General features: G+C 41.3%; 2 protein-coding genes across 2 annotated transcripts; one reads left to right on the forward strand and one right to left on the reverse strand.

Annotated features, from left to right (window-relative positions):
* Positions 1-12,396: 12,396 nt before the first annotated feature.
* On the reverse strand, positions 12,397-50,835 carry LOC143283965 (periodic tryptophan protein 2 homolog). The gene is made up of 19 exons (XM_076590445.1): positions 50,713-50,835; positions 49,035-49,147; positions 47,254-47,348; positions 45,548-45,647; positions 44,147-44,290; positions 42,959-43,094; positions 42,261-42,414; positions 39,168-39,219; positions 37,331-37,486; positions 35,321-35,543; positions 32,314-32,462; positions 30,877-31,024; positions 29,531-29,687; positions 27,955-28,135; positions 22,942-23,089; positions 20,183-20,324; positions 16,018-16,236; positions 14,109-14,334; positions 12,397-12,887 (listed from the first exon to the last, which is right to left on the reverse strand). Exons 1-19 carry the CDS (start codon positions 50,728-50,730, stop codon positions 12,506-12,508), a joined length of 2,943 nt encoding a protein of 980 aa, XP_076446560.1. The 5' UTR covers positions 50,731-50,835; the 3' UTR covers positions 12,397-12,505.
* Positions 50,836-50,909: 74 nt separating this feature from the next.
* LOC143283966 (V-type proton ATPase 16 kDa proteolipid subunit c-like) lies at positions 50,910-57,998 on the forward strand. Its single transcript, XM_076590446.1, has 3 exons — positions 50,910-51,127; positions 53,747-53,936; positions 54,951-57,998. The coding sequence occupies exons 1-3, from the start codon at positions 51,031-51,033 to the stop codon at positions 55,153-55,155; spliced, it is 492 nt and encodes a 163-aa protein (XP_076446561.1). The 5' UTR covers positions 50,910-51,030; the 3' UTR covers positions 55,156-57,998.
* The last annotated feature ends 14,091 nt before the right edge of the window (positions 57,999-72,089 follow it).

A 72,089-nucleotide genomic window follows, 5' to 3' on the forward strand; every position in this document is an offset into this window, starting at 1 on the left:
CTTCCTGTGCCATCATTATACGGAAGTCACCCTTCATAGACGACTTTTGGAAAGTCACTGGATCGCGATTATCTACCGCTGGGATTGAAAACACCACCAACTTGGAGCTGAACTGCTGTCTGTGGATCACTTACCCATGAGGAATAGTTTACTGTCATTGCCTATAATATACCTTACGAGTTCACAGGGGGCCAATGAATCTGTAGTCATATCACATGATCAGTGATACTGCCTCTTCTTCTTCTTCTGCGTTCGTGGGCTGCAACTCCCACGTTCACTCGTATGTACACGAGTGGGCTTTTACGTGAATGACCGTTTTTACCCAGCCATGCGCCCATGTAGGCAGCCATACTCCGCTTTAGGGCGCGCGCACGCTGGGTTTCCATAACCCACCGAACGCTGACATGGAATACAGGATCTTTAACGTGCGTATTTGATCTTCTGTTTGCGTGTACTACACGAAGAGGGTTCAGGCACAAGCAGGTCTGCACATATGTTGACCTGGGAGATCGGAAAAATCTCCACCTTTTACACACCAGACGCCGCTACCGAGATTCGAACCCGGGACCCTCAGATTGAAAGTCCAACGCTTTAACCACTCGGCTACTGCGCCCGTCATCAGTGATACGATTGGCTCTACCCCCTTTTCAATGCCCTCTCCCCCTCCTCCCCCACCCCCTACCAAGTTGCGGTCTTTGAAGGGTTCAAATCCTCTTACCTCCCTCCCTCCCCCTCTAACCCCCCACCCCCCACCCCCCGATCCTCTTCTCTCTCTCCTCTCACCTCCGATCCACTCCTTTTTGTGCGTCTCTGTAAAATGTGTGTGTGTGTGTGTGTGTGTGTGTGTGTGTGTGTGTGTGTGTGTGTTGATGATGGAATAGTTGCGTGCCTAAGTTTGTTTTCCAACAATGTACATAACAATGATAATGCTATCTTATCATGCAAGGATAAAAAAAAAGGCTATAGGGCATTTTAAACATTGCAGTTATATTGTATTGTACTGTATTTTTCTTTTTTGTCACAACAGATTTCTCCGTGTGAAATTCGGGATGCTCTCCCCACGGAGAGCACGTCGCTACACTGAGAGCGCCACCATTTTTTTGTGTAATTTTTTTCCTGCGTGCAGTTAAAAAAAAGAAAAAAGGTTTTTCCTATGGAAGAGGATTTTTACTACAGAATTATTCCAGGGACAACCCTTTTGTTGCCGTGGGTTCTTTTACGTGAGCTAAGTGCATGCTGCACACGGGACCTCGGTTTATCGTCTCATCCGAATTGGTATGCAGTTGGTAGTTAGCAGACAACAGACAGACAGACAGACAGACTGACAGACAGACAAGACAGACAAGACAGACGAATCTTCACTGACCGTCACCAAAGGAAGCCGCTCTGGGCTTTCTGATCGACACTGACGGTCGCCTGTCAATGCTGGGCAACCGTCCAGCCGCGTGGTTGATGTTGGTGGTGATGTTTTTGTTGTTGCCGCTGTTGCTGTTGTTGTTGTTGTTGGTGGTGGTGGTGGTGGTGTGTTTGCTGCTGTAGGTCTTGGCGGGGTTGTTGTTGTTGTTGTTGTTGCTATTGCTGTTGCTGTTGTTGCTGTTGTTGTTGTTGTTGTCGGAACCCCCCATCTCCGGCACCCCACGCAAGCGCTGGTTCTTAGCCGCGTTGGCAGGGGTATGGCGAGGTGGGATTTCAGTCTTCATGGTGTTTTGGGGTTTTTTCTTTCTTTCTTTTTTTTTTTTCTTCTTTCTTGACAGTTATATTGTTGGTCCTTTTGCTGGGCGCCACACAGTCTTGGGTTTTTCTCTTCTTTTCACGGCCTGCGACAAAGACCAAAAAAGGGGTGTTGATGACGATGATGATGATGACGATGATGACGATGATGATGATGATGACGATGATAATGATGAGTGATGATGATGACGACGACGACGACGACGATGATGATGACGATGACGATGATGATGATCAGTTATGATGATGATGATGACGATGATGACGATGACGATGATGATTACAATGATGATGACGGTGATGATGATCAGTGATGATGATGATGATGATGATGGCGAAGAAGGGGAAAGCACGAAAGATGGGGCGAAAATAGAAAGGAAGGGAAAGTAAAAGGAAGTTAAAAAAAAAAAAGAAAGAAAAAAAAGATGAGACGAAAGAAAAGAAGGGTATAAAGAAAGAATACGGGGAAAGACAGGATGCAAAGAAAAAAGAAAGAGAGAAAGAAATGAAGGAAGGAAGAAATAATGAGAATTAAGAAATGGGGGAGAAAGAGAGAAAGAAAGGAAGGAAGGAAGAAATAATGAGAATTAAGAAATGGGGGAGAAAGAGAGAAAGAAAGGAAGGAAGGAAGAAATAATGAGAATTAAGAAATGGGGGAGAAAGAAAGGAAGGAAGGAAGGAAGGAGAAATAATGAGAATTAAGAAATGGGGGAGAAAGAAAGGAAGGAAGGAAGAAGGAAGGAAGAAATAATGAGAATAAAGAATGGGGGAGAAAGAGAGAAAGAAATGAAGGAAGGAAGAAATAATGAGAATTAAGAAATGGGGAGAAGAGAAAGAAAGGAAGGAGGAAGAAGAAGAAAAATGGAATTAAGAATGGGGGAAAGAAAGGAAAGAAGGAAGGAAAGGAAGAGGAGAAAAAAAGGAAAGAAAAAGGTAGAAAGGGGGAAAGATGAGAAAAGAAAGGAAAAGAGAAGAAGAAGGAAGGAAGAATAATGAGAATTAAGAAATGGGGAGAAGAAAGAAGAAGGAAGGAAGGAAGAAATAATGAGAATTAAGAAATGGGGGAGAAAGGAAGAAGAAGAAAGGAAGAAATAATGAGAATTAAGAAATGGGGGAGAAAGAAAAGGAAGGAAGGAAGGAAGAAATAATGAGAATAAGAAATGGGGGAGAAAGAAAGGAAGGAAGGAAGGAAGGAAGAAATAATGAGAATGAAGAAATGGGGCAGAAAAAGGAAGGAAGGAAGGAAGAAATAAGAAGAAAGGGGGCAGTAAAAAGAGGAAGCAAGAAAGGAAGGAAGAAAGGAAGAAGAAGGAAGAAAGAAAGAGTGGAAGGAAGACAAAAAGAAAGAGTGGGAAGGGGGGAAAGAAAGGAGGAAAGAAAGGAAAGAACAAAGGGATGAAGGAAGGAAGGAAGGAAGGAAGAAGGGGAAGGAATAAAGGGTGAAGAGAGTAATGAATAAGAAGGAGAAAAAGTTTCAGTTTCAGTTTCTCTAGAAGGCGCCACTGCGCTCGGACAAATCCATATACGCTACACCACATCAGCTAGGCAGATGCCTGACAGCAGCATAACCCAACGCCCTTAGTCAGGCCTTGAGTGCATGCTTATATATTTGTGTACCTATCAGGGTGAATTTCTTTCTACATAATTTTGCCAGAGGACAACACTCTCGTTGCCATGGGTTCTTTTTCCAGCGCGCCAAGTGTGTGCTGCACACGGGACCTCGAAAGACTAGACGCTTAGTTTGATTTTCCAGTCAAACGTGGAAGAAAGGGCGGGACCGGGATTCGAACCCACACCCTCACGGACTCTCTGTATTGGCAGCTGAGCGTCTTAACCATTCTGCCACCTTCCTCCGTGAAGGGAAAGGGGAGGGGGTGGGGGGGGGGGAGGAGAAGAAAGAAAGAAGGGAAGGGAAAATATATGAGGAGAAAAGACAAGTCAAGACAATATTAGATCTGGATCTGGATCTGTACGTTGCAGGAGCCAATATTGGTTATCGTCGCAACGGAAAACTGGCGGCGCGCTTGAGAGTCACACAAAATTAAGATAATTTTGTACAAGGACTATCCCTTGATGGTGAAGAAGGGGTAGTCCCGCCAGCCTTTGCTAACAATCCAGGAAAGGGCTGGCTAAAAACATATATATATATATATATAGATTGAATGAGTGGTTGGGGAAGGCCTTGGTGATCCACCGTGCGCTGATGGTGCTGCGCTGGCGGGGCCTGCTATGATGGCTTCATCAGATAGCTGATTCCACTCTGCTACTTTTCTAACAAAATAGGAGTTCCTGTGCTGTTCTGTGTTGCTGTCTGGAATGCTGAAGCCTCTGGTGTTGTTCACAACTTGTCGCTCGATGATGTTGCTACTGCTGAAGCCTGTGTACCTCGTTGTGCGGATCCTCCGGAGGCCTGCGTTGGCTGGTTCATCTTCATGAACGAGGATTTAACTCTCTCCATACGAACGGCGAAAGAGACGACGTTAACAGCGTTTCACCCCAGTTACCATCATCAAAATATTGCAAGCGGAAGGCTCTTATACTGAAGAGGTGAATGTTGACAAAGAATACCACAATTCTGACGACGGAAGCTAAAGGTTGGGTCATTCAGACACCCACTGGACATCCGAGGGGTCTGTGTAGAGGAGAAGAGAGGACTGGCCGTGCTGAGTGAGTTAAACACAAGCCCACAAAGGAGCAATGAAAAAAGGGTCAGAGACTGGAGGGTAACAGTTAAAAAAAAAAAAAAAAGCAGAAAACGGAGAAAAAGAAAGAAATGAAGAAAAAAGAAAAAAAAAGAAGAAGAAGGAAGAAAGAGGGAAAGAAAGAACTGAGGGAGAAAGAAAAGAAGGAAGGAAGGGAAGGAAGGAAGGAAAGGAAGAAAATTGGAAAAAGAGAGGGCTGGACTAATGAAAGATCTCAGAGAACTTAACATTGGTCACCTAACTCACGAGTTTAAAAAAAAAAAAAAAAAAAAAAAAAAAAAAAGGCCTTTCATTATCCGTCTGTTCGCTCCAAGACAAGACCTGTTCACGCTGAGAACAGTCACCCACAGAACTGAAAAGACATTTGTATAGCAATGGAAATGAAAAAGGAAGCAAACAAAATAAAACGGAAAAAAGGCAAAACAATACATAAAATAACATGAATAAAATGAAATATATAAGACAAAATAAAATGAAATCAAAATTTCATTTTTGTAAGGTTGAAAGGCATACTATACGTACATGCTGTTTTACCTAGTATTCACATTGATACATTCATACATTTCGTGTATTCCTTCCAGTTTGTTTCGCTATTGATTAACCATGGTATAGTGTTATATATATTTTGACACTGCACTTTCAATTAAAACTCCGTGTTCTCCTATTATTGAACCGACAAAGGGAAAGAAAAAGAATCCAGGGTGCAGAAAAACAACAACAACAAAAACCAATGATACTGAGAGAACTTACCAAGCCGTGAAGGATTTCCGTGGTGCACAGACCTTGTTCCAGTTCCTCACTTGTGTCTTCTGTAGTTCATCTCTCTGAGCCAGACCAATAAAAATAATCATTTATATATAAAAATTAAATTATATATATCTATCTGGTCTATGTCTGCTACATCAAAGACAAAGAAACAGAAATAGACAATCCGTCACTCACTTTAATTCAAAATAATTTACGGTCAAAATCAGTTTTTAAAAAATGATGCTGTTATTGCTTCTTTTTTTTCTTCTTTAAAAAAAAAAAAAAAAAAAAAAATTTGTGTGTGACTTTTCCCCACCCCTGTGATCGTGAAAAACAACAACAACAAAACAGAGTTTGGTCTAAACACAACCTTGCTGTTGTTGTTGTTGTTAGTATTATCATTGACTCTTCCAAGACACTCAGCCCACCCACCTCCTGGACAGACACACCCTCTCCTTCTGCCTCCACACGATCAGCGAAGACGACTGAGAAGAAAAGGCAACCGATCACTTCTATATAGTGACGAAGGGTGTGCTGACTCAGCCCACTGCCTTTTTTTTTTTTTATAACGTGAGCTGCCTACCACTGCCCCCCGGTGGTAACTACTGCTGCTACTTTGCTGTCCACTGTGAGAGATTGGCAGGTCAACTGGCAGGTCTGGTCTGTTGACGGTTATGTCACACGTCCCGGCAGGGCCCGCGAGGTACTATGAAGCGTGATGGGGCATGTCGTGCTTTCTGGGGCCCCGGGGGTTGGTGGGTCGAATCCATTCTTTCACTGATGAAGTCTACGCCCAGGTGTTTTTTGTTGTTGTTTTTTGTTTTTTTCCAGTTCGCCGCACACACAGTAACGTTTGCTGGCCTACAGGTGGATAAACAAGCGCGACGGAGTCCGCCGGCGCGCGCTCGCACACACAACACGCGCGCGCGCGCGCACACACACACACACACAATCGCGCGCGCGCGCGCACACATAACGTTCGCGCGTTTCATTTAGGCTTTAGACACGACAGTGGTCAGTTGTCTGTAGTTCAGTGGAGAATAGTTCTTTAATTCATCGGTTGGTTGGTTGGTTGGTTGATTTCGTTCGCTCGTTCATCAGTTAAGCATAAGTTAATCGATAATCGGTTTGGATGGTTAACTGACCGATATGGCAGCAGGGGCGGATGGGTAGGAGAGTGAGGGGAGTGGGGGGGGGGGGGTGAGTCCAGGATTCTGAACACGCCATTTCCCTCCCCACCCCCCACCCTCATCACCCCTCTCTCCTCCCCCACCCCGAAAAAAAGAGAGACACATCTGCCCCTCTGTATCGTTTTCCTCATGTTGCTCGTCACTCATGGAGATACTTTGCAAAATGGCATTGGTTAGGTGGCGTCATCCCAGTTTGTCTAGTCCCGATTCGTGTATTTCGGAGGGAGAGAGAGCGGGGGGTGGGTTGGGGGAAGGGGGGGGGGAGGTGGGGTGATGTGGCTAAGTAGGGGAAGTGAGAATTTCGGCCAGTCGAAACAGCACAAAGAATCAAACTCTCAATAGAACATGGCCGAACCTGCATCGGCTCTATATTGGTGACAGCTGTAGCCCAGCTCACGTCTTTTGTCAAGAATTTCACTCCCCCCTTGCTTACAAATTTCGATTGATGTATTTTCACCTTGACTTGAAATAAAAGATCTATTGAAAAAAAAGATTCGAGGAATACTGTCACTATCCTTCCATAATATCGCAGGACAGAGAAATTAAGGGACAGCCAGGGAGGATGATAAACGAAGGTGTGGTTAGCGACGAAAGATGTGTTGTTTGTTTGTGTGTATGTGCTACCTGTTTAATACATCGTTTGTTCACATTCGATGATGTGCACATTGTTTGTCCACTGAGAAACCTGAACTCACTCAGTACGGCCAGTCCTCTCTTCTCCTCTACACAGACCCCTCGGATGTCCAGTGGGTGTCTGAATGACCCAACCTTTAGCTTCCGTCGTCAGAATTGTGGTATTCTTTGTCAACATTCACCTCTTCAGTATAAAGCCTCCCGCTTGCAATATTTTGATGGTGGTTATTGGGGTGAAACACTATTAACGTCGTCTCTTTCGCCGTTCGTATGGAGAGAGTTAACGTCGTCTCTTTCGCCGTTCGTATAGAGAGAGTTAACGTCGTCTCTTTCGCCGTTCGTATGGAGAGAGTTAACGTCGTCTCTTTCGCCGTTCGTATGGAGAGAGTTAAAAGTAGAACTGCTGATGTGACTCCTTACTGCTGCTGATACGGGAACGACATTGAATCACTTTACACCAACATGTATGAAATTCTCAGGCTATGATTTTAAGTAATCATAGAAAGCCCTTGTTGAATTTATGTACCACCTGTGACCTATTTATTTTACACATCATGACGTTCTTCAAGCTTGCTGCACGCATTCATCTCCGGTTCTGGCTTTAGTGTTACTGATTGTTTTATAACGTCAAGTGACATGTTTGATATTTCTTCGTCCAGTCTGTGAAATCCAAGGCGATAGAAAGGTATCAGTCTGATCTTATTATGTGCCACTTGAAATTAAGTGTGATTTTCCAAACAAGCAATGAAATGGGTTGTGTAACATGTGTTCAGGTGCTGACGGCGAGACACAGGAGGAAACAAGAAGGAAGAAAACTTGATGCCCCCCACCCCCCATCCCCCAACCCCACCCCCCATCCTCCAACCCCCCATCCCCCAACCCCTCCCTCCCTCCTCCAACCCCCCCCCCATCCTCCAACCCGTCTCTCCCTCCTCCAACCCCCACCCCCCATCCTCCAAGCCCTTCCTCCCTCCTCCAACTCCCCCCACCCCTCTCACTCAACCAGCCCAACCCCTCCACCTGCCTACCCACTCCTACCTGTCATGTGTGCAGCGAACACCTGCTCGTGATCTCTCCGTTGTGTCCACGTGTTTTACATTCTCTCTTCTGTGTTAATATTGTCTTCTACTGCGTTAATCAGGTCAGGTCAGGGGCATAGCCCTTGCTACTGGTACCATGTAACCCAGTACTACCTGCCGCATGTGAAGTCTCCCAACGACGGACCAGGCGGAGGAGGAAACCTTTCCCAACGGCTGTGAAGGCGGAAAAGGATGACCAAAGGGCAGGGGGAGCTCTTATCCTTGGCTGGAAGTTCTCCTAGGAGACGGAGCTCCGAAGAAAAAACCTGCACCTGCCGAGGCCGTTCTACACGTGGCAGTATCTGCACCTGTGGGACTGTGAGCATCGGTAGGCGAGAGGGTAGGGAAGGGATGCACAACTCCTTCTCACTAAAAAGAAAAGTCACCTGTGCTGGTCAGGCAACAAAGCCTGTGACATAGACATCCTGGGAAACTGATGCCCTTGACCGCTCTCGCTGGAGGATGGTGTGTTCTAGTGGCATAAAGACGTTTGAAAACAAGAGAACGCTGGCCATTAAGGAGAAGCGTGAGCGAAGGAAGCAGGGATCAACTTTTGGAGACGTTTTCCCTTGCAACACCTGTGGGAAGTGCTGTGCATCCAGAATCGGCCTCTTCTCCCATATGAGGACACACACCGACAGATAAGCCTGCCTGCATGCTCATCCGTCGGACCGACGGGAGACTCCATTGTATTAAAAAATATACTGACCGACTGTAGTTCCACGTGACTGTCTACAACGGGAATAGTATGCAATACACACACACACCCACTGCAGTCTGTATGTGACTGTCAACAAAGCAAATGATAGTGTCCTCACTCACTGAAGTTTTAATGTCACCAATGGGAACAGTAACTACTTTAATGACTCACTAGTGTTATTTGACTGTCAGTATCAGTATCAGTATCAGTAGCTCAAGGAGGCGTCACTGCGTTCGGTCAAATCCATACATGCTACACCACATCTGCCAAGCAGATGCCTGACCAGCAGCGTAACCCAACGCGCTTAGTCAGGCCTTGAGGAAAAAAATAAAATAAATGGATAAATAAATAAATAAATAATAATGATAAAAAATAATTTAAAAATAATTATATATAATAATATATTAAAAATTAAAAAATATATACATCTGTATATATTTGACTGTCAATAATGGGAATATAAGTATTTACTGACCCACTGAACCTTTCCGTGAATGTCAACACCGGGATTGATAAGACTTTACTGACCCACTGCAGTTTTACGTCACTGTCAACAGTGTTATTTCACTGATCCATTGCAGTTGTGACTGTCAACAATGGGAATACTAATTCCTTTACTGACTCACTTTAGTGCTATGTGTCTGTCAATGGGAATATTAAATACTTTACTGACCCACTGGTCATATGTGACTGTCAACAATGGAAATACTCAGTACTTACTGACCATCTGCGGATTTATGTGAATTTTGTGTGTGTGTGTGTGTGTGCACGCGCGCGCACGCCTAGAGTTGACTTAATCAAGATTTTGCGCCTTTTAAAATATTATTATTATTATTATTATTATTATTAGGTAGTAGTATTTTTTATGTATTTATCTATTATTATTTTTTTTATTTTCAATTTGATTTAATTTATTTATAATTTTATTATTCTATTTCATTATTTTTTCAAAAAAGATATTTTATTTTATTCTTTTTTTTTAAAATTGTTATTTCTTATTTCATTTCATTTTTTTTTTCTCAAGGCCTGACTAAGCGCGTTGGGATACGCTGCTGGTCAGGCATGTGCTTGGCAGATGTGGTGTAGCGTATATGGATTTGTCCGAACGCAGTGACGCCTCCTTGAGTTACGGATACAGATACTGATACTGATACTATGAATGTCAACAATAGTAGTGACTGACTCACTTCAGTTTTATATGAATGTCCACAAAAGGGATTTGTGAATAATGCATTGACCTACTTTGTTTCAAGTGAACGCCAACAATGAATAGGAGTCTGACACAACCCTCCCAAGAGAAGTAGAACCGAATGTGCACAAAGAGCTGTGGATCTCAACTGACTTCTTCCCTTTTCAAAACCAGTTTTGTGTTTCTTGGCTGGCTGAATGCCGTTTCTTTTCAGGTCTCAGCCTTTCTTCCCAGCCTTTTCATGGGCAAGGCTGTAAATGTGGACGACAGTCACAGTCTCTGCATTGTCATCAGTCCTGTGTTCCTTGGCTCCGTTCCCACCACCCTTTCAGCTGTCTGCTTTCTCTTCTCGGCAAGAACTTCTCATTTCCCTCCATTGGCTCCACCGGTCATTTAGCCAAATTTTTGTTCTCTGCTTTGAGCCATAGGTTGTTTCACCTTCTGTCTGCTGATAACAGATTTCAGTCTGCTTCTTAACCCCTTGCTTGCTGAACGTAGGTGAAGTGAGATCAGTTTAGAGGCGCTGTTACTCCTTTTTGTGAAGCGCAGTTTCTACTCTTTTTTTGCGTATTTATCACTGGTGTGATTGATTTTGCTCGACAGAAAGTAATGCATTCCCTTGAGGAACAAGTCCAAGTAAACAATGACTGACATCCTGATCTGTTACTGTGTTAGGTTTGTCTTATCAAAGATCATACGTTTGGTTTACAGTTTTATTTCACATGACATCCTCATCTGTTAGCTCTGTCTTATCAAAGATCATACGTTTCGTTTAGTTTTATTTCACATGACATCCTCATCTGTTAGCTCTGTCTTATCAAAGATCATACGTTTCGTTTAGTTTTATTTCACATGACATCTCATCTGTTAGCTCTCTTATCAAAGATCATAAATTTGGTTTATAGTTTTATTTCACATGACATCCTGAACTATTAGCTCTGTCTTATCAAAGATCATACATTTGGTTTAGTTTTATTTCACATGACTTCCTGAACTGTTAGCTCTGTCTTATCAAAGATCATACATTTGATTTACAGTTTTATTTCACATGACATCTAGAACTGTTAGCACTGTCTTATCAAAGATCACGCGTTTGGTTTACAGTTTTATTTCACATGACATCCTGAACTGTTAGCTCTGTCTTATCAAAGATCATACGTTTGGTTTACAGTTTTATTTCACATGACATCCTCATCTGTTAGCTCTGTCTTATCAAAGATCATACGTTTCGTTTAGTTTTATTTCACATGACATCTCATCTGTTAGCTCTCTTATCAAAGATCATAAATTTGGTTTATAGTTTTATTTCACATGACATCCTGAACTATTAGCTCGGTCTTATCAAAGATCATACGTTTGGTTTACAGTTTTATTTCACATGACATCCTGAACTGTTAGCTCTGTCTTATCAAAGATCATACGTTTGGTTTACAGTTTTATTTCACACGACATCCTGAACTGTTAGCACTGTCTTATCTTCTTTTCCCTCATCACTAAAAACTCATATTTTTAAAACCAATCTAAGCACTCTCATCTTCTTTGTTCTCCAACACCACCCATGTCAGCTCACTTTGGATGTATGAAGAGTGGGAAAAGGAGAGAGAGAGAGAGTGTGTGTGTGTGGGGGGGGGGGGGGGGTGGGGAGGGGGGGGGAGAAAGAGTGGTCATGAATTATTTATGTAACTTGTAAAATTTTTCTTTCATGTAAAGTGCCCTCAGCTCTTAGAGAGAAAGGGCGCTATATAAATGTACATTATTATTATTATTATTATTGTTATCATACATTTGGTTTACAGTTCTGTCTCATGTGACATCCTGATCTGTTAGCTCTGTCTTATCAAAGATCATACTTAGGGTTTACAGTTCTATCTAGCACTGCTTTAGATACAAGTGCCTTCACAACCAAATACTGATTGTGGTACATGCTGCAACTGCTTGTCAATTTCTGGCAACTTTCTGAGAAGCCGGAGTTGACAGGAATGCTGAACAAAAGTAAGAGGTTTTCCACAACTATATGGACTAACCCGGGTGTTATCATGAATTTGTGGGTGATTCCACTGTTACAGAAAATGTGTACCAAAGGGCAAAAACATCTCTCCTGCCTGACACATAAAGCTTGGTTCACTGCATGAAATTCAACCATACAGTAAAGAACAACATCTTGCCAGCCATGCTGAATGTTATGCCATGAAAATCTTCAGAACAGCCTACACACACACACACACACACATTTATGGCCAAATCAGAACACATACACATGTTTAATACTTTGCTGCTCGTACTTTTATTCAAGTAACAAATGCACCAATCATACACAAAACATTATCACAATTTTAATGTTTCTCTTGCAGTCATAGTCACGCATGCATGAATCATCTGAATATTCCCTGGCTCTAGCAGAACGGTTCAAACGCACCAAATCCATATTCCAGAACACACACGCACACTCATTCTTCTGATGCATGCACCGTCGCTGAAGCACTTATTTTTTTTATGAATGAACACACATTTGCGCTCTCATCATCATGCCAGTCTCAGTACAGTTTTGTGATCTCCTCATCACTACTGTCCTCTCCAAGAGCCAAAGCGTTGTTGATGTCATCACCTTCACTGTCGTCGTCATCATCATCATCATCATCATCATTGTCTGCACTCTCACTTCCGCTTCCCTTCTCTTCATCGTCGTCATCTTCCTCTCCCATCACCACCACCTTCTTGCTCCTCCTCTTTCCTCCCTCCCCCTCCTCTTCCTCTTCCTCCCCCTCGCTGCTCTCCTCCCCAAGGGCCATCACTTTGTCCAGGTGACCGTCCTCACTGTCGCTGTCGTCCACTGCCTCTCGTTTCCTTTTGCGATCCTTGACCTTCAGACTGGCCTGGCTGCACAGGTACTGCAGTGTGTAGATGTTGTGGTCCACCCTGCGACACACCAACACACACAGTTATTTATCTGTTCTTCTATCAAAGACATGGCAGTACAATATCAAATACACCAAAGCAATCTTCTGTTAAGGACATGACAGCATAATATGAAACACACCAAAGCAATCTTCTGTCAAGGACATGACAGCATAATATGAAACACACCAAAGCAATCTTCTGTCAAGGACATGACAGCATAATATCAAACACACCAAAGCATAACCATCACCATTATATATTAGTTATTCATTTACATGAATACCGTCAAGCAGTGCTGTTTCTGTTTTGGGAAACAGTAGCACCCCACACTTCATGTTGGTGTAATCTACTGATCACACGTGACTGGATGTATGTAATATTGGCAATAACGCCTCTTCCATCTTCTTTTCTTCTCCTGACTGGTTGAGTAGACAATGTGTACCAGTAACAACAACAGTAATGATAATAATGATGATGATAATAACAGAAGTAGTAATTGCAGTAATAATGATATAAAAAATACTATCCACTCACAACTGAAGCCAGCTCCATGCACCTGTGCGAATGACTCTTGGGTTTGTAAAGTGCTAAGAGCTTTGGACTCTGACTGACGATAGGCGCTATGTAAGTATCAGTAATGATAATAATAATGAAAAAAAAAAAGAAAAGAAAATGTTTGTAAAGCATTTACAGCTTGAGGCGCTACATAAGTATCAATAATAATAATAATAATGATGATGACAGTAAAAAAAAAAAAAAAAAATGTAAAGCATTTTTAGCTTTATCTCTCTGACCGAAGGTAGGCATTTTATAAGTATCAACAACAACGACGATAACAACAACAACAACGACGATAACAACAACAACAAAAAAATCCACTCTGAGGGGACTTGGTAGGTGGTGTCCTAAGTACGTTAAATCAAAACAGGAACTACTACCAAACACCACTGAAGCGACTCAGCAGCAGTGCAGGGTCTCCTCTGGTGTGTGGCCCTCTGATGACCTAACATAAGATCGATGGTTCCCTTTGGGCTGGGACTAGCGACAGACTGGACCCCCCCGGGTGTGGGGGGGCGGGGGGAGTCATTGATGGTTCCCTGTGGACTGCAAGCACTGGGACTAGCGACAGACTAGCACCCGGATGTGGTGGCTGTGTATGGGGGTGTGGGACTCAGACTGAGCGGCAGATGATGGGGCAACAAAAAGAAAAATACAAACAACAAAACACCATCCACTCACACTTGGGCCAGCTCCTTGCGTCGACGCGCCAGGCTCTTCTCCAGGCCGGCCCAGGTGGGGAGGAGGGAGGGGGCGCGGGCCTTGAGGGCAGGGCCGTGGCTGACCAGCAGCCGGCTGACCCAGTGCACGTAGAAGTGCAGGTGGGCCGTCTCCCCGACCACCTGGGACAGGTGGGACAGCAGGCGGTCCACGTAGCGCTCAGCCATGTCCTGGCAGATGGACTCCACTGGAAAGAGGGGGGAAGACACAGGTGAAAGAGGGATCAGTGACAGTGACACAGGGAGAAGACACAGGTGAAAGAGGGATCAGTGACAGTGACACAGGGAGAAGACACAGGTGAAAGAGGGATCAGTGACAGTGACACAGGGGGAAGACACAGGTGAAAGAGGGATCAGTGACAGTGACACAGGGAGAAGACACAGGTGAAAGAGGGATCAGTGACAGTGACACAGGGGAAGACACAGGTGAAAGAGGGATCAGTGACAGTGACACAGGGGGAAGACACAGGTGAAAGAGGGATCAGTGACAGTGACACAGGGAGAAGACACAGGTGAAAGAGGGATCAGTGACAGTGACACAGGAAAAAGACACAGGTGAGAGAGGCGTTATTACTGACAGTGACACAGTGTATAGCTGTTGTGCATAAGCTCTGCTATGCCTGGCGGAAGGACTCCACTGGAAATGGAGGAGACACAGGTGAGAGAGGGCTTAATCACTGACAGTGACATAGAGACACAGAAGGAAGACACAGGTGAAAGAGGGTTAATTACTGACAGTAACACAGTGTATGACTGTTGTGTATCATCAATCAATTATCACATGTATGAACGCGGTTTATGGACTTGTGCTCTTGCACACACGGAGAAAATCCTTGGGGATTAGTAGAGATATTTTCCTGTTAGTGTTAACATTCAAATAAATATATCTGATATATATATATATACTACCACATACAAAGAAATACAGTCCCCACCCCCTATCCACATTCCCCCTCCCCCCAAACAAACAAACAAACAAAAACTGCAACATACTCTGGACAGTTAACATCCAGACATGCAAAAAATAAAAAGCAACAAGAAAAGCAACACACGTGCACACAGTCACACACAAAAAGGTGTAACTCCATGGATACAACAGAAGCACTTTAGTGTTACAACAGAAAAGTATACTATGAAGTGAAGAAAAGAAAAATGGTATGAGCCTAAAACACACACACACACACACACACACACACACAGTATGAAACCAGCTCACCAAAACACACACACACACACACACAGAGTATGAAACCAGCTCACCAAACCACACACACACATGCACACACACACACACACAGTATGAAGCCAGCTCACCAACACACACACACACACATACACACGCACACAAATACACACACACACACACACATTGTATGAAGCCAGCTCACCAACACACACACACACACACAAACACACTATGAAGCCAGCTCACCAAAACACACACACACACACACATGCACACACACACACACACTGTATGAAGCCAGCTCACCAAAACACACACACACCACACACACACACACACACTGATTGTATGAAGCCAGCTCACCAAAACACACACACACACATGCACACACACTGTATGAAGCCAGCTCACCAAAACACACACACATGCACACACACACACACACACAGAGTATGAAGCCAGCTCACCAAAACACACACACACACACGCACAGAGTATGAGGCCAGCTCACCAAAACACACACACACACACACAGAGTATGAAGCCAGCTCACCAAAACACACACACACACACACACTAACACACACACACACAGAGTATGAAGCCAGCTCACCAAAACACACACACACACACACACTAACACACACAAACACACACACACACACAGAGTATGAAGCCAGCTCACCAAACTCGAAGGGCGTGGACTCCACCACCTCCTGGATGACCTTCTCCTCGTTCAGCCTCAGAGCCAAGATGAGGGAGCCAGCGTAGTCCCCAGACTGCAGCTCCGAGCGCACGCGGCTGGGCGTGATGTCTATCTCCAGGTCGTAGGGGTCGAAGATCACTCGCTGGTCCAGGGAATAGATGAGCAGGCCTTCCGTGGTGGCTGCTGCCCACTCTCGGCCTGATCAGGCGTCAGAGTGATGTCGGGGTTAGTGATGGGAGAAGAGAGTGAGTGAGTGAATGTGTGTGTGTGTGTGTGTGTGTGTGTGTGTGTGTGTAGCATCTTTTCACTGTCAGTGATATTAGACGATTTAAAAAAAAAAAAAAAAAAGGATGTGGGGTGTTAGGGGAGGGGAGGGGAGGGGCTCTGGAGGGGTGGGGGTGGGAGGGGGGTGGTGGTGAGGGGAGAGGGAAGAGGAAAACAGAAAATGTAGAAAACTATAAAAAAACCAAAAAAACCAACAACCCCCCCCCCCAAAAAAAAACATAACTAACATGCAATTACATTAACAGTAACACTTCAATAATAATAATAATAATCATAAACCATTAACACATTCTGAAGTCCATTAACCCCTAGGCTGCCTGCATGACGAGATAACTCGTCATGGCAAGCATGTATGCTTCGCTGCCTGCATGACGAGATAACTCGTCATCGAAATATTCTGACTTTTCCCTGGTTTGCATTCACTTCCTTGGCAAAAATAGTGGTAGCTTTAGCCTGGGGAATCTCTCTAGATTCTATTCATAGCTAGAAACCCCATCTACGTCATGAAGCAGTCCTTTATTTGAACGTTTTGGTTGGGTCACTGTCCAAGTGTTTGCCTGACTTCTCTCCTCGCTCGCTCAACAAAATGTCGGACTGACGCCGTGCTCAAGACATGCGATCGTGACGAACTAAATCAAAAATTATTTCTTTCTTTAGCTGATGCTCAGAAAGAACTGAAGCGTAAATTCGAAGGAGAAGATAGAGATGAACATTTATAGGACGATCTGATAGAAAATAAAGGGAGCAATCAAGAGAGTGGCCAAGATGCAACTGTCAGTGAGTGATGTCAGCTGTACAGCTGTTAGCAGACGACAGATGACCGAATTAGCAGCAGAGCGATATTCTTGGCAAGCAGCCAACGCGGTCTGATGAGAACTGAATCAAGTGACCGTGTGAGAGGGGTGAGGAGGAGTGGGGGGGTGGAGACTGAGGGGGCGTGGCCTCACATCCATCTTATCACTTGGAGAAGTCACAATGTACTGTGTATCTATCTCTTAAAAAAAAAAATATATATATATATATATATATTGTGGTTGTTCTAGTATGATTTTGTGTTTGCAGATATCCATTTGTCCAGAAAATATGATGTTTTTGTGCAAATTACCTGACTAATGTTTGTAATGAACAAGTTGAAAATGTGACAAAAAACAAAACACTGATTTCAAAACAACAACATGTCACTAAAAATATATAAAATGGGAAAATAGCATGTGTTTTGTATTCTTTATTCATTTACCTTTCAGAAAATATATACTTTTATGGGTCTTTCTCCAATAACAAAGAGCACAGAATTTTTGGAAAATTTATACCCGTTTTTTGTGAAAAAAACCCTGGCAAATAGATTTCACTTAAATCTTATTCTCCTGGCAGCGAAAGGGTTAAAGGAATGCAGAAATAGGGCTATGAACTAATGCCTGTGAAAGTTCGACCATAAGAACCTCGTCAGAAATAACTTTCGAAAAATCATCTGCAGAGTAGTTATTCTCTTTGAAATACTTGGGCAAGAAGGTACGTAACTGCTGACAGTGAAACAAACAATGATGCAAGCTGAACTGCTTACCACAGATGCATGTAACATTTTTCCTATACTTTGTCTTCAGCGCATCAAGTTTTATACGGAAGAAAGCGGAGGTTATCAATCTTGTACAGCAAGTTGATGGATTTGGTATCTTTTCTTCAATAATATTCTCGGGGAATAATGTCGCTTTATGTTTCAAAAACTTTTCCTTCCATCGGTTATGAAATCGACTCCATGCTGATTTTTCTAACAAAGTGTATGCCTCTTTTATGGAAAGACGGACGTGTATTTTTGTCGATTTTTCTGAATCCTGTGCTCCTCTTTTAGCTGCTTTATCAGCAGTTTCAGTGCCAAGAATGCCCACATGAGAAGGCACCCAACAAAAACTGACCTCAGTCCCTTTAATCCTCAAACAATGTACCAAACGATTTGCCTCATTAACTAATTCAGGTCTTGTATCTGGGCTAAATAATTCTAGAACATAAAGTACTGATTTGGAATCAACAAAGAAATGCTATTTTTGAGAAAGCTTTGTGTGTGTGTGTGTGTGTGTGTCTGCACGTGCGTGTATGTGTATGTGGTGAGAGAGAGAGAGAGAGAGAGAGAGAGAAAGAGAAAGAGTGTGTGTGTGTGTGTGTGTGTGTGTGTGTGTGTGTGTGTTTGTGTGTGCGCATGTGTGGTGTGAGAGAGTGTGACTGTGTGACTATGTGTGTGTGTGTGTGTGTGTGTGTGTGTGTGTGTGTAAAGCATATGAGCAAATGACTGAACCAGTGCCTGAGCAGGCGTGTATCCACAATACAGATGGTCACAAAAAAATGCTAGTTTATGTCAAATCTTTACCATCCTGTTATCTCATTGTTATCAATTCTAGCATTCATGTCACACTGTCACTGTCATCACAATGGAATACTATGACCACATATATTTTATCAGACAGCTACTGTTGTCACAGTATCTAACCCTTTCACTGAATACTATGACCACATATATTTTATCAAAGAGTTACTGTTGTCACAGTATCTAACCCTTTCACTGAATACGATGACCACATATATTTTATCAAAGAGTTACTGTTGTCACAGTATCTAACCCTTTCATTGATGAACCTTGATGACATGAAATCAGTGTGATCTGAGTCTGAAATAGGAGAGTTGCTACTTTTTTGTATACTTTTCAGTAGTGTCATTGACTTTATTCAGTATATTAGCAAGATATCTTCATAAAGAAATAAATGTTGAACAAACATAATGACGGGCGCAATAGCAGAAATGATTAAAGCATTGGACTTTCAATCTAAGGGTCCCGCGTTCGAACCTCGGTGATGGCGCCTGGTGGGTAAAGGGTGGAGATTTTTCCGATCTCCCAGGTCAACATGTGTGCAGACCTGCTAGTGCCTGAACCCCCTTCGTGTGTATACGCACGCAGAAGATCAATACACACGTTAAAGATCCTGTAATCCATGTCAGTGTTCAGTGGGTTATGGAAACAAGAACATACCCAGCATGCACACCTGTGAAAACGGAGTATGGCTGCCTACATGGCGGGGTAAATAAACAAAACGGTCATACATGTAAAATGTTACATGTCTGTCTGAGTGTGTATATGTGTTTGCCTGAAATCTGATTGAATGACACAGGAAACCCATTATGACTGCCCAGTGGCAGCCGTCAGTCATCTCTACCCAGGTAAGCAGCCTGTGGTGCAAATGACCCCGTGTTTGTAAAGCGCTTAGAGCTTGGTCTTCGACCGAGGATAGGTGCTATGTAAGTATCCATACCAATCAAATCAATCAATCAATAATGGGACCCCAAGATAAAAGTGTCTGGATTGAGAATGGTGACCGACATCCTGACCTGTGCGCTCAGTCTCAGTCAGGTGACAGCCCTTCACTGACAAGCATACACATCAACAACAGTAAAAGGGTTAACTAAGCTTGCCTTACTTACCATACTTGCTATGTTACTTATCCTCTTTTCTGTTTATTTGCTCCTCTATTCTGCTCACAGCTGTTGCTTGCCTAACTTACAACACTGGCTATGTTATTTTTCTTCTTTTCTGTTTATTCACTTACCTTATCTGCTCACAGCCGCTTACCTGTGGGAGAAAAATGCGCACTCAGCACCACGTTAACAATGCTTGCCTAACTTGCCATGCTTGCCATGTTATCTATCCCCTTTTCTGTTTATTCGCTTATCTATTCTGGTCAAAGCTGCTCAACTGTGGGAGAAAACTGCACACTCAGCACCTCGTTAACAATGCTTGCCTAACTTGCCATGTTTGCTCTGTTAACTATCCTCTTTCCTGTTCATTCGCTTATTTATTCTGGTCAAAGCTGCTCACCTGTGGGAGAAAACTTTACACTCAGCACCTTGATTTCAGGTTTGAACCTGCGAGCGGAGAAGTTTCCATCTCTCACACCAGGTAGTGACAGCTTTGTGCCCTGACTGTCCGTGGCAGCGTTCTGTCGTTTCTGCAGGTACTCCTGAAACATGAGTCATAGAAAAAACACTGTCATGAAAATGATGTAAAACAGTGAGAATGACAATACACAACAAATAGTCAATTACTACAAGCACAACTACTGTGACAGCTAATGTCTGACTGGGGAAATGAGTATTCTTCTTTCTTTTGTTCTTTTTCTTTCTTTTTTTTTTTTTTTTTGCATTCGTGGGCTGCAACTCCCACGTTCACTCGTATATATACATGAGTGGGCTTACGTATATGACCATTTTTAACCCGCCATGTAGGCAGCCATACACCGATTTTGGGGGTGTGCATGCTGGGTATGTTCTTGTTTCCATAACCCATTGAACGCTGACATGGATTACAGGAACTTTAACGTGCGTATTTGAACTTTTGCTTGCGTATACACATGAAGGGGGTTCAGGCACTGGCAGGTCTGCACATATGTTGACCTGGGAGATCGGAAAAATCTCCACCCTTTACCCACCAGGCGCCGTTACCGTGATTCGAACCCGGGACCCTCAGACTGAAAGTCCATCACTTTAACCATTCGGCTATTGCGCCTGTCGAAATGTGTTTATTGAACTCCTTCTGTCGTTCCTGCAAGAACTGCAACATGAGTCGTGGAAAAATCACCGTCATGAAAACGACTTAAAACATGAACAGCAGTGAGAATGACAAAAACAACAAATGGTGAATTACTACAAGCACAACTACTGTGACAGTTTATGTCTGACAGGAGAGTGGAGTATTTAAGAACCATTAAAAGATCAAACTAAATTGCAGATGTGGGTTTTTTGGGTTTTTTTTTTTTTGGGGGGGGGGAGGTCCTAACCACATCCTAGCCACAGCTGAACATGTTATGGACTCAAACAACAAGACTATGAGTATGACTACCTTTTTTTATTTTTTCAAAACAGTAATTGTTAAATTAGTGTGTTGGTGACAACAAACTAAGGCAATCATCATTATATAATTTGAATCATTATCATTTTTGAATTATTGTTGTCTTTTTTCTGCCTGTTGTATTGTTCTGTATTGTGTTACTTTTTGGCACGATAGACTTCTTTGTGTGAAATTTGGGCTGCTCACCCCAGGGAAAACATGTCACTATAGTGAAAAGCATTTCTTTTCCTTTCAAAGTGGATTTTTCTACAGAATTTTGCCAAGGACAACCCTTTTGTTGCCATGGTTTCTTTCACAAGTGCTGTGTGCACGCTAAACACGGGACCTCGGTTTATTGTCTCATCTAAATGACAAGTTATATAACATACTACGCTGAACTCACACAACAAAAGTCATCATGTGGAGTGATGGTCTTGAGGTAACGCGTCCGCCTAGGAAGCAAGAGAATCTGAGCGCACTGGTTCGAATCCTGGCAGAGTCGCAAGCATTTTCTCCCCCTCCACTAGACCTTGAGTAGTTATCTGGACGCTAGTCATTCCGATGAGACGATAAACTTAAGTCCCGTGTGCAGCATGCACTTAGCATGCGTAAAAGAACCCACGGCAACAAAATGGTTGTCCCTGGCAAAATTCTGTAGAAAAATCCACTTCCATAGTAAAACGGAAAAAATACAAAAAAAATGGGTGGTGCTTTCAGTGTAGTGATGCACCCTCCCTGGGGAGAGCAGCCTGAATTTCACACAGAGACATCTGTTGTGACAAAAAAGAGCAATACAATACAGTCACTGCCCAGTTCTCTGTGGCCTGTCAGCAGCTTTCCTCCAAACCCAACTCATCTCAGTGTCTCACCCAGGCTTGTTCTGTCTGGACCCTAGCATTCAGCTACAGTGACAGGGAGCTGTAAGGCCACCCACTTCAGGAGATCCTGCTGCACTGCTGAGTCACTCTGGACATCTAGCGGTGTTCAGTATTGCCTGAATGACTTGGTAGATTAGCAAAGATGAAGTGGAAGTTAAGTCTGAGTACACAGCAGTGCTCTGCTCTGTCCTCCTGTTATTTATATGTACGGTAATAAACGGTAATAATCCCAAGTAAGAAGCTTTCCACTTCGTGCGAAATTGGATTGATTGATAGATGTGTTCTGACCCCTTGAAATGAACATTTTGTTTATTCAATAAAAATGTCATGTCATGTCATCTCTACTCTGTCCTCTCTGTCGTAATGTCCTCTCATCAACCATGCTCAAGACGTAAAGATGCCTGCTAGTCTTAGTGTGCTGGTCAGGAAATCTGAATGTCATTCTCAAAGATGCATTAGTGTAGTGGATGGCACACACCTGAGGACAAGCTATTTAAAATAACAAATCAATGAATAAAAAATTAGCAAACAAACAGTGGAATTCCAGACACCCTCTGCCCTCAAAAATATCTCTCTCTCTCTCTCACACACAGACACACACATCAGACATCTAAAATCACTGATAGTGAATAGACGCTTAGCTAAAGAACGAACTAACACATTACACAAGACACACACATGTAAACACAGACTAACACATTACACAGACACACACATGTGAGCACACATACACACCCCATTCTCACATGTACAGACCCCATTCTAGTCTAAAATCAACACCAGTGGACAGGCATTAAACAGAAGAAAAAAACAAAAAAAAACAACAACACACACACACACACCCTGTACACAATCCCTCAGTGCCACACCCACCTCAACGCCATCGAAGGAGTGGTTGACAGTGATGGGGAACTTCTTCATCAGCAGCTGATGCTTGATGGAGTACACCACAACATTGGGGGAGTTGCCCCCAGCCAGGATGACCTTGCCGTCTCCACTGTACGTCAGGGTGGTGAATGCCCTGCACACAACAACAATCAACACAACCTGTTCACAGACCTGCTGACGGGCACAACAGCTGAGTGGTTAAAGCGCTGGACTTTCAATCTGAGGGTCCCAGGTTCGAATCTTGGTAACTGCACCTGGTGGGTAAAGGGTGGAGATTTTTCCGATCTCCAGGGTCAACATACGTGCAGACCTGCCAGTGCCCGAACCCCCTTTGTGTGTATATGCTAGCAGAAGATCAAATACGCATGTTAAAGATCCTGTAATCCATGTCAGCATTCAGAGGGTAATGGGAACACGAACATACCCAGCATGCATGCCGTTGCCCCCGAAAACGAAGTATGGCTGCCTACATGGTGGGGTAAAATGGTCATACACGTAAAAGCCCACTCGTGCACATATGAGTGAACGGGGGAGTTACAGCCCATGGACAAAGAAGAAGAAGAAGACATACCTGCCTAGGCCCCCAAACACCTCTCAGTTGTAGAACACCAGTTTTCAGCAGCTTTATGGTGGTTTTCAGTAGTATGAATGTTCCAGCATTTCTGCAAATATGCTCTTCAGGGCATCTTCTCCCTTGTACTAACCAAGACATGATTTAGGGCTGATTGTCATACACTGATGAAGCTTTCAGTAATCACATGCAGAGAGGTCAATCTCCAAAGACAGCAAGAGGGGCACCTACACATGACAAACTCACCAACACAAAATGGCTGACATTTACAGTAACCATCGTTTATTTCAATTTTTATTCACGACATAGCTTTCACTTTCTTTCTCTCTTAGTCTCTATCTGTATGCAGAGATAGAATTCTAAAATTGTGAAATTTACTGAAATGGGCGTTAGGATCACCAACAAAGCAGTGAATGGCTGCCTACATGGCAGGTAAAAAAACCTGCCTACATGGCAGGTGAAAAAACAGTCATACATGTAAAAGCCCACTCGTACCAGTGAACATGGGAGATGCAGCTGCAGCCCACCAGCACCAAAGAACATAACCCACCTCCACTGACATTATACAGGTCACTCATGCCTGCATGGAAACCAGACATTTTATAAATGAATTTCTATCCAAATTACTATTTCCTATAGGCTTTGAATATAAATGCTGATCAAACTCGTAACGAGTCACAGGTGTACATGTCAAGAGAGAGGCAGAAAGACAGATATAGTAGAGGAAGAGAGACAGAGAGAGACAGAAAGACTGATGCTGTGAGGAGAGAAACTGAGAGGAAGAGACAGAGACAGAAAGATGCACATGGTAGAGAGACAGACAGACACAGACAAAAACACTGAGGCAGTTGGAAGAGAGACGCAGAGAGAGGGACAGATACACAGACAGTTCTGTTTTCACTTTTATTTCACTTAGTTTCCATGAACTGGCGCAAAGGTGCCACACTCACAACGCCAACAGGTAAAACAGAGAAGTGAAGAAGACAGAGACCAACAGTATCAGCAACCAACACAAAACACCAACAGGTAAAACAGAGAAGTGAAGACACACACACAGACCAACAGTATCAGCAACCAACACAAAACACCAACAGGTAAAACAGAGAAGAAGACAAACACACAGACCAACAGTATCAGCAACCAACACAAAACACCAACAGGTAAAACAGAAAAGTGAAGACAAACACACAGACCAACAGTATCAGCAACCAACACAAAACACCAACAGGTAAAGCACAGAGCAAGAAGACAAACACACAGACCAACAGTATCAGCAACCAACACAAAACACCAACAGGTAAAACAGAAAAGTGAAGACAAACACACAAACAGTATCAGCAACCAACACAAAACACCAACAGGTAAAGCGCCTATTACACGTACAGGCCGACAGGTTTCTGGGCCGTAGGCAAACCTAAGGCCGATCGTAACGTGTAATTAAGAAAACCGTAGGAAAACGTCCGGCGAACATCCGATCCGCCTCTCGTCCAAACTCACAGGCGCTGCCTGTAAATTGGACATCCGGCCATCCGGTTTCTTTTGTTGTGTGCCGAGGCAGGACAACAGAACTAATTTCAAAATTATAGAAAATCACATCGTAGGTAAAAAAAATAATGCCAGATTTGGAATCAGCGCGTCAAAATTAGGCAAATGACTCGCGCGGGACTCGTTTTGTTTTGTATTTTAAAAGTTACCCTTTTTTCTTTTCTTTTCATTTCCTGTCTCTTTTTTGACATGCATTTCATCATTGACGATTCTGTCTGTACCCTACTGTCGTTGACCCACACACACTGTGTAGTTCATGAATGCAAGCAGTGCATTTTTCTTGTGTGATTGAGTCTATCGAAAATTATGGCGTCGTGGACCAAGGACTGCATTCTGCGTTTCATCGGCATGTATCGTTCTTTGGAGTGTCTGTGGAAAATTAAGTCCAAAGAATACAGCAACAAACAATTAAAGGAAAAGGCTTACGAAAAACTTGTGCAATTTTGTCACGAATTTGATCCAAATGCAAACAAGGACACTGTGACAAAAAAAATAAACAATCTCAGGAGTTCGTTCAGGAAGGAATTGAAAAAGGAAGAGCAGTCATATTTGTCTGGAGCAGGAACAGATGATGCACACACATGTACTGTGAGGTTTCACCCAGAGTGTGTTGATTGAGAGGTACAGCCGCCTTCAGGCCGATCGTTGCGTGTAATAATACATCCGGTTTCCTCGGCCTTGGGTTTGCGCCTACGGCCCAGAAACCTGTCCGGTCGCCCTGTACGTGTAATAGGCGCTTAAAACAGAAAAGTGAACACAAACACACAGACCAACAGTATCAGCAACCAACACAAAACACCAACAGGTAAAACAGAAAAGTGAACACAAACACACAGACCAACAGTATCAGCAACCAACACAAAACACCAACAGGTAAAACAGAAAAGTGAACACAAACACACAGACCAACAGTATCAGCAACCAACACAAAACACCAACAGGTAAAACAGAAAAGTAAAGACACACACACAGACAAACAGTATCAGCAACCAACACAAAACACCAACAGGTAAAACAGAGAAGTGAAGACAAACACACAGACCAACAGTATTAGCAACCAACACAAAACACCAACAGGTAAAACAGAGAAGTGAACACAAACACACAGACCAACAGTATCAGCAACCAACACAAAATACCAACAGGTAAAACAGAAAAATGAAGACAAACACACAGACCAACAGTATCAGCAACCAACACAAAACACCAACAGGTAAAACAGAAAAGTGAAGACAAACACACAGACCAACAGTATCAGCAACCAACACAAAACACCAACAGGTAAAACAGAAAAGTGAAGACAAACACACAGACCAACAGTATCAGCAACCAACACAAAACACCAATAGGTAAAACAGAAAAGTGAACACAAACAAACAGACCAACAGTATCAGCAACCAACACAAAACACCAACAGGTAAAACAGAAAAGTGAAGACAAACACACAGACCAACAGTATCAGCAACCAACACAAAACACCAACAGGTAAAACAGAGAAGTGAACACAAACACACAAACAGTATCAGCAACCAACACAAAATACCAACAGGTAAAACAGAAAAATGAAGACAAACACACAGACCAACAGTATCAGCAACCAACACAAAACACCAACAGGTAAAACAGAGAAGTGAAGACAAACACACAGACCAACAGTATCAGCAACCAACACAAAACACCAACAGGTAAAACAGAGAAGTGAAGACAAACACACAGACCAACAGTATTAGCAACCAACACAAAACACCAACAGGTAAAACAGAGAAGTGAAGACAAACACACAGACCAACAGTATCAGCAACCAACACAAAACACCAACAGGTAAAGCACAGAGCAAGAAGACAAACACACAGACCAACAGTATCAGCAACCAACACAAAACACCAACAGGTAAAGCACAGAGCAAGAAGACAAACACACAGACCAACAGTATCAGCAACCAACACAAAACACCAACAGGTAAAACAGAGAAGTGAACACAAACAAACAGACCAACAGTATCAGCAACCAACACAAAACACCAACAGGTAAAACAGAGAAGTGAACACAAACACACAGACCAACAGTATCAGCAACCAACACAAAACACCAACAGGTAAAACAGAAAAGTGAAGACAAACACACAGACCAACAGTATCAGCAGCCAACACAAAACACCAACAGGTAAAACAGAAAAGTGAAGACAAACACACAGACCAACAGTATCAGCAGCCAACACAAAACACCAACAGGTAAAACAGAGAAGTGAAGACAAACACACAGACCAACAGTATTAGCAACCAACACAAAACACCAACAGGTAAAACAGAGAAGTGAACACAAACACACAGACCAACAGTATCAGCAACCAGCACAAAACACCAACAGGTAAAACAGAGAAGTGAAGAGACACACACACACAGACCAACAGTATCAGCAACCAACACAAAACACCAACAGGTAAAACAGAGAAGAAGCAGACAAACACACAAACAGTATCAGCAACCAACACAAAACACCAACAGGTAAAACAGAAAAGTGAAGACAAACACACAAACAGTATCAGCAACCAACACAAAACACCAACAGGTAAAACAGAGAAGTGAACACAAACACACAGACCAACAGTATCAGCAACCAACACAAAACACCAACAGGTAAAACAGAGCAAGAAGACAAACACACAGACCAACAGTATCAGCAACCAACACAAAACACCAACAGGTAAAACAGAAAAATGAAGACAAACACACAGACCAACAGTATCAGCAACCAACACAAAACACCAACAGGTAAAACAGAGAAGTGAAGACACACACACAAACAGTATCAGCAACCAACACAAAACACCAACAGGTAGAACATAGAAGAAGCAGACAAACAGACACCAACAACCAGCCCACCTTCCAGCAGACAGCGTCTTGCCAGTCACTTTGGAGTCTTCGGTGCGGCCATAGCCCAGGTCATGGCGACCCTCAATGGTGCCCGTCTGCCTGGCACCAATGGCGTCCCAGACGTGGATCTGAGCGCTGAGGGTGGACACCGCCAGCTCCTTGCCGTTCGGGTGGAAGTCTAGCGCCAACACTGAGAACACACACAGTGGCACGTTTCAATAAGGTGCAATGCTAGGTACTATAACTGAGAAGCCAATATGATGAAAGTCTAGCGCCAACACTGAGAACACACACAGTGGCACGTTTCAGCAAGACACAATCCAAGGTATAACTGAGAAGCCAATATGATGAAAGTCCAACACCAGCACTGAAAACACACATAGCAGCACGTTTCAGCAAGACGCAATGCTAGATATTATAACCAAGAAGCCATTATGACGACCAGAACAGTGGACAGATTGGTTTCCAGATGATAAATATCTATAATAAAAAAAAAAACACACACATAAAAAACCCAGCAATGTTGTGATGTTATGAAGCGAAAGAGCTGGGCATCATAATTTTTAGTGAGTTTTATATATTAACATTGTATTACAGGAGTGAGCTGAGAGAGGTGTGTGAGTTGTGAGTGATGTTACAATGTTCTGAAATGGTTAGCAAGTTTGATTCTAGTCATCTTTATATCATATTCCTGTTTCTTATCTACAACAGGTGTACTGTTGAAGGCACTTACAGCTGCAGGGTAAGCACAATACAAATGTTCATTATCATCATCATTAAAATGACAACTCACTGCAACTGTCAATTATCTATCGTGTGTATCTAAAAAAAACCAGATTTCAATCTAACAGGAAACTTTGTGCAGTAGAATTTGAATGGGAAAAAGAAGAAAGAAAAAAAAGCAAACTGAAACAAAACAAAACCCACACACACTTAAATGCTGACAATTATTTTCATTCACATCACTTTCAACAATACCAAGGCAGGGTTACATGAATGACCTTCACAGTGCTATGTTTGCTTCGCATTAGAAATGCACTTAAATCTATGATTACAGAAGACTTAGGAAAACTCTTTTAACACCAATAAAACTTACTAGTGCTGCAAAGATGGCTTTTTTCCTTTTTCTTTTGTATTTTGTATTTCTTTTTATCACAACAGATTTCTCTGTATGAAATTCGGGCTGCTCTCCCCAGGGAGAGCACGTCACTACACTACAGCACCACCCATTTTTTTGTATTTTTTCCTGCGTGCAGTTTTATTTGTTTTTCCTATCGAAGTGGATTTCTCTGCAGAATTTTGCCAGGAACAACCCTTTTGTTGTTGTGGGTTCTTTTACGTGCGCTAAGTGCATGCTGCACATGGGACCTCAGTTTATCGTCTCATCCGAATGACTAGCGTCCAGACCACCACTCAAGGTCTAGTGGAGGGGGAGAAAATATCGGTGGCTGAGCCGTGATTCGAACCAGCGCGCTGAGATTCTCTTGCTTCCTAGGCGGACGCATTACCCCCTAGGCCTCTAAGCTTGCCTGCAACCCCGGCCCTGGGGAAAACCCTTTCTGCATGTTTCACTCATTACCCTCACCTTCTGATTTCTGCAGCAGTGTCTCCTTCGCCCCTCGGCTCTCAAACACCTCCCACAGTTTGACGGAGCAATCCCATGAGCCACTGGCCAAGATGGTTTTCTCCGTGCCTTTGCTGAAGGCAAGGCAGCTGACAGGGCCTGTGTGGTCTGCAAGCACCTGCATGAAGGAAATGCGGTCATGAATAATAATAAAAACATATTGTACTTATATGGTGCAACTCCCTGTAGATGGGCTCTAAGCGCCTCACATGAAACAGTATGTATACAACAGTGCATAACACCACATAAGAGCACATGAAGACACAGAAGTGGATAACAAAATCTGTATCCACCAATACAATACTACTACATGACTGGGGCTTAGGAGAATATATTACTATCAAAAATGAGCAAAATTAATTCTTTTAGATGAGCACACGTACACACACACTATATATACCCAAACACATGCATGCTTATGCATGTATATATGTGCATAGATCACACATGCACACACATACGCACACACTCACTCTATCTCTTACTTACACGCACACACACACTCCCAAGCAAAGATAAATATATACAAATACGCAATCATGCACACCTGACTTATACACAGTCTATAAAAATCAAGAACATTTAAACTTATAGACAAAAGACAAAAAGATCTGCAGACAATTTTAAACTACAGTGCACTGCACAGATGCACAGACATGTACAGAACACACACACACACACACACACACACACACAAGACAACAAACACGTACAAGATGTACTCTGTAAAACACAAAGAAAGAGAAGAGAAGAGAAAGAAAATGATGAGTAATGAAGAAGACAGCACCAACCGCAGAAAAGAAAATGACGACGACAACCATAAAGATGAGGAAGACAGTTTTCAGTTTCAGTTTCACTTTCTCAAGGAGGCGTCACTGCGTTCGGACAAATCCATACACGCTACACCACATCTGTTGAGCAGATGCCTGACCAGCAGCATAACCCAACGCGCTTAGTCAGGCCTTGAGTGCATGCTTACATATTTGTGTACCTATGAAGGTGGATTTCATTTTACGTAATTTCGCCAGAGGACAACACTCTCGTTGCCATGGGTTCTTTTTCAGTGCGCGAAGTGCGTGCTGCACACGGGACCTCGGTTTATCGTCTCATCCGAAAGACTAGACGCTCAGTTTGATTTTCCAGTCAAACTTAGGAGAAAGGGCGAGAGCGGGATTCGAACCCACACCCTCACGGACTCTCTGTATTGGCAGCTGAGCGTCTTAACCATTCTGCCACCTTCCTCCTAAAATGAGGAAGACAAAGATGACTGACACTACAAAGCAGCCCTCCTCCCCCTCCCCCCTCACCTCCAGGAGGCGGTTGGTTTTCATGGACCAGACGAAGATCTCAAACACGTCCTGACAGCCGGCACACACCACCTCCCCCGTGGGGTCCACAGCCACACAGCTGAACTGGACATGCTGTGGCGCCACAAACGTCCTGAAGTTACGATACCTGCACACAGTTGGGTCAGGGTGTATGTGTGGGAAATGTACCTGCCAGTGTTGTTTTACTTGCTTGTGTGTATTTAGCTTTGCATGTTGCTTTTTCTTAAAAAAAAACAACCTTTCGTCCAACCTTTGACATGTTGTGAGTGCGTCAGACTTGGCTGTCGGCCGAGATATTGTGTAGGGTGAGTGACAAACCTGGGCATACACACTTTAATTTTCGAATGGATGAATAAAGATGTATTGTATTGCATTGTATTGTATTGTACTGTACTGTACTGTACTGTATTGTATAGTTCAGGAGATTGTTACCACCAAAAATGCACACGTCACGACTGACACTGTTGTACAGCAATGTATGTGTGCTTGTTATTCTTTTATTTTATTTTTTTTTAATTGCAGCAGTCATGCAAAACAGCTGACATGGTGTTGGCGTTGGTTTCCTCTTCATTCACCTTTTGAATTTCATCAAATCAGTAAAAGTAGTCATTTTCTTCCATCTTGTATATTCTATATACACTAATAAACTTAGCTCAACATCAGACAATGAATGACAGTGAAAATATCAATGTGAAGGAAACTGAAATAGGCCACTATTTGAAACTTCTGTTTAAAATACAACACACAACAACAAACATCTGAAATCTTGTATTGCAAAGTATTAATCTATCGAAGTAAATATGGAAAACTGTAACAATATGGATCACATCTGACAAGATAAAAAGTCACGTAAACGCCAAACTCATGCACACAGAGTACACTGTTAACATGTGAATGTCTGTTCATTTTCTCATTTCATGTTTCTGTTGGGTTTTTTTTCCAGTATGTATGAGTTGATATCACTGACTGACATGGGTTTACAGTTGGGCCAATAGAGAGCTGTATGATCAATGGTTTCTCCGATGCAATGGGAAATCACTTACAGCTTAGTCTTTTGTGAAGGACTATGACTCTCAAACTAGGAGGCAAAATTGCACTGGTTGTTAGTGCTGCAGCCTTGGAGGCTAGTTGCCCTTAGGGAACCATCCCAAAGCCGACTGTCCTAAAGCCCTCTTGGCTGAGACATGGCGAGAGAGTGGGGATGTACCTTGGGCAAGACACTCTTCTCTTTAATCGAATTCTAGCCCAAATAGTCCGGACAGCAGTTACCTCCTCTGCTGTTCATGTTCATAGACTATAATAAATTTTTTTTTTTTCCAGTTCAACACATTAACCTCCCATTAGATTCAAATGAAATTAAGACAGACCTCAGACACAACACCAACAACCATTCTCCAGCACACCTCAAAGCCTTACCTGGTGAGATCAAAGGCACGGACCGTCCCGTCCAGGGAAGACGACACAATGGCCTTGCCGTTCTGTATGAAGGTGACATCAGTGACTTTACCTGTGTGCTGGTCGAAGGTGACATAGCTGAACCCACTGGCCGTGTCCCACACTTTCACCTGCAGCAACACCACACACCACATCAAATTATGGTGCTCAAAGCAACAACAAAGAGGCCAAGCATAATCTCTGTGTTCAACTGAACACTCTCCAACTGACATTCAAAAGCCAAACCACCAAAACAAAAAACAGACCCACACCCACTTCTGCATTCATGCGTTGCAACTCCCACATTCACTTGTATACATGTTTGCTTGGATTATAACCATCTGATTTTAGCTCTCAGACTATTATTAAATTCATTACGGACCAAGTATTCTTCTAATGTCAAGTGCATATGCTTTAGTAACCTGACAATTAAACATATAATTTTTGACTGTGGCTTGATGAAGCCTTATGTACACGAAAGTGTGTCTTCACAAGTGACTGAGAACGTTGATGTTTTTGACTTTTTGCATTCATTATCAGTTGTTTTGCTTGTCAGTTTAACGACTTCTCTTTTACGAAGTCCTTTAAGTAATTTCCTGTATTTGTATTTAGAAATTTTTTTTCAAACATCACCCTCATTTCACCCTCATTTGCCCAGTTTCCCCAACCCTCCATTCATTCACATCTCCCACCCCTTCTAACCGATAATACTCAAATGTATTCATAAATACTTTAACAAAATGTCTTCAATCACCAATATGTGTGATGGGACATTAAACAAAATTCCTCCTCGTATACATGTATGAGTGGGCTCTTAAGTGCATAATTCTTTTGACCCCAGTATGTAGGCAGCCACAATCCATTTTCGGAGGTGTGCATGCTGGCTATGTTCCTGTTTGTTGCTCACCAAATGCTGATATTAATTACAAGATCTTTAACAAATGTATATATAGTGAAGATGGTTCAATGATCTGCACTGTCAATATATATATATATATATCTGAATGCAAAGATAGTTCAAGCACAACCAAGTATTCACATAAGCTGGCCTGGGAGATTGGAAAAATATCCACGTCTAACTCACCAGGTGTGCTGCTAAGACCCAGGGTCAAACTAAGGAAACTTGAGCAAGAATCCTGGATCTAACAGTTAGGCCACTGCACCCATCACACACACACCACCCACCTTGCCATCATCTCCCCCATCACACACACACCACCCACCTTGCCATCATCTCCCCCATCACACACACACCACCCACCTTGCCGTCATCTCTCCCATCACACACACACACCACCCACCTTGCTGTCATCTCCCCCATCACACACACACCACACACCTTGCCGTCATCTCCCCCATCACACACACACACCACCCACCTTGCTGTCATCTCCCCCATCACACACACACACCACCCACCTTGCCATCATCTCCCCCATCACACACACACACCACCCACCTTACTGTCATCTCCCCCATCACACACACACACCACCCACCTTGCTGTCATCTCCCCCATCACACACACACACACCACCCACCTTGCCATCATCTCCCCCATCACACACACACACCACCCACCTTACTGTCATCTCCCCCATCACACACACACACCACCCACCTTGCTGTCATCACCTCCATCACACACACACACCACCCACCTTGCCATCATCTCCCCCATCACACACACACACCACACACCTTACCATCATCTCCCCCATCACACACACACACCACCCACCTTGCCATCATCTCCCCCATCACACACACACACCACACACCTTGCCGTCATCTCTCCCATCACACACACACACCACCCACCTTGCCATCATCTCCCCCATCACACACACACACCACCCACCTTGCTGTCATCTCCCCCATCACACACACACACCACCCACCTTGCCATCATCTCCCCCATCACACACACACCACCCACCTTGCCATTATCTCCCCCATCACACACACACAATACCCACCTTGCCATCATCTCTCCCTTTCACACACACACACCACCCACCTTGCCATCATCTCCCCCATCACACACACACACCACCCTCCTTGCCATCATCTCCCCCATCACACACACACCACCCACCTTGCCATCATCTCTCCCTTTCACACACACACCACCCACCTTGCCATCATCTCTCCCTTTCACACACACACACACTACCCACCTTGCCATCATCTCCCCCATCACACACACACACACCACCCACCTTGCCATCATCTCCCCCATCACACACACACACACCACCCACCTTGCCATCATCTCCCCCATCACACACACACCACCCACCTTGCTGTCATCACCTCCATCACACACACACCACCCACCTTGCTGTCATCACCTCCATCACACACACACCACACACCTTGCCATCATCTCCCCCATCACACACACACACCACACACCTTGCCATCATCTCCCCCATCACACACACACCACCCACCTTGCCGTCATCTCCCCCATCACACACACACACCACCCACCTTGCCGTCATCTCCCCCATCACACACACACACCACACACCTTGCCGTCATCTCCCCCATCACACACACACACACATACTACCCACCTTGCTGTCATCTCCCCCATCACACACACACCACACACCTTGCCATCATCTCTCTCTCTCTCTCACACACACACACACTACACACTCCACACACCCACCTTGCCGTCATCTCACACACACACACAGTACACACTCCACACACCCACCTTGCCATCATCTCCATCCATTTTACACACACACAACACACACACACTCACACTGCACACACACACACACACTCCACACACATTACACTCACACACGACACACACACTCCACACACATCACACTCCACTCACACACTAAACACACACACACTCCATACACACACCACACTACACTCACACACTCCACACACACACCACAGTACACTCACACACTACACACACATACCACACTACACTCACACTCCACACACACACACACACCTTGCCGTCATCTCCACCAGAGGCCAGGTTCTGTCCGTTGGGAGAGTAGGCGAGGCAGGCGGTCTGGTTGAAGTGTGCCTGCTGTTTGAGCACCTGCTGCTGACTCTGCCACTCCCACACCAACAGCTGACCCAGCTCCGCACAGCCCAGCGCGATCAGGTCGCCCACACTGTTGACGGCCACCGAAGTGATGGACCGCTGTGGGCCTCCCTCCTCTGCGATGCTGTGATGCAACATGTATGTAAAGCTTGTTGAAGACATCATCTGCATTGTATTATAATGTATTGTATCATGTGATAGACTGCTGTGGGCCTCCCTCCTCTGTGATGCTGCGATGCAACATGTATGTAAAGCTTGCTGACGATATCATTTGTTTCCTGAACATGGTCATGTTTGCTTCACACGTTTCCGTGAAGCCACATGTAAAGCTTGGTGAAGACATCATTCGTTTACACAAGTTTATCAGAAGCCACAAAGAAAGCATGGTGAAGACATCAGTTTTCTGAACATGTTGATACTTGCTTCACCATTTCTATAAAACCATGCATAAAGCTTGATGAAGACATTTTCCCCATATATATGTTAATGTTTGCTTCACAACTTTCTGTGAAGCCACATTTAAAGCTTGTAAAGGAAATTTTCTATCTAAAATTACGTTTAAATAACATACTTACCGTGACCCAACTAGTGCAGACTCCAGCAGGGGTCTGACATTCCTGTCCTGTGCAAACTACTATCCGCCTATGCGGAGAAAACAAAAACAACTACGGCCGATAACCTCCCAGAAGTAGGTAACCTTCCCTTTGTCCCGCTGGCTAGCGCCCTCTTTTGACCATCTTGTTCAACACATCATTTTGTTTTCCAAACATGTTGATGTTTACTTTACAAGTTTCTGTGAAGCCATATATTTTATTTATTTATTGAGACATCTTGCTATAGTGCATAATCTTGAAGCTCTATAAAACTTGTTGAAGACATCATTTTGTTTTCTAAATATGTTGATGTTTGTTTTTCAAACAATGTATTTGGCTACTGTCACATGGTTAATGTGTGTGTCCAAATAAAGATATAACAGGACGTTATCACGCTGTACTCAAGCACCAAACAAGGACAATATACACACAATTATCAGTCAATGTACAAGTACACAAACATTTTGAAACAAGGTCAAAAGCACAAAGGTGGTAGGGCAAGTACCCTTCCCTCTTATTTCAGGCCATGGGGGTTCCATGGGTATCCTACTATAGTTGTTAGTATAATACATCTTATAACGTGAGGCATACAATACACATGAACAATAAGTAACATACTAAAACCAGAAAACAAAATAACTAAATGCTGGAGAGTGCTTACATGAGTGTAACTGCATGTGTATGTGTGATGATATGTGTGTGTGTGTGTGTGTGTGTGTGTGTGTGTGTGTGAGCATAATCATCAACGATGAATTCCATGTTTATATGCTCAATAAAAACCAGGAGAACTCAAATCTTGTGGAATTGGCCTCCAATGTGTTGCTGATAAAAGATATGTTTATATGCATAAAGAAAAAAAGACTAAAACTCGAAGATGAACAAAGATCAATAACAAGGGGTCCAAAAATAAATACTGATTATTACTATCATTATGATTATTGATACTTGTATAGTTCCTATCTTCAGTCAGAGACCAAACTCTTAGAGCTTTACAGTCATCTGAACAGCAGGCTGCCTACATGGGTAGAGCCAAATGACAGCTGCCTCCGGGCACTCATCATGTGCTCCCTGTATCATTCCGTCAGGCTTCAATCATGCACACACACACACACAGTGACACACACACAGTGACACACACACAGTGACACACACACAGTGACACACACACACATGCACACACACAGTGACACACACACACACACAAACACACACACACACCACACACACACATGCACACACACAGTGACACACACACACACCACACAAACACACACCACACACACACTCATCAGCCACCAGGGGCAGGCCAAAGACTCACGTAAGGGAATGGATGAGGTTGAAGTCTGGCATCTCGTGGATCATGAAGGTTCCGTTTGCGAATCCAGAGACCAGGATGTGGGAGGGTTTGTGGAAGGCGCAGGACTTCAGCTCTGGGGCCACGCTGTCTGTGCCCTTGGCCCCCTTGAAGACGTGCCTGTCAGGAATCACCGGTTCCCATCACTTATCATCAATCCCCTGGGCAACGCTCTGGTATGGGTACTTGTATTGCATTGTACTGTATTACCCTTTTTGTCACAACAGATTTCTCAATGTGAAATACGGGCTGCTCTCTCCCCAGGGAGAGTGCGTCGCTACACTCGAGAGCGACACCCATTTTTTGTTATTTTTTTCTGCCTGCTATTTTGTTTTCCTATCCAAGTGGATTTTTCAACAGAATTTTGCCAGGCACAGCCCTTTTGTTGCCATGGGTTCTTTAAAATACGCTAGATACATGCTGCACACAGGACCTCTGTTTATCGTCTCATCAAAATGACTAACGGCCAGACCACCACTCAAGGTCTAGTGGAGGGGGAGAAAATACTATGCCATTCACAATATGGGTACTCTGCAATTAACAATTTGTATATATGTCATTTGATGGTAAGTATGATGACAATCACTGAGCGGAGCGGAAGGAGCTGTGCTCAAACCCAGGCACCAGCACACAAGACAGAGATGGAGGTTTAGGGTATGATGTTCCATTATGTAGTGCCCCTTTGAATCTAATAATAATATTAATGGTATTTATATAGCGCTGAATCTTGTGCAGAGACAAATCAAAGCGCTTTCGCACCAGTCATTCACACGCATGCATAACTCTAATACTGTAGAAACTAAAGACAAGGAAGGGCAGGCAAGGGAGGCTATTTTGGGAAGAGGTGGATTTTAAGGCCAGACTTGAAAGAGCTGAATGTGGAGACTTGACGAAGCGAAAAAGGAAGTTCATTCCAATCGCAAGGTCCAGAAACAGAGAAAGAACGGCGGCCAACAGTCGGGTGTTTGAATCTGGGTATGCGTAAACAGAGTGGATCCGAGGCCGATCGTAGTGAGCAAGATGGAGTGTAGAGGTGAAGGCAGCCGCAGAGATAGGAAGGGGCAGTTTTGTGAATGCATCTATAACATAGAGTGCTGATCTTGTACTTTATTCGGTGTGAGACAGGGAGCCAGTGGAGATGTTGCAAAAGAGGAGTGATGTGCTCAGATCTTTTCTTTTCTGGGGGATTATGGAAGCATTATGATGACAATAATGAAAATACCCCCCAAAACATAAGAATACATGAACATTACAACCAGCTGTCAACAAGACAATAAAAATTCTGAAACTACAAACACATTTACCTTGTATATTGTGTGCACTTTTGAAAACAAACATACACAAACACAATATGTTGTTCAGCATATACATGCATAAAAGTACACAATTTTCCAGAAAGAAGTATAAGCAATTCTAAGAACCTGCATAAGATGAAGAAAAAACTAACTGTCAGTACTACTAAAATAGGTGGTTTTGTTTTTGTTTTTAAATAAACAGGTCCTCAAGCTGATTATCAAAGAGAAGATTCTTCAACTAATCATACTTGAAAGGCTTGTCCTATAACTATTTTCTCATTTTTGACTGCATGCTTAAAATATTGGCACTTGTTAAAAAACAACAACTGAAATCAGGGCCAAAATAAAAATAAAGAAAAACAACCCCATCTCAATAAAAAAGAAAAACAAAATGTGTGCTGAAATCAGAAATGAAAGACTTCTGTTTCACAGACTAAAAACTATGGCATCCCTAAATGTGTGAATACAGCCAATACCCATGAAAACCTTGGATAACGATGACTCACCTCTTCAACTTCTTGTAGCGCACCCTCACCACACCACTTTCCTCGTCAGGCTCTGAAATCAATACACCACCCCTTTAAAACAGATCTGAAACACCACCATACCCAAAATTTATCTTAATTACAACCCATTTAATCACTTGGCTGAAAGCTTGTTAAAATCAAAACATCATAAACGAGCAGTGAAGGTTACAATAAGCAAACCAAGACAAACTGCACTTAAAGTAGAACACAAAACTTAAATCATAATCACTGTTATCAGTGATACTGGCGACAGGGGCAATGGCAAAATGGTTCAACCCAGGTTTGGTGCATGGTGGACTAAGGGTGGAGATCTTTGTGATCTCCTCCGTCAACATAACATCAGGTGCAGACCTGTTACTACCTTAATACCCTTCAAGTGTATAAAAGATGTAAAACTTTAAAAGACACACATAAAAAATACTGTAATGCATACCAGTGTTTGTTGGGATATGGTAACAAACATACCCAGCACGCACATACTTGAAGACGGAGAAAGACTAATTATATGACTAGGTAAAGACGGTCATACATGTAACTAAAAGCCCTCTGGTAGATCTCTGTGAATGAACAAAGGAGTAGCAGCCTATGAATGCAGAGAAAGAGAAAGAAAAGAAGGATATACTAATTTACGACGCTGAAATTCGACTGCACCATGCTGAAAGCACCAGCCAGTCCACTCTGTTTATCACCTAACCCCCCCCCCCCCCCCCTCCGTAAAAAAAAACAAACGCAACAAAACAAACAAAAAAACCCCACTGATTAGTAATAACATCCGTAAAACATACATCACAAAAGACCATACTGGCAAAGAACAAAGCAGCACTGATAGCTATTGCCCATCGCACTCCCATCGACAATGGGAATACCTACCTGTAAGGGTACAGTGGTAAAACAGAAGGGCATGACATAATTATTTGGTGTAATGTTTGCTCTTCTTAACACACACACACGTTCCTCTTGCATTTCTTCTCTAACAGAATGAATCTTTTAAAAATGACAGATCTCTGAATGTGATCATAACTGACATGAACCGTTCTCCATGTAAAATGTGAAACATGCACCAAATATTTGTATTTGTATTTCTTATTATCACAACAGATTTCTCTGTTTGAAATTAGGGCTGCTCTCCCCAGGGAGAGCGCATCGCTATACTACAGAGCCACAAATTTTTAAAAAATTTTTCCAGCGTGAAGTTTTTATTTGTTTTTCCTATCCCAGATGGGACCTCGGTTTATCGTCTCATCTGAATGACTAGCGTCCAGACCACCACTCAAGGTCTAGCGGAGAGGGAGAAAATATTGGCAGCTGAGCCGTGATTCAAACCAGTGCGCTCAGATTCTCTCGCTTCCTAGGCGGACGCGTTACCTCTAGGCCATCACTCCACATGCATGCACTCAGCTGAACACTACACCCAGATTGTCCTTAATGTCTTCCCTCAGATGGCCCCATGCACCACATCACCACTGTTGTCATGGCAACATCTGAGGTGTGGAATCCACATGACTCCCAAAAGCATGGACTATCATCACTGGGAGACGGGTCAGAGGGTCACAGCCCACAGCTCTGTCACGGCACTCTTCTTGGACAGTGTCGTATTGTAATTTGTACTGTGTTGTACTGTTTTTGGTCGCAACACATTGCTCTGTATGAAATTCAGGCTGCTCTCTCCAAGGAGAACACATTGCCACAGTGCAGCAACACTTTTCTCCCCCCCTTTTTCTGTCTGCAATTCTATTTGTTTTATAATCAATGTGGATTTTCTTCTCTCTCTCTCTCTCTTTTTTTTTTAACAGAATTTTGCTAAGGACAGCCCTGTTGTTGCTTTGCTGTGGGTCCTTTTATGTGCACTAAGTACATGCTGCACACAGGACCTCAGTTTATCACCTCATCTGAATGACTGTATCATTATATAGTAGTATAGACATAGCCCTGAATGATAGCCAGTAAAATCAAAAACTGGAAGCAAATGTCTCAACATTTTGTAAGAACCTGGTTTTCAGTAATATGTATCCCACACATACAATTACAAACGAAAATCAGATTTTCATTATATGTCTGCAACCAGGTTAAAAACAACACCAAAAAAACATAAGGTCAGAATATATATATATATAATATCAAAGATGATATAGCTTTTTTCTGTCCAAAAACTTACAAAAAAGAAAAAAGAAAAAAAGAAAAAGACAAACACTAAATCTGGGTCAGTGCAGTTAAGGCTAAATGGCCTAAACTAAAACACTTTCTTGTCTGAACAGTCATACAGCTGCAGAACATGTAACAGAGACTAATCAGACTTTATATAAAAAAACAACAAATAACAGAGCATTGAAATACATTCCAAGCATCTGACATGTCTGCAATCCACTTGAATAAAGTCCAGTAATGTTATAACCCAAAAGTTTGACTCTTTGCAGCATACATACATTCTGCAAACTTTCCTTTTTTGTCCAGAAGAAATGACAGATCTTTTCACAATGTGGAGTATCAGTACAATCACTCAGTTTTCCCCTACAAAATGCAGTGAAATGCCCACATATAAAACAGTATTCTCTGTATTCAGCTGAACACTCCACACAGTTCTATATGTCTTCCCTCAGATGGCCCCATGCACCACATCACCACTGTTGTCATGGCAACATCTGAGGTGTGGAATCCACATGACTCCAAAAAGCATGGACTATCATCACTGGGAGATGGGTCAGAGGTTAGGTCAACAGATGTGCTGCTGCACATCTTTCTTAGGTATCCAACTAGTGAACAACAAACAATCAGTTCAGAAACTGGGAGAAAATATTAGTATGTCCTGCAGGGTAACATTTAATTTAGGAAAAAATGGTATATTAAAACACAAACTTAAATCAGATTATTAAGTTCTCCTATATCCTTGACTGACGCAACAGAACATGAATTGGCACTGCAATGCTTTGCTCTGGACCGTACGCTGTTCAACAATTCATATTTGCATTCAGCAACTTTCTGCAGCCTGTGACCTTTCTATGACCTACCTATGACCTTTCTATGACCTATCAAGTTACTTTTGACCTGTCAACTTTCTTATCTAATTCTCTCTACCGTGGTCGTCTTCCACAGCTCTTCTCTCCTCATCCTCTTCGTCCTCCTCTCTCTCCATCCTCTTCTCCTCCTTGCTCTTTTTGGGCACCAGGTCCCCCGTGTTCTGGTTGCACTCCCACACACACAGGTGGCCTCGTTTACTAGCGCTGTACACCTGAGAACCAGTTAAGGAATTCAATCTTCCTGGTGATGGGAAATTCTGGTGTCAGCAGTATATTTATCAAACAAGGTGAGTTTGACGCCCATGTGTCTTTTCTGACATGGAAACTGTTGCTTTCCACAATATTTTCACTTTTGCAGAATCCATTAACATTTAGATCATAATGGTATGTATACGCCAGCATACTCAGCCAAAACAAAGAAAATTATATTTACTGAAGCCAAATTAGATTTCAGATTGAAAAAAAGAAAAAAAAAGGGGGATACAAATGCAAGCAACTAACATACATCAACTACAAAACAAAAACACACAAAAATCAAGCCAAAAACGAAACAGAAAAGTAAAAGAATTGCCAAAACGTCTCAACTTTTAGATTCCAAACTGCCATCTACAATTCATTCATTTTTGTATTTTAAGTACCGAATTTGTAAAGGGCTTAGAGATTGCTTCAGCTTGGTTCACAGCAGTATATGAAAATAATATATTACTACTAATCTATCAATTAACATTATCAAACCAAACACCAAATGAAGGATACAGTCATGGAGTTGTGTTCAAAGAAAGCACCAACGACGGCATCTGTGTGCCCACCCATGGAGTGCACCACCAGATTCTCACAGGGCGTGACGGCAAACACTCGCGTGTTCATGTCCTTGGACCCCACCACTATCACTCTGAAACACATCATTAAACCAGATTAGACAGAACACACAACACACATTAAACCAAATGACACAGAACACGCTCTGAAACACATCATTAAACCAAATTAGACAGAACACACACACATTGAACCAAATGACACAGAACACACTCTGTAACACATCATTAACTCACTCCGGATGATGGAACGTTATAGCGTTCCTGACATAAGGTAGCGTTCTGGACAACGGAACGCTATAGTGGTTTCGACAATTAAAATTTTTTCCACATTTTCCTCATGGGGTAGCATAACAATCACAGCTACACTGGGCTTTGAGAATGTGTCAAGGGTCGAATGGAAAGTTTCTTCATGAGATTCCGTAACAACACACTCCACAGTGAGCCAGTGAGTTCAGGACCCCACATGACAAGCTAATCTGCATTACGTATTGAAAATGGCGTCGCAGGTGATACAAGTGGAAATTTTTGGAGCAAACTAGATCACGACAGCGGCTTTTACCATTGCTGAAGTGACTGAAATGCTTCAAACTGAAGGTTTCGACATCGACGAGGATGATGAAGACGTTGAATAAAGTATCTGCAGTAAAGAAAGCTACTGGCAAGTAGGTACTGAATGTGATTCAGCTTCTGAGAGCAGTGAAGAGGGAGGGGGGTGGGTGTTCACATGACGTGAGGAGAGGGGTCAGTAGGTCAAGTACAGTGAGTTTCTTTCAGTTACTTAATGTTTTGTATTTTTTTATATTTTTTTCCTAACCCTAACCAATGGGTCGTCTGTAGGGAAAAGCAAAGGAGAGAACTATTCGTCCGGATTGAGTTAAAACAAATGTCACAGAACACACTCTCAAACACATCATTAAAACAAATGCCTCATGTCAGAATCAGAAATGACTTCAACAAACTATCATTTCTTTTTTATCACAACACCTGCATTTTTTCCTCTCTTTGTTCACATCAACAGCAAGAAAACAACAAAAACCAACAACATCAAAACAAATGAACAAAAAACTCCCCCACCCCCTCCCAAAAAATGAAAGAAAAGAGAATCTTTCCTAACTTAACTTACTTAGAATCTGATGACCAGTCAACACAAGTGGTTTCATCAAAGGCTCCATAAAATGTACGATTGAGAAGGAAAGGGTTGAAGACTCTGGATTTCCCTGGGGCATGGAACATAAGCACCACTGTGTCTCTTGTCACCACAAACTTCCTGCAATGACACATTAAAGACATGTAAATCTGACCAACTGGATGACTTTCACAAGTACCACCACACTCACTATTTAACTATCACAAGTTCTAAAAAGGCAACAGTGATGGGCACATCAGCTGAGTGGTAAAGTGCTGGACTTTCAATCTGGGGGTCCCGGATAAAAAACAACAACAACAAAAAAAAACAAAAAAACGGTCATGGCGCCTGGTGGGTAAAGGGTGGAGTTTTTTTGTTTTTTTTTTTTAATCTCCCAAGTTAACATATGTGCAGACCTGCTAGTGCCTGAAACCCCCTTCGTGTGTATAAGCGTGAATAAGATCAAATACGCATGTTAAAGATTTCATAATCCATGTCGGCATTTGGTGGAATATGGAAACCAGGACATACCCAGCACATGCACACCCCCGAAAACAGAGTGTGGCTGCCAACATGATGGGGGTACAAAACAGTCATGCATGTAAAAGCCCACTCATACATAGAGTGAACATGGCAGTAGCGGCCCATGAACAAAGAAGAAGGCAACAGTTAATTTCAGTTTTTAATTTTGCATTAAAAAAACAAAAAGGGTTCTTCCCTTGGTTGTGTGTCTGTTTCAGGAAATAATGTTCATAAAAAGTGTTGCAAATTATTTCTGAACATATCACAAAACACTTTAAAAAGAAATTACTGTAGCACTGCAAACTGATGTCTTTGATTCATTGTTTAGTGTATAATACAACTATATTCATAAAACTGAAGCACCTCATTTCCTCAGGAAGGTATGGATTGCATCCCTTTACTTGTGTTTCTCTTCAGCATCCAACTGCTTCATGGGTTTTTTTGTTCATTCATTGTTAGGTCATTGTTTGTTAATGTTATTCACAGGAAAATAAGTGACGGAGATTTGGAACCACCAATGTTTTCCAAAGAATACAGACTTGAAAAACAATTCAAAAAATAAATAAAAGAAAAACTGACACTGACAGGTGAAATTTCCACTTTTATACCCAAAGATGTATTTGTTGCCAAATATTAGCAAGGGAAAATCTCACTCAACCTCAAAAAGACAACAAAAAACAGATGGATACGAAGACACTTAGAAATGGACCTAAGTGACTGTGCAGATGCATAATAATGCAAGGAGTAGCCACAAGTACCTGGCATTGGTTCTGAATAAGAAAAGTCTGAAAACTCATTTATCTTGCAAACAAGAAGACGACGATGAAGAATAAAACACTTCCCCATGACACGAGAGACACAATCATCACCACTTACTTTCCATCAGGACTGAAGCTGACATGGTTCACTTTGTTGTGGAAGTGGTATGTGCCAATGACACTTCTACTTATTAGACTGCATAACAATGCTTCACCCTCTGAAACATAAAACAAAAGATGGCAAATCCTTCAAATGATCAAACACTGTACTGAAAATGAAGTCAAATCTGATTACATAAAGTGACATGTGAAAAAAAGACCAAAAAATAATAAATAAATAAATAAATTCGAAAATTCAAAACTGAGTCTGTCCAGCACAACTTAGAAATCTAAATAACCTCTCATTCCACAGAGATTCTAGTTAGTCTCTGCTCAAGCCATAAGTAAAAAAAGCACTGTGAAAATGCACTGGTTTCACTTTGTATGAAAATTTGGTGGGAGAAAAAGTGTAAAATCCAAATCTAATAAAACAGCATCTGTTTCAATATTACTCCTTGCTTTGAGCTCATTCAACAGATTCTGAAACAAAGCTGACACTTGAAAAAAAAAAAAAAAAAAAAGAGTGCAATAGGCTCAATCAGTGGATTCTTCGGTTCTTTTGTCTCTGATTTGATAGAGAAAGGATAAGCATTCTTTGAAATGACAGTACTTTACTTTTTTGTTGTTTTGTTTTTTGTAAAAAATGCACTAAAGTTGCCCAATGATACCTGCAAATATATGTGACATTACAGTTTACACTCTCCACATCTATACATGCTGTCTTGATGTTAAGTGAACTCTTTCCTTTCAATTCTTGTTCAAATATCCATCATATAATATAATATGGACCTTCAAAGAATCGCTTATGACAGTTATGTTCGTCATTTCCTCATTGCATTTGCCACAAAACTTTTCTGCACCTTTGTTATATTCAAGTTTTTGTAATTTCCTGGTTTGTATGTCCGCCTTCATGTACCCTTAGTTCTAGTTTTACAGATGGCACATGATATAAAATCACACATCACCTCACCTTCAAGCAGCCCAAGCCAGATCATATCTCTCCTCTGCTCTCGCCAAACACTACCTTTCAAATGAAAAAAACTGAAAACATGCTTTCATCTGTGTTTTAATTCTTTGTCTGGCACAGGCCCTCAGTGTCTATCACAACCTCCTACTTGTCTATTCCCTTTTCAACAGCTCTATTAAAAAACAGACCGCAGGATCCCGAAGATGCTTTTGTATGGCCAGATGAAGGAAGGCCACCGTGAACTTGGAAGACCCTGCAAGTGCTTCAAGGACACCTTGAAGACAAACCTCAAATCCTGTGACATAGACAATGCTTCCTGGGAAACTGATGCCCTTGACCGCTCTCGCTGGAGGATGCTGTACTCCAGCGGCATAAAAACGTTTGAAAACAAGAGAACGCTGGCCATTAAGGAGAAGCGTGAGCGAAGGAAGCAGGGCTCAACTTCTGTAGATGTTTTCCCTTGCAACACCTGTGGGAAGTGCTGCACATCCAGAATCGGCCTCTTCTCCCATATGAGGACACACACCAACAGATAAGCCTGCCTGCCTATTCATCCGTCGGACGGGAGACTCCATCATCATAAAAAAAAAAAAGTATCATACTGCTGACACACTTGATTTTTCTTGACAACTTAATGTGGACAACAAAGTAAATATCGAAATAAAAACACCCAAAATGGCACATGCCAAAAAGTACAAAACATTGGAGTTAACAAACCCTGACACTCTAAGAATCAGTGCTTTGACCATGTGACTTACCTTCATTAACGAGAATGGCCAGGCAGCCATCAGGTGAGATAGCCACAGCTGTGAAATTCAGGTGACCTTCTATTGGCAGGGTCTCAGATTTGCTGCTGTTTAACACACATTTAGGCACATTCATGAGCAACACAAGTCATGCACATCATTAACAATGAACTGTACATACACTCTCAGTCATACACACATATAGTGGTTATGCTGATAGATTGCACAAGAAGCAATGGTTTCAGTACTCTTTCACTCTTTGCATTACGTTCCTTTGTCTTACCAAGAGTAACAGTACTTCTTTTCTTCATGTTCATTCTTGTTCACTGATGGTAAAGGTTACTGAGTTATGCAGATTTGTACACTGGCCAGGACCAGTGCTCTAACAGACTACCTGAACATCTCTCCCCTGTTCTTTTCAGCATATAAACTGTTAATGCAAAAAAAAAAAAAAAAAAAAAAAAAAAAAAAAAAATATATATATATATATATATATATATATATATACATATATATATATATACACACACACACATACATCATATTTTATCTAAAAAGAATTTATAAAAAATTACAATTTTTTTACAACTCATAAATATTGATATAAAAATCAACAGTATATATAACAGTGCTTGAATGCTGCCATGTAATTAATTATTTGCATATGTCTAACACACTGACAATAAACTACACCACCAATGCTGCCAGTTCAGTCTGATGCCATAATCATAATGTATGCAGCTTATGAGTTATGCGTCGTGTGCTCACACTTCATACTTTATTAATGTTGATGTTATGATGTTTGAAGGGTACAGGACAAATGTGAGCGTAGGGTAATTATGCAATACTTAAATGTAACCAAGAACTGAACAAGTAACAGACACACAATTTTTGGTGGAAAATGCTCAACAATTTTCAGTTTACTAGCATGATCCTAGTATGTGGTGGGTGGTTTTTTTTTTCATATCTTTTTTCCATATGCAATACCGGTTTATCAGATTACTTTCCATTTGTGTGTGCTTTTAATGAAAATGGAATCATTGTGAAAATGTCAGCACTTTTAACATCTGTAGTCAATTGTATTCAGGCTTTTCTCTCCACTGTGTGTGTGTGTGTGTGTGCGTGTGTTTTCCTTCTTTCCAATATTTGCAAAATAATTATCAATTAAAAAAAAAAATTAAACAAAATCAATTTCTAATTTGATGACTTTGAAAAAAAAAAGGTATTGATAGATACTGACACAATTATCAATCACTTATTGTATCATCAATAAAAGCTAGCAAGCAAAACAAAAAAAATGGGGCGGGAGTGGAGGGGGAGCTGTAAGTGTAAGTGTAAAACTAACAGTAACTGAGTAAGAGAAACCATATCCAGATAACTATTCTGTATTCAAAGAACTGTTCATGTATTTTGAACATCGTTTATATAAAGGTTATAAATCTTGCTTCATTCCTCTTAACAGCGAATTTGCAATTTGCTTCAACAGTTTCACAACAGCTCAGTAAAGTTAACAGAAGTATGACTTTGAAAATATGGAACAGAAATCTGGCTGCCTAACTGTAGATGAGTGCCAGAGTCTTGTCAACTTTTCTTTTATTCATAGTTTGATCATCATCACAATTATGTTACATTCACAGAAATACTGTTTGAAAAACTCAAAAAGTGCTAGCACAGATAATGTCCTATAAATCATAATTATGATAGTAGAATTTTAGTTCAAAAACAACAACAACAAAAAACTCTAGATAATACAACTACAGCAGACAAGTTTACAAGACAATCATGCTACTTACTTTTTCAGGTCAAACACACTGACCCGGTTTCCCACTGGAGAGACAACTTTAAGCCCATCGGGCAAGAATTCAATGTTACCCTTGCGATAAACAGCTCCAAGAAGATTGGAAAACTGCACAGACGTAACAAGTAAACAACCCATCAACTCACCATCCAGTTAATCAATCAATCAAATTATCAATCCCTTTGTCAGTCAAATCTGTCCACTCATCAGTCAGTCAATAAGTCGATTTCTGACCATGTCACTAACATTAGATTTGATCAGTCACTCAATGAACAAATCAATCAATCAATCTGTCAACGAATGAATGAAATCAATGTGCCCAAAACACAGAAAGAGAACAGTATGCGTACATGTATAACTAAAAACATTTCATATCTATTTATCATTACATATCCATATCACTAAACAGTAGTCAGTAAACTTTATTGTATTGAAATAAAGAAAATCTAAAAACAGCCAAATGTGTAGCAAACTGATATCATTAAAAAAAAAATCATTACATTTCTAATTCTATTAATGCTGATTGTCTTATTCAAATTTCAAATGAAATTAAGTCAAAGCATATTCTATCATCTATGTCAGTACTTCAACCTGTAATTGTAATATATATTACATTATTACTCCAAATTCCATTACAGCTGATTAAGAGAAACAACTCTGTGTGTCACACACAGTGTGTGTGTGTGTGTGTGTGTGTGTGTGTGTGTGTGTGCAGCAAAGTAATGAGCATTTGCTTAAAATTTAAATGCATGTTCTTAAATGCATGCACCTTGAAACAATTTCTTCAAAGTCACCACAGGCTCTCACACTCAGTCAAAAGAAAAATTATGAAAAAGAAAAAACCTAAAAACAAAAAACATGATGCTAGATCAAGAGTTGTCACTAGTATAGTACAGTAATCCAGTAACTGCATTCTTAATTTCTTTATAGCTGTTGTAAATGTATACATTACATGTTCAAACTCAAATGCTTTTTTACTTTTTTGGATAAGGTTTGCCTGAACACAGACTTATCAAATTGTTGCCACAGTAGACTGGAGTGCATTTCATCACATCAATATTAAGGCGTGTTGGCCTGATAAGGCCTTTTGCCAGCTTGAAGTGGGGAAGAATAAGAGTCTCTGCATATCCATTTTTCGAACACTGAGTGTGCACTGCTTGTCAGTTCATAAGTCAAGAAATATCTAGATGAGTTTGAGCACAATCAATTATTCATCTTCATATTGCTTCTTAAGATGTAGCATCAATGAATGCTACTGACTCTCAAACTGGAAGAATGCAACTGTACCATTGATGGTCCAAGATAATGTGCAGCTGTTTTAAGACTGGGGTAACCTATCTAAGCTTACTCAGGATACTAGAAAGTGGGATCCTGTCCGGGTGCTGACTATAAAGCTGGAATCTCACTCTGGTGGATGTTGGAGGGCTCTCGATGGGAAACCCTATGATGAAAACTAACGTTTGTATAACTTAATAAGCTCTGGAATTTAGAATACTAAATGGGTTGCAACATCTACTGTTGGTAATATCGTTTCGCACATGCACAAAAATTGCGGGCAAAATAGGTTCCTGAATTTAGGATGCTAAAATAGGACTTCACCCAAATCTGATTTTCAAAAAAAATGTCCATTAGACTCGGCCTTAAGATACATTCGGAAATCTTTCGTTCCTTACCTTATATGAAAATTTCATTTTGAAAACACTTGGTTTCTTATTTCGCCTCACAACATGAAAAGTCTTCCACCACGTGAAACTCTGCCACCGGAAGTATTTCTTATGTGTGTTCTGATTGCTGTGGTCTGAAGAAAATAAGCCAATCAAACGGCATGGTACAAGTTTTCAGGGATTGTAATCGTGCAAGTCACATGATCAGTGATCCAACTTCATTCGCCATCTTTCGCGAGGTAGAGCTGACAGTCACTGCTCGCAGTTGATCAGCTTTCCCTGTTTCTGAATTTTGTTGCAGATTTTCATCAAAAAACTATCATCAGTATGGATGGCGAGACTCCATTTACATACCACCCTGACGCTCCTCCATATACGTCGTTTTTTGGCATCGTTGGTGTGACAGCGGCAATGTCTTTCTGCGGTGAGTTCACGATGTGACGATGAAACTAGCTGAAGGTTTGGATTGTTTCGATCTTGGTCTTGTCAGATCCGTTGCATTATTAATTTTGGATATTATTTTTTGATTGTATTAAATATTAGAGTATATAGAAATAGATAAGAAAAGCAAGATTTACCAAACCCGATTTCAATCATCGGTATGGTAAAACATCAACAACCCCTCCCCTTTTTCTGTGAGACTCCTGTTTGTCATCTCATTAACTCGACATAACCGTATGTTTTTGAACCGGTTAGTTTGCCAATCACAGATTAATCGAATTCATTAAAATTTGAAGTAATATTAGTAATTTTGTGTTCATAAATTTAATTGGAACAAACTAACTTAAGCCAGACATGTTCAACAAGACATACGGTAGAGTGATGCTGCGTTGGGGAAGCACGAGTGCAGAAACTCCGAGCTTGGGTGACTTAGCAGTCCAAGTAACTGTTAAAGACTCCCATTTAGTTGATTTACTGGGTTAATGTTAGTACCCCCTTGTAGTTGCGGTCACATTCTTGAGCTTGCAACTATCTTTCGACGTTGAAACAGCAGATATGTATCACAGTTTGACTTTAAACCGGTCTTGTTTAATCACTCGTGATTGAATCACGTGTCTTCTAAGTCATGTGAAATAGTGCTTTGTCCAGGTCACTAAGTCTCAGCAACACGCTTTCGATGGACTCATTACTGGAATGACTGTATACTAGTTACAACAGTGAACAACATATTGTTTTTTTTATTTTAAAATAAAGGTTAAAAAACACCACTTTTTGTGCTTAACTTAAGGGACAAGAGTTGATAAATGACACTGACAGTATGAATATGGGGACAGTTTAAACATTCCTCTACAAGCAGTGGTGGTAGAGGACCTGGAAATTTTACCATTCAGTTTAATCCCAGTTTACTTTTTCTTTTTTTCTTTTTTTTTGTCTTGGCCCTCTCACATCTAATTAGAAATTTTGTTGTTCCAGTTCCCAAGTTAAGTTTTGATGTCCCAGTTGAAATCCTTTCCTTTTTCATTGTATATTATTTGGGTTTTACTTAAGTTGGTTTGACTTTGAGCAGGTTGGAGGAAAAACTGAAACAATTTATGGCTGATATAAATTATTTCAGCAGATACTGTAGATTATTTTCTTTTTCAGTTTTTTTTCTCTGTGTGTGTGCGCACCAATTTGTCAGGAAACACTATTTCACTGACCGATTTTGACCTTGGCAGGTCAATACTGCATTGTGAATACATCATTATACAAGGATGCCCAATGATAAATTTTGAACTTTTTATAAAAGCTTTTTGAAAAAGTCTATTTTTATTTAATGATCCCAGTTTTCAGTTTGTTTCAGTGGCTCAAGGAGGCGTCACTGCGTTCGGACAAATCCATATACGCTACACCACATCTGCCAAGCAGATGCCTGACCAGCAGTGTAACCCAACGCACTTTGTCAGGCCTTGAGGGGAAAAAAAGGTGAATAAATAATAGATAAGCTTACACAAATAAATAAATGAATAACTATAATGTAAAAAAAAAAAAAAAAAAAGTAGTAAAAAGAAAAAAAAAATAACAATGATGATAAATAAGCAAATAGATGTAAAACATGAAGACGAACATGCAGTTTCACAGATATGAAAGCACAGTCAAATACATATAAACATCCCAGTACACAGTTAGATGCTTAACCTTTAAACTGGTTTCAAATGATTGACATAATGATAGGGATTTGCCCATTACTTTGGTTCAACTATTCAAATTCATGAGTTGACTGAGCAGAGATGATTATGGCAGAAATGTCTTTCTCATGTCATATGACTGTCACATGAGGGGTTACTGGGGTAGGTCAATATGCTGACCAAAGAAATTTTCCCTGTGGATTGAAAAATCCTAACTTAATGATTATTTCAGTGGGTTCTGGTACTAGGAAAGTAGCCTCATGTTAATTTCTTAGTCTTATCATTCTGGTCCCAGCAACATGCTGTTTGATGATTCGGTTAATGACTCACACTGGGGTCACTAGAGAGAGTATTTTAGTTTGATATAATGACCAGACTTTCCTTCAAGATCTGGTCATCATTTTCTGGCACTGGGGACCTCATGTTGCATGGTTAAACTAAAGTAAACAGAGGGTTCCAGCAGCATTCCATTTGACAGTTTATTGAAAAATGCATTATGAAGTTATCTAAGAATATACTGGAAAGCGTAAACTTAAACTTTGAACTGATCAGGTCTGCTTTATTAAAAATAAGAGAGAGAGAGAAAAGGACGTTTAAAAAATGGTGTGGGTGGAGCTGATGCCTGATCATCATGCATAGAGTGACAAACCCAACATGTTGATCAGGCCTTCACATTCAACTAAATGAAAAAAATAATTTTAAAATTAAGAAAGTTGCTGGATAAAAATATGTTAATAGATGGCTGTAAGCATGCACATAAACATTCACTGTTCAATAAGTTTTATTTTCATAAAACTTCCTTCAAAAAAAAAGGGGAAAAAAAGCTGTGTTTGGTATGAGTCTGTGACAATAACACAAGTAACAGTAACACTGATACTAATGTGACTGATTATTAAAAGAAACTGTTTAAACATTCACTTTGCTTTTGCTTTCAGCCCTGGGTGCTGCCTATGGAACAGCCAAGTCCGGCACTGGGATCTCCGCCATGGCGGTGATGCGCCCAGAGCTGATCATGAAATCAGTCATCCCAGTGGTTATGGCAGGTATCATTGCCATCTACGGTCTGGTGGTTGCTGTTGTCATCACACAGAGCATGTCTGGAGATGCGACCTACACCCTTTACAAGTATGTCAAAAGTTATAGACTGAATCGAACACTTAACCAGTTGGTTTTCCACTTGTGATTTACACCCCCCCTTACACACACATACACACACACACACTTTGTCGTTTTGATTTCAAACTTGAAATATTAATTAGTCTGAAGTTGTGAAAAACATTTATTACTAAGCTGGTAATTTGATGCCATCATTGCAGTGTATTTAAAGTTCCACTTCCATGATACAGAATTTATAGTGAAGGCAATCAGAAGAAAGATAGTAATTATAAGTAAAAAGTAAATTTAAGTGTGAATAAACTGAACTGAAATGATGGGGACCACTTGGGTTGATATTAATATGCAAACGGCAGACTGGCAACTCTCATGCAGGAGATAAGGTGCGTCTTTGAGTTTGGATGGCAGCAAGGTCAGGCTGAATTTGAAGATTTAATTATTAATTGCTAATTTAGTTATGCCAACAGAATATATTAATTGCTTAGTTATGTTAACAGGATTAGCAATTTTTCCATCACGTGAAACTTTCTACAAAAGAGTCTGTTATGCAAAGGACAGTTACTCCCAGCTTGTTTGCCCTGACCCATGTGTATTGTTGTCCTTAAGTATTGAGTCATAACAAGGCATACAGTAAACACTGAGGAAGGTGAACATGCACTTATAAATGGGTTTATTGGTCAGCACATACAGGGGTGGGTTCTTGAAGCACCATATTCCTGTATTTTGATCAACATTTTGACAAAATCAAGAATACTGGGCGATGTTTACAACACTGATACAGTAAGTATAAAACAGATTTTGCTTCACAGAATTTTGTGGAATTCTGGATCATGTGAGAGAGCATGCAACAATCTTAAGCTTTTACACCAGTCTTGAGCTTTTTTTGTTGCACACTCTCTGTTGTGATCTTTAATATCTGATTTAGTATGTATACATAATTAACTGAACAAGGATTAGGGAGGGGGAGTTCTGATGGGTGCTGTGCTGAATACATCATTGCTAAGCCAGGGCTTGTCTTTGTTGCAGGAGCTTTTTGCATCTGGGGGCTGGACTGAGTGTGGGCCTGAGTGGACTGGCAGCTGGATTTGCCATTGGCATTGTGGGTGATGCTGGTGTCAGAGGCACTGCCCAACAGCCCAGGTTATTCGTTGGCATGATCCTCATTCTTATCTTTGCTGAGGTGCTGGGGTTGTACGGACTTATTGTTGCCCTTATCCTGTCCGTGAAGTAGAGAGGTGCTCCAGGCCACCAACATCGATGCGGAGAGGACTTTTTTTTTTTTAACTCCCATTTCTCCGATGAAAGAACTAGCAGCCTGTTGAAGTCCATCTCATCTTTTATTATTTTGATATTATTGTGGTACTTAAGTCAGGGATCGCGCTAGACTTTTTCAAAACGCGTGCAGCTTACACAAAGTCGGCAAAAAAACCGCATAAGAGTCAGAATTGCGTCAGACCAATGACACTAAATGACACTACTCACCTATTTTCGCCGCTCACGTCGGCGCTGAAATTCACCGCAAGCCCTGACAATCAGTTCGTTGCACTGGCTCAATGCTGGACCTTCCATTGCAATGCACAACAGCGTGTCCACATGCGCATCTGTCAGTCTTGATCGGTCAGCAGTTTTGATCATATTTTGCCAGCTAGCTGAGTAATGTTCAGCAGTCAAACAAGGCTTAACTTTCCCGCTACAGGGTCACGCCCTGTAATGACGTCACTCTGTTCCAAAACTCGTCAGCTAAGCAGTGTTGTGTGCGCGCATACTCTGTTAATTGGCTGTAGCTGTTAAGAGTCATGTAGGCATCTCGCAGTGCTCCGCATGCACAGACACTTTGTCTTGTACCGTCTGATTCAGTATCGCAAACCTAGCTGCCAAGTCAGTCATAAAGTTGCATTGATACGGCTTGGAGTAAAAGTTGTTTTGCGTAAGTGTTACGCGTGAGCGCTGTGAAAATGCGTCAGCGAAAATCAAAATGCGTCAAATACGCGAAAAACATGCGTTAACGCGATCCCTGTTAAGTGTGACAAAGAAAAGAACAAACGCATCTTCAACTGGAATAGAAGAATGGGTCTTCAGAATTTAATGCACATTTATTTGTGTAATTGAATGGTAGCATTCTTGTGTGTGTGTATACACTTGTGCACACTCGTGCATTTAAAAGAACAAGAACATCAAGGAGTAGGATGCAAGTAAAACATTGGCAAAAGGAAAATAGACTGTACATTTGAACTTATCAATTAGGAACAGAAGTCAGTAGTTTTCGTGTTTCTTGAAATTTGACATATACTGCATTTTTGCTTATTACAAACCATTTCCATTATTTGACACTACAGTTTTCTGTGCAGTTTATTATTTATACAACCCTACGCTAAAAAGATGAAATAATCATAATTTCTTCCTCTCCACTTATTTAGGTTTTTTATTTTTTATTATTTTTTTTTTTAGGGGAAAAAAATTAATCTGTTCTGTTAGGACATAGATTGTTTTCATTGGGAATTGAAATACAAGTTTTGATTTGAGTTTTGAAACATCAGTTGCAGGACTTTCAGGAAGTGTCATAAAATGCTGTTTTATGAAAAATCTTCCCAGCCCCACCAGTCGTATGACATGGCTCGAGTTGCTCCAATCATTGTGTACTTGAGATAGTGAGCATGTGAAATCTTTTGACCAGAATAGATGCTAGTTTTGAATTAAATAGATTTTTTTTTTTTTTAATGTACTTTGCCTTGTGTGTGCTTGCACAAACAAACAGCATCTCTTCTCCCCCCACCCATCTTCTCTGTTGAAGCATTCCACAGAATTTAACTTTTTTCTTGTTCATTGGATACGTAGATTCATTGTGTACCTCATTCATGTGAATGCTTGTCATGTTTTTCCTTGCCCCAATATTGTGATATATGTAGGGAAAAAAAAGACACAAGAACCCTGTGATTGATGGATGAGAAACTAGCTGATTGATGAATGTTGTAATACTGTGGAGTGTGTATCAGGTGAACAGTAATATGCTTGAGAGTAGATCTGTCTGGTGTCTGGCATACATGCAATTGGTATAGGCTTTATGGTGAAAGCTTTCTTTAGTGGCGAGCAGTTCAAGAATTGTTCAGTCTACTTTTTTTTTTCTCTTGTTTTTTTCCAACCTTATACCTGATGCTGATCAGTTCTTTAGAGTGTTTTACCCGATTCGTATGGAAGTAAGACTTGTGGTATATTAAATTATTAACATTTTCCTGTTGAGAGTGTAGTGTCAGGCAGTTTTACGATCTATTTTGCAAAACGGTATGTTTTATTTTTCTTCGGTTTGTTTTTGTACATATGTCTTATGTGTATACTTTCAGTGCAGTTGATACACATATACTATGTCAGTCTTTAATTTTAATATTTTTTTTTTAGTCTGAATAAGAAAATGGATAATTTGGTTAATTGCCTCTTGTATGTTTGCCAGGATCCAGTTGAAATTTGTGTGAATATTGTAGATCACTTTGTACTCAGTACTAGCTACTTTTGGGGTTGATCTCTTTCATAACTTCAGTGTTTTTTGTTTTGTTTTTATCACCTTTGGCTTTCTTTTTTTTCTTTGAGGTGCAACTAATAGTATGGCTGTACAATTTTCATATGATTTTCTTTTCCTATTTTTTCCTCCTAAATTTGTATCATTTTGCATGGAGTTTTATTGTTTTCAAAATTTTGAATTAATTGCACTATGTGCATAATGCTTCCATTCCAGTGCAACCATTTTTTTCCTCATTGTGTTGCATTCTGGGCATGTATCATTCATATTTAATTGATTAATCTCCATTGTCATCATTACTCCCAGCTCTGCAGTCTCTGTCAGATTTAAACTTGGGAAAGCAGCTGTGAATATTGCTAACCAGGTATTTTTCTTTGCTGTCTTTTTGTTTTTAGGGGGTAGGGTATGGGATGTTGTTCATTGGCATTTGTTTTTTGTTCACATGTATAATAGTTTAATAGCAGGCAGCTTAGTATTCTGCCAGTTCTGTTCATCTGGTGTTGTACATGTTGGTGTATTCAACATTGAGTAATGGTATAAATAAAGTCACACCACCGATAGTCTTGAATGTGTTACTGTTCTTGTGTGTGTATGAATGGAAGTTGATGGGACTGTACTGTAAGACTGATAGTCAAGAAAGTGAAGAACTACACTGAGCTTTCATTCCTGCCAGCCGCTTTAGCGGGCCTGTAGTGTTTAACTGAAACTGGGAAAATGCCACTGATCTGCCCTTTGCCATCGTTTCTTGGAATTCCAGAGTGATGAAGAATGTGAAAGGGAAACTGTTTTATATAGTCTGCACTGTATTTCAGAAGAATGGACACGACATGCACTGTTGTGTTTGGAATAGATGACATTATCTTAATAACATGTGAACAAACTTGTGTGCAAGTGGTGTCGCAAAGTGAGATGAATAAGGTGACAATTGTATGACAAATTTACAAAACACAAAATATGCCTCACCTGTACTCAAATTGATCATCCTGCAATGTCAATTTGTGCAGAGCAAGGTATCCAACCACAATTTAATGTCTTAGTAACTCTCAGTGTCGCCTTAGTTGAAGTTCATAATACATCTCTATTCAAGATAAAAAAAAATAAAAAAAAAAGTATGTTTTAGTGCAACCAACTACAAAATGATCTGTGATGCATCAGCAGCAAAAACATGTTTCTTCGCTTCACTTCATGTACATGTACCAGAGTGAGACTCAAAAATTGTCACATATATCATTCCATGTCACAAGTGTGGCACACCTGTAAAACAATCACACTGACTTCAAAACACAGTTGGTGTTATTTTATTGGTAATTGGTTGGAAGTTACTCCACTTAGTTCAACTGAATCAAAAAATCATAGATATTCACATAAAAATCTTCAGCAGAAAACTGATCCACATATTGTGCACAGTGAGAAAAGTTACTATTTCATATGCAGAAAACACTAAGTTGGAAAAAGCAACACCGAAAAAAAAAAAAGCTTTATATAGTTTGAAGTTACTGTAAAGTATGTTGTGTGCATCTTGAGGATTTGCCTTTCAAAGACCTGCAAATCAATTTTTATCAAATCGACCATTTACACAACATGTATCTGAGCAAACCAATACGTTTGAAGTTGGTCTTATGGCAACAGGTGAAGGCCATGGCAGAATTGGTTGGGCATTTGACTTCTGATCTTGAGTTCACCAGTTTTAGAATTTAAGACCCGGTTTGGGCATGATGAGCGTTTACTTGGAACAGGCACTTTAGTCTTTACTTTGATTTTCCTCAATCCACCCAGGTATCAATCATTACCTGGCTTTGATTGGAGAAGGTAAAAGTGGCGGAAGGAGAGAATTGGTCCCCGCCTTTCAGTGCCGAGCCCAAGACAGTGATATTCACTTGTCTAGGGCTCAATTTGCTGCCTGCTATGGCCATAAAAACTTATGGGACATTTAACCTAACCTTTAACCTTGACACATGCAGACAAATGTATGCTTCCTGTGATCCTGAGTCAAGCGAATTCAGATTGATTTTAAGTACTGACTAGTTAATATTTGGAAAGAGAGAGAGAGAGAGCATGGATTTATCAATTCTTTGGCTGTGACATTTAGGTCAGGGTCAGAGTCTTAATTTCTCAGTTGATGTTGAAATGATATATCCACAGATCCAAGATTCAAGAAATGTCAACGTGGATCCAGTGGTATTTGATGTGAACATTAAGAACTTAGAGTTATACTCTGTGCAGCTGGAGTAGTTGAGAGGAGTACCTGCTGTAAGATTTTTTTTCCAGATGTTGATCCTGCTTTGAGTGCGAGTGGTGTAGGGGAACCATAGATAACCACATTTATTGAAAATTAATATGCTATTAGCTCAAGATATTCTTATCAATAACAGACCATATAGCTTGCACATGCATGCGCGGGCATAAACACATGTAAGACAGTAAATCAAATGGGCATATCATGAACTAATAAGCTCACTGCTTTCTTTGTAGGTTAATACATGCTCTCTGGCATGTGAGTGGGTTCATGGAATTTGTTTGAATTGTGATGAGACCACACGCAATCATGAGTATGCAAATGCAAGGACAAAAAAAAAAAAAAAAGACATCCCCACAAATTTATTAAATTGGGGATATGATTAATTAAGTGTGGGGGAGATTGTCAAAAAGGAATGGTTTTAATTTGTTGTTTCTTTAGGCTGATTTATATTAGTTTGATTATATGTATGGTTTCCACAAAGGTCTACTCATTACCACAATGTGGTCAAGCCATATGAATATATTTCCAGTTAACTTCACTTTTCCTTTAATGCTTCCATTCTGTCTTAAGTTCTACTACTTTACCACCTTATATTTGTGAGGCTTTATTGGGTATTAGCCCAGTCAATGAAAAACACTGTAAACAGGTTCAAGCAAAACAGAACAAAGAAACAACAACAACAAAACCACACACCTGAATTTCTATGTCAGTTGTAGGTTCATCAAAATTATAGGCTGCAGTTCAAGGAAAGTTTCAACAGATAAGAAAAACGTCGTCTTTACTACTGTATCATTCCCCTTGCATATCGCCAACTGATCAGTGGTGCGGCAGAGAGAACAGAATACACACAGACACAAATGTGCACAAACTTGTGCACACTTCTCTGTTAGTAATATTGCTCAAGGGCAAGAAGGCCTTAAAGCATTCACGGAAAAATTCTTACTACTGCAAAACACTGAAGAATTAATTCTTACCACTGCAAAACGCTGAAGAATTCTTACTACCACAAACTACTATGCTGAATATCAGTGAGCAAAACAACTGCTATGAATTTTCATGATTATGTGTTCCATGCACATTAATTGATATAGATCAAGTGCTGTCCTTTACATATTGATTTCTCATCATGGATGCGAATGCTGTCATATGTTGAAATTATAGAGCAAATTATTTATCAGTGAATATGTAAAAACAAATAATGAACAACGATTACAGAAAAATACCGATGAATTCAAGTGATTTTAAATGATGATAACTAATGGATTAAAAAAAAAAAAAAAAAAAAAGTGTGTGTGTGTGTGTGTGTGTGTGCGCGCGCGCCGCGCCACACACACATTACAGTCCGGTGTCCATCAAGGAAGATAATGTCTATAATCTTTGTGACGGAGTTTTTGTTGTTATCTCTCTTAGACAACCCCTCTCCCCCGCGCCCCCCCCCCCCCCACCTCCCGGTCTCTCTCTCTCTCTCTCACTCTCTGTTCATAAAGTGTGTGTGTGTGTGTGTAAGGGAGAGAGTCCCGGTGTCCACCAAGGAATACAATGACCTTTGTGACGGAGTTTTTGTTGTTATCTCCCTTAGCCTACAACATCTGTCTCTCTCTCTCTCTCTCTCTCTCTCTCTGTGATGGAACATCCGGGAACATTAATACCCAGCATGTGAATGTGCATCCGCGCGCGTTTATGAGGATTATCACTTAGTCTTACATATGTATATTTCAGCCAGTGTAATGTGAAACTGTGTCAAGTTGACTTTGTACATATTTTGCGACACTTAGTCTTAAATTTGTATATTGTTATTCTAAACTGAGTGCGGTGAGCCCCATCTGAGACTGATAGGGATCCTGCGCTATATAAGCCTGCATTTTATTATTATTATTATTATTATTATTATTATCATCATCATGTTTGTCTTAGAGAGAGAGAGAGAGAGAGAGAGTCTGCATGTGCGTGAAGTCAGTGAATGCGCGGCGCGCACTGACAAAACTGAAAAACACGCGGACTGGAGGATAAACTACTATGAGGATTCACTGACAGGGTATATTCTCTGGCGTGTTGATTTTTCTCTTTAAAAAAAAGAAGAAGAAGTTATTTCTTGATTTCTTTGTTGTTGTTGTTGTTGTTTTATGAAGAAATTCACCTTAACTTCAACGAAAATGCCAACTGACACTCAATCAAAACAAACATTTCAGAGAAAAAAAAAGAAAAAAGAAACAAAAGGAAATACTTTGCTGCATAATCTGACTGAATAAAAATTATATTGAATTGTTCACAATGGTGTGTTCTCGAGCAGTTATTCTATTCTATTTTATTCTATTTCATATTCTTTTTGAAATACCAAATATTGCAGTGACTTTGGAACTGCTGCCGGCTTCCAAAAGAAGGGAAACAACTCCCATTATCGTCGCAGAAAAAGCAGACGTTTACAATTGGCCTGCGTTTGAAAGAGTCGGCTTCGGTCAAGAAGTCAGGATTTCTGGACATCAGAATTATGGCTTTAGTACAAAGTATAGGAGAGAAATAAGCACAATGATGCTTGGCTGAAGCTGCTAATTGTTTTTCTTCCATTCATAGTGAGGGGAAAAATTAAAGCACAAGTGACGGAGGCTCGGGGCTTGGACATTTTCGCGGAGATCAACTTCATGTGCGTGTGAATCAGCAGACACGGCATATTTTTGGTTACAAAACTAACATATCTCGTTTGAAATACGCCATAGATTGTGGGTTTGTAGTTCTATCGCTTAGACCAAATATTTGACATTTTCGGCCCAAGGATCGATGCGATGCGTATGTATTGGTAACGCTTTAGTCAGCTACTCATACATAAACATCTTCGTCTAGCCCACTGCGCCAAAGACTAACAAAAATAGTTGGAACGTTGAAATTGTCAGTTACACTGAAGAACATAATTGCTTGTTTTTTTAATCAAGAGATGAAAATGTCGATAGGTAGAAGAAAATGACAACTTTGGTGAGTGGCTGCGGATAATTCGTTAACATGGCAAACGTTCTCATATGACTGAAAAGAATGGGCGGAGGTGGGGGTAAGGGGGGTCCACTGATCTAAACATAGACATCAGTGGGGGTGGGGGGCGGCGGAGGGGGGGGGGGGTCATCAACCGTGACAACAGGGAGAATCAGTATAAATTACAGATCGGACAGACAGCCCCAAAGACTTCGTTGCATCGACAGCAACATTTAAGGCTGTTCACCACACTGCTCTATTTGACCTTGTCTGCGGCCCGTGTGTTTTGTTTTGTCTTTTTGTCTGTCTGCCCCTGTGTGTGTGTTTGTATGTGTGCGTGAGTGTATGTGTGTGTGTGTGTGTGTGTCTGTCTCTGACTGTCTGCCTCTCTCTCTCTCTCTCTCTCTCTCTCTCTCTCTCTCTCTCTCTCTCTCACCTTAGCTTCGAGAATTAATGGACACGACTCTTTCTGGCTATGTCAGTGTTCGGCTGTCTTAGTGATGGTCTGTGTATTTTGTCTCCCTCTCTCTTAAATGTGCAAGGAGTGATATATGTCTTTTATTCATTGCCGTCATTGTTTCCTGTTGTTGCTTTTTTTCCTGGCAGAAATCTGGATCAACGCTTCACTGATAATACACATAGAACATTTCTAGAAAGAAGAAAAAAAATGAACGAACATACGAATATCTACAGATTCGTGCAGAAATCACACACCCAGTATTAATATACTGTTAAAAAATAAAAAAAAAAAAAAGAAGAAGAAAGAGAAAGAAAATTAAAAAAAAATAAATGAATAACAAGATCGAAACATATCGATCCATCTTAGGCTGTCATGTAATATGCCAAGAACATAATGATCTTTGTACAAATAATCATACACTTGATGAATATGGAATCGAGATGCGCCACACACGCATAAATCAAGACTGAAAAATATAGTCACTAAAACTGAATCAGTCAAAAATGTTCATGATACAGCGGTCAGACAACACCACCACATCCAACAACAAAAAGCTGGATCACGAAGAACATGTTCCCTGAACTGAGGGAGGAAAATGCAGTGCAGAAGCGAATAACAAACACTGACGATCGTTATGCGCAGAAAATTCGTCGTGGCTTGCATGAACGAAAATCAGTCGCGTATGTGTGGCGAAAAAAATCGTCAGTCGTGACAACTTGTTGGAGCAAAGGCTTCACGAAGGAGGATGTACATAAAAAGACATTTTTGGAAACTATCTTCGGAACCCGTTTTGGGAAAACATAATTCGGGGGCATTTTCAACGCCAGCCACTTTGTTCGTTTTTCGGATATGCCAGCTGAACTTGAAGCGAGAAGAATCACCTGACTGATGACCGTGTGTCTCCGTGTGTGTCAGCATGACGGTAAGACCGTTGTCTTTGTCCGTCAGTTTCTCGTTCTGTCCGTCTGTCTGTTCTCCTTTTCGGTGTTTTAATTAGGGGTTGTACTGTTTCATGCTGGTCTTGATTGATATGAGGTGTCTTTGTGTCCGTCCGCCCCCTTTCCCCCCCCCCCTCGCCCCCCCCCCCCCCATTTCCTCGCTTCTTTTTCACACACACACACACACTATCTTTCTCTCTCTCTCTCTCACTCTCACTCGCTCGCTCGCTCGCTCTCTCTTTATCTCTCACTCTCTCGCTTCCTTTTTTTTTCCTTTTTATTTTTTTAATTTTATTTTTTAGTGTTTATCCATCTTTCCCTGTTTCTCTCTCTCTCTCCGTCTCTCCACCTCTCTCTCTGTCCGTCTCTCCACCTCTCTCTCTCTCTCTCTCTTTCAGTGTGTATCCATCCCACTGTTTTGCTCTCCCTGTCTCTATGTTTGTTCTCGTCTACTGCCCTCGTTCATTATAAAAAATATTTTAAAAAAACAAAAAGTTTTGCAGTGTCTTGTCTAATTTTTTTTGCCCCTGGTTGTCTGTCTGTCTGTCTTTCTATGTCGTTGTCTCTGTCTTTCTAATTTTCAACCCCCCGCCCCCTACTTCTCCGTCTGTGTCTGTCTCTGCCTCCGTCTCAATCTATATCTATGTCTCTCTTTTTGTCTCTGTCTGTCTACTTGTCTGTCTGTCTGTCTCTGTCTGTCTCTGTCTGCCTGTCTGTCCATCTATCTGTCTCTTCTTCTTCTTCTCATTCTTCTTCGTTTCTCTCTCTCTCTCACTGACTATTTCGTTCTATACCTCAGGGAAATACGGAGCGAGATGTACTTGTGATTTAATGGTTGTATCACTTAGTGTCTGGTTCACGTGGTAACTTCACTGCTGTCTGGTCTGACCCGTTCCTTTTCTCCTTCTTGTGATTTTCGTTTCTCTGGCTGGTTTTAAAAAAATAGGGGGGGAAGAAAAATGACACGCACGCACGCATGCAAGTACGCACGCACGCACGCACTCACGCACGCGCGCGCACACACACACAGACACACACACACACACACACACACACACACACACACACACACACAGTTTGTTTTATCTTGTTCATACTTTTTGTGAGTGATGCAAAATAGGAGAGAAGAATAGGAAAACTAGTACACCGTTTGTTTTATCTTATTCATACTTTTTGTGAGTGATGCAAATTAGGAGAGAAGAATAGGAAAAGTAGTGATGTCATTAGGCATGGGTGGGGTGGGAAAAGGTTATGAATTTCCGTCTAAAATCACAATTGTGGGTAGACTTTAAGAAAAATGGACAATGCATTTTTTTCATCAGTTATAAGAAAAAGACCGTGTTTTGCTGTTTACAATGCCTTCTTTTTACATGATTGGAATCAGTAACTTCCTCACTCTACCCACCCCGCCCCCATGGAAGACAATAGTCAGTGGCTTTTAGATCCAGCAGACCCCTTAAAACGGAGTATGGCTGCCTACATGGCGGGGTAAAAACGGTCATACACGTGAAAGCCCACCCGTCAACATACGAGTGAACGTGGGACTTGCAGCCCACGAACGAAGAAGAAGAAGATCCAGCAGAACTCAACGTGTTTCTCCTCAACTCGTGGTATTCCTACTGATGGTCGCCCCTGCCAGATGTGATTCCACCCTTCGCACTCTCAGCTGTGGAGGACTTGTTTTGTTTGTTCCCCAGGTGACGTAACAGGGCCGATCTTTTGACTGTTCAGTGTCGATTTTTTTTAGGAAGTGTCTGGGTTTGTTCCAATGTTCCTTTTATTTACCTGTGTGCTAGCTGGATCGGTAGTGTAAGCAGTACTGACTTGAATTTGTATTCCCTGTGAATTGAGAGTTACCACTCTTTACTGTTTGTTAATCATTTCATCTCCTGGTCTCATTCTTTTTTATTTCCAGTTGAAAAACCACCGAGGCAACCATGTGTGTGTTCTGTATTGTCCATGTGTTCCGTGTGGCTTGTTCAGGATTTGAGGCTGTGCCAGTCTTGAATAAAAAGCTAATTTGTGTTTGCACATTTCTTCTGTCTTTGCTGCTATGTGCAATGTCGAATGATCGGTATAAGGACAGGCCCGGCACTTCCTTTTTTTTGAGGAAGTGTCTGGGTTTGTTCCAATGTACTTTTTATTTACTTGTGTGCTAGCTGAATCGGTAGCGTAAGCAGCACTGACTTGAATTTGTGTACCCTGTGAATGGAGAGAGTTGCCACTCTTCACTATTTGTAGCAATATTTGGTTTTATACCAGTCCTGGGTCATATGTCTGTTTAACCTTCTATATCTCTGGCCACGTGCTTTGCAAAATGTTGGTCTTTGATCGCTGCAACTGTTTTATCTTGCTATCTTGGGGAACAGGTCATGTTAGGCTAATACAGCCATATCATTTGATGAGAAAAAAAGGTAACAGATCTAGTGTGGTTCATTTCATCATCTTAATGGCACAATAGATGATCCATTTCAATTAAGATTTGTTAAAGGACAAATAAATAAATAATTATTATTATTACTACTTTTTTAATATTATAATTATTATTTATTTATTTATTTATGTACGCTTATAGTTGACTTCATCAATTTTTTGCGCCTTATGCATATTATTAGTAGTGGGAGTAGTTGGTTGTTGTTTTTTTAAATGTATTTATCTATTATTTATTCACCTCCTTTTTTTTCTCAAGGCCTGACTAAGCGCGTGGTCATCTGCTTGGCAGATGTGGTGTAGCGTATATGGATTTGTCCGAACGCAGTGACGCCTCCTTCAGCTACTGAAACTGAGACTAAAGGACAAATGAAACTCTGCGTCATTGGTTGCTGCTTACTTCCCTCTGTTTAGAATTAAAATCTCTATCTTATATCTATCTTTTTGACTCGCCCACTCATCCACTCACTGGTCACCTACTATTCTGCCACTGGCCCACTTCACTCCTTTCTCTGCCACCCCGATCTACCTGTCACCTCCCCACTACTGTTTTCCCCCCATCCTTTCTTCCATTCTTTTCTCTGTTCCTTCCGATTTTATTAAAGTTAGCTAGTTATGTGTTAAATAGTCCAGTTGGTTGTTGTAGGTCCCCACATGAACCTCTTTTCAAATAATAATCTACAGAATTAGTGCATACAATATTTGATTATTGATATTTTTGGGGGGTCCTAATCCCGCTTCCCCCGTCCCGCCTTTCTCACACACACCCTTCTAGTATTATGTTTTTTCTTTTTCCAATCACTGACACTCACCCTCTCCATTTTAGATTTTGTACTCTATCTTTTCCACATTCTGTGCTCTCTCTCTCTCTCTCTCTCTCTTCCTTTCTTAGTCCCCTCCCCCCTCGGCCCCCCTCCCCTCCACCTCAACCGCCCCCCTTTTCATTCGAATATACAGAAATGTCGATTTCTTATTAATAATAACAATCATCATTATGATAGAAATGATAATAATCCAAATAATAATAATAATACTATAATTTATTTTCAGTCTAATATCATCATCTTAGCTGAACTGACTATACATATAAAAACGAACATTGCGATCTGTTTCTCCCCCATCCTTTCATCCATTCCTTTCTCTGTTCCTCCACATCCCCGTCTCTCACCATTTGCACAACCAGCTGTGTTTTTTTTTGTGTGTGAGGGAGGGTGACAGGAGCAAGTGACACAATATCGACATACCCCTGAGGTGTGAAGTTAAACCAGAGAGCCTTGCCGCAGTCCTTATCTAACCCACTGCCGACACTGATCGCGTTTACAGTGACGGGACACGACGCTGGCATTACCCAATGGTAAACAGATGAATTGATCAGTCCGTATTGTTGCCTGCCGTGTGTTGACATCACCCATGCTGTGATGGTCACGTGGGAACTCACATTCAGATTCAGATCGTGTTTCAGTGTTGTTCGTTTTGATGTTCATTATTTTTTTTGTTTCATACCTTCTAGTCTTGTGTGTGTGTGTGTGTGTGTGTGTGTGTGTGTGTGTGTGCGTGCGTGCGTGCGTGTGTGTGTGTGTGGGTGTGTGCGTGCGTGCGTGTGTGTGTGTGTGTGTGTGTGTGTGTGTGCAGGACTCCCCATTCTCCCTCCCTCAAAGCTGCTGTTCTCTACTGGGTGTTTTTTTCCTTGTTAGGGTCTTTAAAGATAAGTCGGTTTTCTCTCCTCAGTTCTTTCTAACTTATATGATATATAAGTATGTATGTAGCTATCTATCTATCTATCTATCTGTCTTTATCAGTATATATATATATATATATATATATATATGTATATATCTCTGTGTGTGTGTGTGTGTGTGTACAAGTGCTGACCTCGGACAAAACATGTGACATGTGCAACATTATCGTTCAGACTTGGCTTTTCTAATTCGATTTTTCATCAGTTTAGTTTGGTGTGTTTTGTGTACAGAGAAAGAGGAAAAACAGTTTGTGCGTTCGTCGTAGAGCACTCAAACATCAGAGAAAGTTTATTTCCCCATACATTATCAACACAATTATAACAACATCTGCCTCCTTAAGATGACTTCAATATTGCCATGATAATGTTGTGTGGATGCGAAAATTGTGACTGTCTTCACCAAACTTTGAAATAAATCGGGGATTTTTATTTTTCATTTTTTTATTTTTTAATTTTTATTTTTTATAGTTAACACTGGAGGTGATTCATTTTTAAGTAATTTTTAATGAAACAGGTACTCTGTCATTCATTTTCCTATTCATTCAGTACTTTAATTGTAGACCAGGTAGAAACAACAACAGCAACAACAACACCAGCATCTTCTTCCTCTTCGTTCGTAGTCTGCAATTGTAACTCCCACCTTTACTCATATGTACACGAGTGGGCTTTTACGTGTATGACCGTTTTTACACCGCCATGTAGTCAGTCATATTCCATTTTCGAGGGGGGTAGGGGTGGAGGGGTGCATGCTGGGTATGTTCTTGTTTCCATAGAAACTTAGAAACTGAAAAGAAACAAAAGAATGGGAGAAAAACCCCGAAAACCTCAACCATCTATTCAACACAGCCATTTCACCCACTTTAGGAAGACATTGTCGGGAATGGCCAGAGGGCAAAACATGCGGAAGTGAAGCTACTCATAGAAGAAAACGGTAAAGAAGAGGACATCCTCATATACACAGATGGCTCAGTCACCACAGACCAATCCGGTTGGGGATTCACTGCGAAACAAAATGGAAAAACAATTAGGGAAGAGAATGCTGTCTACAAAGTCAAAACCTCCAGCCTAACGATGGAAGTTGAAGCTGTGACACATGCCCTCCAGTGGCTATCGTCCATCCATATGCCCGGAAACCAACATGCCATGATTCTAACCGACTCAATGAACCTCATACAGAAAATTGAAAATGGAATAGGAAACCCAGAGTGGCATAAGGCAATGCGCAACTTTCAGATTAAAAAAACTCACATGGTCATACTGCCCGGGACATGCAGGTGTTAAGGGAAATGAGCGAGCTGACAGACTTGCTGGCAACGCAACAACAACGAGCGGCCTACATCTAGGAAAATTGGAAATCCTCAGAAAAGTCAAAGAATATCAAAAAGAACAGGTACAAGACCATCACTCCATCGATCGCCTCAAAGAAATAAAAGCAGAGAGAGGGAGCGGCCGTAAGTCTAGCATGAAAGGTAGAGCACGATGCTTTGCAAATCAAACAAATATCGACATCATTTCCAAACCAGCATTGCGCAAATTTCTTCAAAACGGAACAGTCTCTGTGGGTTTTTCCAAATACAATAGACTGAGCAACACACTAGACGCCACGTTCTTGGCATCAGAGATCTTTTCCCATCCCTCTTGCGGCCAATCAGTGGTAGCCTCTGTGCGTGTGTGTATGTGTGTGTTTGTGTGTATGTGTGGGTCTGTGTGTTTGAGTGCGTTTGTGCATGCGCGAGGGTGTAAGTGTACACAAGTGTCAGGAGAGTTCTGTGCACGTGCGTATGTGTGTGTGTATGTGTGTATGTGTGTGTGTGTGTGTGAGGGGGGGGGGAGGATGAGGTATGTGTGTGTATGCATGCCTACACTGTGGGAGCAACGGAATATTGGAACGTGCGGGTATGTGTGTGTATATATATATATATATATATATATATATATATATATATATATATATATATATATCTTTGTATATGTGTGTGGGGTTGGGGTGGGGATATGGGCGTATGTGTGTGTGCTTGTACAAGTAAGTGTGTGTGTGTGTGTGTGTGTGTGTGTGTGTGTGTGCCGTGGAAGCTGCGATACGTAGCCTAGAAATGAGTGTGTGGAGGAGGGGGTAGAGGAGGTGCAGGGTAATGTGTGTGTGTGTGTGTGTGTGTGTGTGTGTTGGGGCTCATGTACGTTTATGTGTATTTGACTGTGCTTTCATATTTGTGAAACTGCATGTTTGGTGCATATCTGTTTTGCATATATGGGTGTATTTGTGAATGTGTGTCTCCATGTTTTACATTTATTTGCTTATTTATCATCATTGTTGTCTTTTTTATTATTATTTTTTCTTCTTCTTATTATTATTATTACTACTACTATAACTACTACTACTACTACTTTTTTATATTATGATTATTATTTATTTATTTATGTACGCTTATAGTTGACTTCATAAAGTTTTTGCGCCTTATACATATTATTAGTAGTGGTAGTAGTTGTTTTTTTTTAATGTATTTATCTATTATTTATTCACACACACCCCTTTTTTTTCTCTTTTTTCTCTCTCAAGGCCTGACTAAGCGCGTGGTGTTACGCTGCTGGTCAGGCATCTGCTTGGCAGATGTGGTGTAGCGTATATGGATTTGTCCGAACGCAGTGACGCCTCCTTGAGCTACTGAAACTGAAACTTGTTTCCATAACCCACTGAACGCTGACATGGATTACAGGATCTTTAACGTGCGTATTTGATCTTCTGCTTGCGTATACACACGAAGGGAGTTCGGGCACAAGCAGGTCTACACATGTACTTATGTTGACCTGGGAAGTCGGAAAAATCCCCACCCTTTACCCACCCACCAGGCGCCGTTACCGAGATTCGAACCCGGGACCCTCAGATTGAAAGTCCAACGCTTCAACCGCTTGCCTATCGCACCCGCGCCCGTCCAACACCAATATGAACAGCTGTGCCTGCCTGCTTTTCAATGTCCGCTGTCTGTCAGCATGTCCGGCTCTCTCTTTGATAACGTCCGTGGGATTGGGATCCACAGTCTAGTCGTACTGGATTATTATGGACTGATCACCTTCTTCATTAGCTACATCACGATCTCTCTGTCTGTGTCTGTGTCTTTCGCTCTGCCTCTGTCTGTCTGTCTGTCTGTCTGTCTCTCTCTGTCTGTGTCTGTGTCTCTCATTTTGTCTGTCTCTGTTTCTCCTTTGTTTTACCATCGACCTTTCTCTTTCTGTCTGTGTCTGTCTCGGTGTCGGTCTTTCGATCTCTGTCTCTCCCTCTATGTGTGTGTGTGTGTGTGTGTGTGTGTGTGTGTGTGTGTGTGTGTGTGTGTGTCCGAGATCCCGTATGCAGTATGTGCACTTAGCGCACGTAAAAGAACCGTCGACAACAAAAGAGTTGGCTCTGGCAAAACTTTGCAGAAAAATCCATTTTGACAGGAAAACAAATACATATGCAGACCAAAAAAAAAAAAAAGAAAGAAAAAGAAAAAAGAAAAAGAAAAAGAAAACAAAAGAAAAAAAAAAAGAAAAAAAAAGAAAAAAGAAAAAGAAAACAAAAGTGGGGCGGGGTGGCGCTGCACTGTCGAGTGGAGTGATCTCCAAGAGGTAACGCGTCCGCATAGGAAGCGAGAAAATCTGAGCGCGCTGATTCGAATCACGGCTCAGCCGCCGCTATTTCCTCTCCCTTCACTAGACCTTGAGTGGTGGCCTGGACGCTAGTCATTCGGATGAGACGATAAACCGAGGTCCCGTTTGCAGCATGCACTTAGCGCACGTAAAAGAACCCACGGCAACAAAAGGGTTGTTCCTGGCAAAATTCTGCAGAAAAATCGACTTCGATAGGAAAAACAAATAAAACTGCAAGAAGGAAAAAATACAACAACAAAAAAT

The sequence above is a fragment of the Babylonia areolata genome, chromosome 7 (genome assembly GCF_041734735.1).
Source record: "Babylonia areolata isolate BAREFJ2019XMU chromosome 7, ASM4173473v1, whole genome shotgun sequence".
In the NCBI taxonomy this organism is placed as follows: Eukaryota; Metazoa; Mollusca; class Gastropoda; order Neogastropoda; family Buccinidae; genus Babylonia; species Babylonia areolata.

Bases quoted from the DNA above. Each gene is read 5' to 3' on its own strand.
- LOC143283965 (XM_076590445.1), bottom strand. The intron at 32,463-35,320 runs GTGTGTGTGTGT...GTGTTGCTGCAG, and splicing joins CTGGTGGAGATGACGGCAAG to GTGAAAGTGTGGGACACGGC. The intron at 28,136-29,530 runs GTGAGGGTAATG...GTGTGTTCTCAG, and splicing joins ACTGCTGCAGAAATCAGAAG to TGTTGGCGCTAGACTTCCAC.
- LOC143283966 (XM_076590446.1), top strand. From the start codon at position 51,031: ATGGATGGCGAGACTCCATTTACATACCACCCTGACGCTCCTCCATAT. The intron at 51,128-53,746 runs GTGAGTTCACGA...TTTTGCTTTCAG, and splicing joins AGCGGCAATGTCTTTCTGCG to CCCTGGGTGCTGCCTATGGA. The intron at 53,937-54,950 runs GTATGTCAAAAG...TCTTTGTTGCAG, and splicing joins GCGACCTACACCCTTTACAA to GAGCTTTTTGCATCTGGGGG.